Source organism: Rutidosis leptorrhynchoides, chromosome 1, assembly GCF_046630445.1.
Source record: "Rutidosis leptorrhynchoides isolate AG116_Rl617_1_P2 chromosome 1, CSIRO_AGI_Rlap_v1, whole genome shotgun sequence".
In the NCBI taxonomy this organism is placed as follows: Eukaryota; Viridiplantae; Streptophyta; class Magnoliopsida; order Asterales; family Asteraceae; genus Rutidosis; species Rutidosis leptorrhynchoides.
Window position 1 is genome coordinate 17,352,614 of NC_092333.1, and position 72,089 is coordinate 17,424,702.

Consider the following 72,089-nt stretch of genomic DNA (forward strand, 5'->3'; position numbering starts at 1 on the left):
ATGACTCCAAGTAATGTCTCTAATATGAACTAATGCACAGCGGAAGATTTCTTTCATACCTGAGAATAAACATGCTTTAAAGTGTCAACCAAAAGGTTGGTGAGTTCATTAGTTTATCATGAATAATCATTTTCATCATTTTAATAGACCACAAGATTTTCATTTTTCATTTCATAAATATACGTTCCATGCATAGAGACAAAAATATCATTCATATAGATTGAACACCTGGTAACCGACATTAACAAGATGCATATAAGAATATCCCCTATCATTCAGGGAAATCCTTCGGACATGATAAAACAACATCGAAGTACTAAAGCATCTGGTACTTTGGATGGGGTTCGTTAGGCTCAATAGATCTATCTTTAGGATTTGCGTCAATTAGTAGATTGGTTTACTAATTCTTAGGTTACCAAGTAAAAGGGGCATATTCGGCTTCGATCATTCAACCATATAATGTAGTTTCGATTACTCGTGTCTATTTCGTAAAACATTTATAAAAGCGCATGTATTCTCAGTCCCATAAATATATATTGCAAAAGCATTTAAAAAAGGAATAATGAAACTCACAATACTGTATTTTGTAGTAAAAATACATATGACGACATTAAACAATGCAGGGTTGGCCTCGGATTCACGAACCTATATCATTTATATATATATATTAAAACATATAATTGAAATCTCAAAATTTCATTTATTAATATATATTATTTATATAAATTTTGTAGTTATATAAGAGATATACTAGATTCCATTTTAAAAATATATACTTTATTTTATATCTTAAATTATATGTTGTATATATTTATTTGCATATGTATTTAAAGTGATTAATATAGTTATTTTGATATTTATATATATTTAGTATTATATTAAAAATACCTAATTTGTTGTATGTAAGTTTTTATATATGTAATGTTAATATGATTTATATATAGAATATTAATATATATGTAAATAATATGTTTTATGTACAAAATATCTATTTGTTAAAAATGATATTTTTGATATTAATGATTTATTAATGATAATAATAATAACTTTATTATTAATGATAATATTAATAATAATAATACTGATGATAATAATAATTACGAAAATAATAATTTTATTATTAATGATAATGGTATAGTTGGAATAATTATAATAATGATAGTGATAATAATAACAATAATATTAATAATACTTAGTAGTAGTAATAATACTAATAATAATAACAATACTAACACTTAATAACAATAACAATAATAATAATAATTCTCATAATACTTGATAATAATAATAATACTAATAATAATACTAATACCTAATTAATAATATTAATAATAATAATAATAATAATAATAATAATAATAATAATAATAACAATAACAATAATAATAATAATAATAATAATAATAATAATAATAATAATAATAATAATAATAATAATAATAATAATAATAATAATAATAATGATAATAACCATGAAATAGAGTACAACCTTTGAAGAAATTAGCAAAAAAAAATTACACACCAATGCCCGGACTCGAACCCGAGACCTCTCGCTAAATCCGAAAACCCCTTAACCATGGCTCCAGTTCTGTTTTTCCTGATTAATACTAGCCTTTGATTTATTTAACCCTTTTATTTTCATTTCGGCCCAACCGTTAAAATAAAACGAAAAACTGGTACAAGCTAGGATCGAACTCAGGACCTATTGTTTAAAGACCACTCCCCTAACCGCTCAACCATTCCCTTCATTTCTGTTTTATCTACTAACTAAAAATTTATAAAACCCATTTTTATTTTCTTCTTCTTCTAAAACCAAACCCAAAACTATTCATCATTTTCTTCATATCCCATCATCATCTTCTTGGATCGTATACTCTTCATCACCGTTAACACTATCATCATCATTTATCTTATTTGTGTCGCCTTGCTTCATTATTGTCTTCATCATAATCGTTTAAAAGGAAGGAAAAAAAATAAAAAAAAATAAAAAAATGAAGTAGGGCAGTAGTATCTTCGATATCTCATCGGTCTAGAGTAGCAACAACATGCACACCACAACAATATTCTGTAATTCGCGTCAATTGGTGAGCTGCAAAAGCAGAAAGAAAGATAACAGCGATGAGCTGCATAACCAATGAAGGAAAAAAAATGGTGGTGACGGTGGCGTGTGGTGGTTTCGGTTATGGTTTGTTTCACAATCAAGTTAGAGAGAGAGAGATAGATAGAGATATAGGGTGGTGATTTGGGGTGGTATACGGTGAAGGTTCACGGTGGTGAGAGTGGCCGTGAGGTGGTGGGTTGTGACAGGTTTCATAATTGTGGTGTTAGTTGTTTTAGATGGTTTCCAATAGAGAGAGAAGAGGATGAGAGAGAGATGGACGGTGGCGAGGATGGTGGTAACCGGAGGTGATGGTGTGGTGGCCAAAGAAGAAGGATTGGGTGTTGAGATGGTGAAGTGAGGGAAGATGTTAACCAAATGGTGGTGATGGTTGATAATTAAACAGAATCGGAGTAGATAGATGGATAGATATCTCTTTTGTTATCTATGTATATGTAAATATATAGAGATAGATTAGATAGTTGGGATTAAAACAAAAACAGGGAAAAGTCACTATATTAATTTAATTCACGGGAGTACATGATTATTTATCTGCCGACACTCCTTCATGGCCCGGGTATCGTGCACTATTTGAAATCAGAGGCGGATAAAAGTCTTCGGAAAAATCTCAAAATTTTAATTTAATTATCTTTATTTATTTAGGTCATTATGGTATAAAGTTTGGTCATTAACTATTAAATAAAAGTTACATTAATTAATCACTCCCAACCCCCAAGCAAAATATAAAAATTTTAAAATTTGATAAACAACATCTAAATACATTATTAATAAGCCTAAAATTTATAAAACTCATTTTCGAATCACCGTTTATTTTAAAATTATATAAGTTTAAATTTAACTTGCTTAATATTAATCGGAACATCAGACGAGTATTACAATCATTTTAATATTTATTTTTAATATACTTTATATATATATAGATTCAGGTTATATTACATAGTTAAATACATTAAATATATGTTTTCAAATAATTAAATGTAATATTTAATCTTATATATTTACAATTAATATTCATGTACATATATATATATATATACTTAAATATATATGAATCTATTTACAAATAGTTGTTAATGAATCGTTGGAAATAGTCGAAGGTCAATTGAATATATAAACAGTTCAAAAATTTTGAGCCTCAGTTTAACAGACTTTGCTTATCGTATCGAAATCATATAAAGATTAAGTTTAAATTTAGTCGGAAATTCCCGGGTCGTCACAAGTGTCAACCAAAAGGTTGGTGAGTTCATTAGTTTATCATAAATAATCATTTCCAATAGTATAATAGACCACAAGATACTCATATTTAGAAAATAATCTGTGCAGGTCTACTCCTGCTGTAAAATCATTCATATGAAGAACACCGGAACCTTTCAAACAACTCACCAACGGTAGCTAATGCGTGCGTGCAATGCAAAATCATCTCACCGTGGAAGTTAATACAATATAATTTTTACAACGGGAGCTAATGCGTGCGTGCAATGCAAAATCATCTCTCCGAGGGTAGCTAAAACGGGAGCTAATGCGTGCGTGCAATGACAAAATCATCTCTCCGTTACTAACTACAAAGTCGAATACAATACAATACAATACATCGGGAGCTAATGCGTGCGTGCAATGTAAAATCATCTCGCCGATGGTAGCTAAAACGGGAGCTAATGCATGCGTGCAATGACAAAATCATCTCACCGTTACTAACTACTAAATCGAACCATTTCGGGAGCTAATGCGTGCGTGCAATACAAAATCATCTCGCCGATGGTAGCTAAAATGGGAGCTAATGCGTGCGTGCAATGACAAAATCATCTCCCCGTTACTAACCACAAAATCGAACCATTTCGGGAGCTAATGCGTGCGTGCAATGACAAAATCATCTCACTGATGGTCGATAATACAATCCTTATGGAAATTGAACCTCTGAATCCAAATAATTCTATCATAGAATGTAGTTTCTGAATATTTGTGTCTATTTCGTCAAACACTTATAAAAGCAGTTCATGTATCCTCAGTTCAAAATATATCTCAAAAGCATTTGATAAAACAGTTATAAAAAAACAGCGCATGTATTCTCAGTCCCAAAAATGTAAAGAGTAAAAGGGAGCAAATGAAACTCACCTATTGTATTTCGTAGTAATTAAGCATATAATGGCATTGAACAATTGCAAGGTTGGTCTCGGATTCACGAGCCTATATTAGTTATATATATTAAAACATATAATTAACATGTAATAATAATCAAACTAGTTTATATATATTAATTATATAATATTTTACTTTTTATAATGTATTTCTTATTTCAAATGTTATATATATAACTATATATGTTACCTTTATATGAAAATAGTAGATTAGATATACTTATGATATATGTACTAATTATATTTTTATAAAAATATCTTTTATTGTTAAAATAATAATTATAATAATACTAAAATAATTTGTAGTATTAGTAATAATAGTAATAATAATAATAATAATAATAATAATAATAATAATAATAATAATAATAATAATAATAATAATAATAATAATAATAATAATAATAATAATAATAATTTTTGGTATGGAGAACTACCTTCCAAAGCCCTTAAAAAAAATATGCCCCGAGCCGGGCTCGAACCCGCGACCTCTCGCACAAACACACAACACCCTTAACCAATAGTCCATCTGTTTTATTTCTGTTCTAACCTCTTATTAAAACTATATAACTAGTTTATTTGTCTGTTATCTTCTTCTCCTTCATCTAAAATTAATCAGACCATATGATCCTAACATTAACATCCCTCCATCATCATCATTCATCATGTTAACATCATCATCATCATACACATACACAGCACCACCATCAATATCATAACCCTTCGTGATCATCATCTTCCTTATTCGTTGTATCATCATCGTTAATCATAATTATTTTCATGATCATAATCACCATTATTACATCGTTAATACCAAACATCATTATCATTATCGTGCTACTTCTACAGTGAATCATCTAATATCATAAACTCATCATCTTCACCATTATCAAATCGCCATCATCACGTTCATCATTGTCGCCATTTTAACCGGAAGGAAAACAGAAAACGCAGCTGTAGCTGCAGTTTAATGGTGCACGGGGTGTTAGTTCCGGCCCAAGAAAGATTGGAATACAGCCCAAGTTTGTTTAGCCCATTTGATAATGCTAAAAACGAACATATATTTCATAGCATTATTCCTCAAGAAAGACAAGCTTTTAGTTGCAATTGTTCTATTTACAAGTGATATTCGTTTAAATAATAAAAGGTGAAGACAAAAGACAGATTCGACGAATTGAAGACGCAAACGACCAAAAAGCTCAAAAGTACAAAAGACAATCAAAAAGGTTCCAATTATTGATAAGAAACGTCTCGAAATTACAAGAGTACAAGATTCAAAACGCAAAGTACAAAATATAAAATTGTACGCAAGGACGTTCGAAAATCCGGAACCGGGACCAGAGTCAACTCTTAACGCTCGACGCAACGAACTAAAAATTACAAGTTAACTATGTATATAAATATAATATAATATATAATTAATTATATTAATTATATATATATTATATTTATATATAAAAAACCGTCGGCAGAGAACCGCGACTCGCGGAGTTTGAAGGCCAAAATGGCCGCGAGTCGCGGAGACCCAAAATGAAAAAATGCCTATAAAGCCAACCGAATTCTGAACGCAAAATATATCTATAATCTCTCTTCTCTCATATATACGAAAAATATATATATATAATTTATATTTTAATTTTAATTTTAATTATAATTCTAATAATAAGGGTATGTTAGTGAATGTTGTAAGGGTGTAAGTCGAAATTCTGTCCGTGTAACGCTACGCTATTTTTAATCATTGTAAGTTATGTTCAACCTTTTTATATTAATGTCTCGTAGCTAAGTTATTATTATGCTTATTTAAAATGAAGTAATCATGATGTTGGGCTAATTACTAAAATTGGGTAATTGGGCTTTGTACTATAATTGGGGTTTGGACAAAAGAACGACACTTGTGGAAATTAGACTATGGGCTATTAATGGGCTTTATATTTGTTTAACTAAATGAAAGTTTGTTAATGTTAATATAAAGATTTACAATTGGGCGTCCCTATAAATTACCATATACACTCAATCGGACACGATGGGCGGGGTATTTATATGTACGAATAATCGTTCATTTAACCGGACACGGGAATGGATTAATAGCCACTAGAATAATTAAAACAGGGGTGAAATTACATTCAAGGGTAATTGGTGTAATTGTTAACAAAGTAGTAAAACCTTGGTTTACACGCAGTCGATAACCTGGTGTATTCATTAAACAAAGTATTAAAACCTTGTTACAATTCGAATCCCCAATTAGTTGGAATATTTAACTTCGGGTATAAGAATAATTTGATGAGGACACTCGCACTTTATATTTATGACTGATGGACTGTTATGGACAAAAACCAGACGGACATATTAAATAATCCAGGACAAAGGACAATTAACCCATGGGCATAAAACTAAAATCAACACGTCAAACATCATGATTACGGAAGTTTAAATAAGCATAATTCTTTTATTTCATATTTAATTTCCTTTATTTTATATTTAATTGCACTTCTAATTATCGCACTTTTATTTATTGTTATTTAATCGCACTTTTAATTATCGTACTTTTTAATTATCGCAATTTTATTTTATCGCATTTTTATTATTCGCAATTTCATTATCGTTATTTACTTTACGCTTTAATTTAAGTCTTGTATTTATTTTATATTTTACATTAGGTTTTAACTGCGACTAAAATCTTAAAATCGACAAACCGGTCATTAAACGGTAAAAACCCCCCTTTATAATAATAATATTACTTATATATATATTTGTATTTTTATAAAAGTAAACTAATATAGCGTTGAGCTTTGTTTAAAGATTTCCCTGTGGAACGAACCGGACTTACTAAAAACTACACTACTGTACGATTAGGTACACTGCCTATAAGTGTTGTAGCAAGGTTTAAGTATATCCATTCTATAAATAAATTAAAACTTGTGTAATTTGTAACGTATTTCGTAGTAAAATATAGTACTATCACGTACCCCCACACTTCAACATCAAGTATTTTTGGCGCCACTGCCGGGGATTATCTTAAAAGCCGGAAGCGCAACGCTAATATAAAAAAAAAAAAAGGATTTTTAGCTTACTTCTATTAAAAATTCGTTTTTGTAAAAATACATTTTAATTATTCAAAAATATAAAAAGAAAAACAAAAATATAAGTATTTTTAAGATTTTGTTAAATATTTAAGTTTTATAAGTTTCTTTATTTCTATTTTAGTTTATAAAAATATAAGTTTTATTAACTATCTTTTATTTATAGAAAAAAAATTAAAAACAGAAAAAAAAAAAATAAAGAAAACGCGTCGAATTTAAATCTGTCAACTGAATTTCTGAACCCCGCGAGTCGCGGGGTTTGATGTATTAATTACCGCAACTCGCGGAGCCTTTCTGACAGGCGACAAAAAACCCTAATCCTGCATTAATTACGGGTTATTATTAATTATAATTATTATTTAACCCTAATTATTATTATTATTATTATTAGTTTTATTTTTACTTTTACTTTTTATTTAATTTATGTATTTAGTATTAATTAGTTTTATTAAATTGTAAAATTAGTAGTTTTATTAAATAAATAATATAAAAATAATATTTTTATAAAAATTGTACTTTTTACAACTTTTTGTATATTTTTATATTTTGTCCCTTTTTAATCGTTGTAGCGTAATATTTGTATTTTTAGCTCATATTTAATTTTAAACTTAGTTTTTGCTATAGTTATTTTTACTCCTAGATTTTTAGGCTTTGCCGTAGAATTCCTTAAGTGCTTTTTCTTTAGACTAAGATTTAGGTGCTTTAGAATTTTGCGACGCCATTTTAAGTTTTAGTTTCTTTTTAAGTTATTTCCATTTGGAATTTAGTTTTTCCTGTAAGCTTTAATATTTTTAGACGACTTTTACTATGTACCAATTGTCATTCCAATTAGTAATTTCAATTTGCGATTATAATTTTAAGTTAGTTGTAGTAATAAGGTTAGGTTAGTTAAGTATTTTTAAGTTTTTATAAGTTTCTTTTATTTTTCCGTCACCTTTTATTTTTCAACCATTTTTTCTTTTTCGACCTTTTGCGACGAACTCTTTTTCTCTCTTATTTCTCGCCATTCTAGTTTTTAGGACTTAGAATTTTTTCTACTTCTTATCTAAATTTCTTAAAATTACGAAAATTTATTTTAAGTGGTTAAATTAATAGACATCAAAATTTTCTGGTTCGAAGTAATAGTTGGATTTGTACGTGGACCGGGTTATTGGAGCCAAACAGTCCTCAATTATATTGAGACCAAACGAATCCTGCCCCTCTGCTGCATCTTTTGGCTATTCGAAACGTGGGCAAAATCAGAAAAGTCTATTAATTGGATAACTTATTATAATTTTTCTTTCCTTTTTAAAACTAATAGGATATTCAGTGAATGCACCGAGCAAGATGTTCATCACCTTTTGTACGTTCACCACCTGTAACTAGATCAAGACATTTAGCAAATATAACCGCCGTTGATTTTTCTTTAGAATCGTCATCTAGTCAACCTAGTACTTCAGTTCAAATTTCCGATAATCCATTTTTTGAACCCAACCTCACAATTGAGAATCCAGAGAATATTCAGGAACGGTTCATAGATCCTGAACCATTAAACTTTCCTCCGGAACCACCAATCATTCAAACAGAGATTGTTGAGGAACGAACCATTAAATCAGAATCATCTAGTGATACCGATTCAACAAATTCAATTATGGAGAATCTGGAACCTTTAAGTATGGAAGACCGAATGAGAGCTAAACGCACTGGCCAAGGTCACGCAATTACTCATCCAGACATTAATGCGCCAGATTATGAAATCAAAGGACAAATTCTACACATGGTGACTAATCAATGCCAATTTAGTGGTGCGCCGAAGGAAGATCCAAATGAACATCTACGTACCTTTAATAGGATCTGCACACTATTTAAAATACGAGAAGTGGAGGATGAACAGATATATCTCATGTTATTTCCCTGGACTTTAAAGGGAGAAGCCAAAGATTGGTTGGAATCGTTACCTGAAGGGGCGATTGATACATGGGATGTTTTAGTTGACAAATTTCTTAAACAATTCTTTCCTGCATCTAAAGCCGTAAGACTTCAAGCAGAAATTGTTACGTTCACACAGAAACCAAATGAAACTCTATATGAAGCGTGGACAAGATATGGAAAGTTGTTAAAAGGATGTCCGCAACATGGTTTAGACACCTGTCAAATAGTACAAATATTCTACCAAGGATGCGACATCACTACAAGGAAAGACATAGATATAGCAGCTGGTGGTTCTATTATGAAGAAAACCGAAACTGATGCTTACAAAATTATTGATAACACTGCTTCCCACTCACATGAGTGGCACCAAGAAAAAGATATCATTAGATCATCTAAAGCAGCTAGAGCCGATTCTAGCCATGACTTAGATTCCATTTCCGCAAAGATAGATGCTGTGGAACGACGAATGGAAAAGATGACTAAAGATATTCACTCAATACGAATTAGTTGTGAGCAGTGTGGAGGACCACATTTGACAAAAGATTGTCTCAGTATTGAATTAACAATGGAACAAAGAGAGAATATTTCATACATAAACCAAAGGCCTGGAAATAATTATCAGAATAATTATCAACCGCCAAGACCGATTTACAATCAAAACCAGAATTATAACCGAAATATTCCATACAACAACCAACAAGGTCCTAGCAATCAACAAGTATCCAATAATACTTACAATCAGCAAAGACCGAATTTTCAAAACAAACCACCACAACAAACCGATGATAAAAAGCCGAATTTAGAAGATATGATGACAAAGCTAGTTGAAACTCAAACACAGTTTTTCACATCTCAAAAACAAACTAATGAACAAAATGCTCAAGCATTTAGAAATCAACAAGCTTCTATTCAAAATCTGGAACAAGAAGTGAGTAACCTAGCAAGGTTAATAGGTGAAAGAAAACCGGGAAGTCTACCTAGCGATACAAATGCTAACCCCCGGAATGAAACAGCTAAAGCTATTACCACAAGAAGTGGTACAACACTTAAACCACCTGAAATACCTGTAACTTCTGATGAAACCATTCCTACTCCACAAGAACCACAACCTGATCAAGATAAGGAAAAAGAACCGGTAGTTGAAAAGGTTAATGAAGATAACACAGTTAAGGATAAACCTTATGTTAAACCATACCAACCACCACTTCCTTATCCGAGTAAAATGAAGAAAGAGAAACTTGAAGCCGAGCAATCCAAATTCTTGGATATGTTTAAACAGATAAATGTAAATCTTCCTTTCATTGATGTGATTTCAGGAATGCCTAGATATGCTAAATTCTTGAAAGATCTAATCTCAAATAGAAAGAAAATGGAAGAACTCTCGGCTGTTACTATGAATGCTAATTGTTCAGCAGTGCTGTTGAATAAGATACCAGAAAAACTATCTGATCCAGGAAGTTTCACAATTCCATGTTTTCTGGGTAGTCTTAGTTCAATAGAAGCATTGGCAGACTTAGGTGCTAGTATAAATCTAATGCCGTATTCACTATACGCTAAACTAGACCTTGGAGAATTAAAACCAACCAGAATAAGCATACAACTAGCCGATAGATCAATAAAATATCCTAGAGGGATAATGGAGAACATGCTAGTTAAAGTTGGTACTTTAGTATTTCCAGTAGATTTTGTTGTTTTGGACATGGAAGAAGATTCTCAAGTTCCTCTCATATTAGGAAGACCATTCTTAAACACGGCTAAAGCAATGATAGACGTGTTCGGTAAGAAACTGACCCTAAGTATAGAGGATGAGAGTGTTACCTTTTCAGTTGATAGAGCAATGCAACAACCACAATCTGCAGATGATACATGTTATTATATTAAAACTATAGATGCACATGCAGAATTATTAGAAGAATTTCCAGAATTACAAGGAACAGGAGAATGTTCTTTAGGAGAAGGTAATGAACCAATTGATGAAGCTGAAATGTTAGCTACACTTATAGCTAATGGATATGAACCAACAATAGAAGAAATTCAAATGCTAAAAGAAGAAGACAGATATCGATATAAATCATCGACAGAAGAACCTCCGAAATTAGAGTTAAAGCCACTTCCAAACCATTTGGAATACGCTTATTTACATGGTGAATCTGAATTACCTGTAATAATATCGTCTTCTCTTACTGAAAATGAGAAATCACAACTCATTTCTGTGTTGAAAGCTCATAAACCAGCCATTGCATGGAAGATTCATGATATTAAAGGAATAAGTCCTTCGTATTGCACACATAAAATCCTTATGGAAGAAGGTCATAAAACGTATGTGCAACGCCAACGAAGACTAAATCCTAATATGCAAGATGTAGTTAAGAAAGAGATTATTAAACTGCTAGATGCAGGTTTGATATATCCAATCTCTGATAGTCCATGGGTAAGCCCAGTTCAATGCGTGCCTAAGAAAGGTGGCATGACTGTCATTACAAATGAGAAAAATGAGCTTATTCCTACTAGGACTGTAACAGGATGGCGTGTATGTATTGATTATAGAAAATTAAATGACGCCACCAGAAAAGATCACTTTCCCTTACCTTTCATAGATCAAATGTTGGAAAGATTAGCCGGAAATAGTTACTATTGTTTTCTAGATGGATTTTCCGGATATTTTCAAATTCCAATAGCACCCGAGGACCAAGAGAAAACCACATTCACGTGCCCTTATGGTACTTTTGCTTACAAACGCATGCCATTTGGACTTTGTAACGCCCCTGCAACCTTTCAAAGGTGTATGATGGCGATTTTTCACGACATGATAGAAGAATGCATGGAAGTATTCATGGATGACTTTTCAGTCTTCGGTGATACATTTAAATCATGTCTAGTTAATCTGGAACGAATGCTAATTAGATGCGAAAAATCAAATCTAGTACTTAATTGGGAGAAATGCCATTTCATGGTTAAAGAAGGCATCGTTCTTGGACATAAAATTTCAAAAGAAGGAATTGAAGTGGATAGAGCTAAAGTAGATGTAATTGCTAAACTTCCACATCCCACCAATGTTAGAGGAGTTAGGAGTTTTCTAGGGCATGCCGGTTTTTACCGACGTTTCATAAAAGATTTTTCTAAAATTGCCACTCCTATGAATAAACTCCTAGAAAAGGATGCTCCATTCATCTTTTCAGATGAGTGTATCAAATCTTTTAATATTCTTAAAGAGAAACTCACTAATGCACCGATCATGATAACACCAAATTGGAATCTACCATTTGAACTAATGTGCGATGCAAGTGATTTTGCAATGGGAGCCGTTTTAGGACAAAGGATTGAAAAACGATTTCAACCTATATATTATGCTAGTAAGACATTACAAGGAGCACAAACGAACTATACAACTACTGAAAAAGAACTCCTTGCTATTGTCTTTGCTTTTGACAAATTTCGATCATATCTCGTTCTAGCAAAAACGGTGGTCTATACCGACCATTCTGCTCTTAGATACTTATTTTCAAAACAAGATGCTAAACCAAGATTAATCCGTTGGATCTTACTCTTACAAGAGTTTGATATTGAAATCCGAGATAAAAGAGGAGCAGAAAATCTCGCCGCTGATCATCTTTCTCGTCTTGAAAATCCCGAGTTAGAAGTTCTAAATGAATCGGCCATACAAGACAACTTTCCTGATGAATATCTATTGAAGATAGATTATAAAGAAATCTCATGGTTTGCAGACTATGCAAACTACTTAGTTTGTGGATTCCTTGAAAAAGGATTATCGTACCAAAGACGAAAGAAATTCTTCAGTGATATAAAACACTATTTCTGGGAAGATCCACATCTGTTTAAAAGTTGTCCCGATGGAATAATACGCCGATGTGTATTTGGAGATGAAGCTAGTAAAATTTTAAACCATTGTCACACAGGACCAACAGGAGGGCATTATGGGCCTCAACTAACAGCAAGAAAAGTTTATGAAACTGGATTCTATTGGCCTACAATTTACAAAGACGCACACCTTCTTTGCAAATCCTGTGATGCATGTCAAAGGGCCGGAAAAATAAGTCAACGTGATGAAATGCCACAAAATGTCATCCAAGTATGTGAAGTATTTGATATTTGGGGTATTGACTTTATGGGTCCATTTCCAAAATCTAATAATAATCTATATATACTCGTAGCCATTGATTATGTATCTAAATGGGCGGAAGCACAAGCTCTCCCAACTAACGATGCACGAGTTGTAGTCAACTTTTTAAAACGTCTTTTTGCAAGGTTTGGAACACCGAAAGCTTTAATAAGTGATCGGGGTACTCATTTCTGTAATAATCAACTTGAGAAAGTTCTTAAAAGATATGGAGTAACTCATAAAATCTCCACCGCATATCATCCACAAACAAGTGGACAAGTTGAAAATACCAACCGAGCTTTAAAACGTATTCTAGAGAAAACCGTAGGATCAAATCCGAAGGAATGGTCCATTAAATTGGAGGATGCACTCTGGGCTTTTAGAACAGCCTACAAAACTCCAATTGGAACCACACCTTTTAGACTTGTTTATGGAAAAGCATGTCATCTTCCAGTAGAAATTGAACACAAAGCATTTTGGGCTTTGAAGACATGTAATCTTGATTTACATGAAGCCGGACGTCTACGATTAAGTCAACTAAACGAATTAGAAGAATTAAGACATGAAGCATACGAAAATTCGTTAATCTATAAAGAAAGAACGAAGAAATGGCATGATAAAAGAATCAGAAGTTCAAAAGAATTTAAAGAAGGAGACAGAGTTCTTCTTTTCAATTCACGATTCAAGCTATTTCCTGGAAAATTGAAATCAAGATGGTCTGGACCATTCATAGTCAAAAGAGTTTTCCCATACGGAACGATAGAATTGATAAATTCAAATGGGATGGAATTTAAAGTTAATGGTCACAGAGTTAAACATTACATACATGGTCCGATGGAAGTCGACAACGAAGTTAATCACAATTTCGACACCACAGCTAACTAAGTGTGGGGAGAATCAAGTCTTTAAAGGATAATATGTATTTCTGTTAGAGTTAGATTGTCTGTTTTCGTGTAGTTCTCGAAAATGGAACCCGAATGGTCTTTCCCTAGCAGACCCTAAAGAACTAGTCTTCTCCCCCCATTCTGAATTTTTATTTTTTTTAGGTTTTTACAAAATGAAGACTGCCTGTGAACTAAACCATGGTCTAATGCTACACGCTTTGATCACTAAAAGAAATAATGACATACTACCGAGTGAAATAGTATCAGTAATCAGAGAAAGAATGGACGGAGTTAGAAAAGAATCCAGATGCGAAGATAATAAGTTACAATTTGGTAAAGGAAAATCAAAATCCGCAGCGAAAAGAAGAGCACGACACCTAGAACGATGTCACAAATGCGGAAAATGGTCACATGGAGGTAAATGTTCAAATAATCAAACCTATTCAAATACCGAATTTGTTACTTTATGCAGAGACGGACCGTTCATATGTTTAGAAGAAAAGATACTGAATGCTCGAGGTTACGCCTATGTAGCCATGGAAAACCAATTAAACCGACTATCTTATGAATGGGATAGATCATATAACTAAGAAATCTATTTCACAGGTATGTCTGTACAGTTTTTATTTTTATTTTTAACCTTTTGATAATAAACGCTAATTTGTTCGCTAAAAAGTATTAAATTGGTATTAAATAAAATTAGGTTTGGCGACCGAAATTATTGATATCATTCAAAAATTTATTACATCACTGCGAAATTTAACGTTTATTCTTAAGGTATAAATATCTTTAATCAATCAAACCAAAATATTTCAAAAAATTCGTCATGAGTTAAATTAGGTCTTGGAACCGAAAATACTTTACCGAAAAGAGGGGCGCATATTTTTGATAATATTTGATTGATTAAAGTGGGATAAAAAGACAAAAAGATTTTTAATTTTATTTTTACCATATTTTAAAAATTAATATTTAAATCTTAAATTAATATTGTAAACTTTGTAAAAACAATATATTTAAAATTGTAAATATTTGAAAAATTAATATAAGTTTGGTATGAATTTATAATATGAATTTTTAAATTAAGTTTGGTGTGAATTTTTAATTTTTAAAATATGAAATTTTAATTTTATGCATTTCAAATTTTAAGTTTGGTGTGAATTTTTAATTTTTAATTTTTAATTTTGAATTTTATATTTAAGTTGTGTGAATTTAAAAACAAAAATTTACTTTATCTCATTAAGTTAAGAATATGATTTTTAAAATTCGTCGTAAGTTGAAGACTAGGTCTTTGAACCGAAATTGCTTTACCCGAGGGAGGGACGAGAACTTTTATTATCATTATTTTTAATCTTATTGAATTAGAGTATGCCAAAAACATTAAAAAACCCAAAAATCTTAGCTTTTAAAACAATCGCTACAAAAAGACAAATTTTAAAATTTTGTCGAAGGACGGACTAGGACATCGATCCGAAACGACCTCGTCCTAAATAACAAGGGAAACAAAATTTTAAAATTAATTACTTAATTGTTTTAATAAGTTAATGATTATAAAAAATAAAAAAAAATATATATATATCAAACTCCGCGAGTCGCGGAGTTTGGAGGGTAAATCCCCGCGACTCGCGGAAGGACCGGATTACAGAAAAAAAAAATAAGAGCTGCAACAGCTCAGTTTCACACTCCACACCCAAAAATACAGCTCGAAATACTGCGAAAAAACCCGAAAACCACCCCCAAAAATCCCAATTTTTAACCGTTAATCACCAAATTTTTTGCTAAAATCATATTGAGAAGGATGCTATCTAAGAATTACTCAAGAAAAACGGTAAATTTCTACACCTAAACACCATTTAATTTGAAATTTGGTGTTCTTGAGCAAATTTTTCCCCAATTTGATTTTGATGCTTTTTAGTGTAATTAAGCTTAAATTGTTTATGTATTATGCTTGTATAACCTAGATTGATGCTGTTTAACATGATTAGAAGCCTTAAACTTCAAATTTTGAGTAATCTAGGGTTTGTGTTCTTGAGCAATTTGGGGCTTTTTGATATAAACAGGTTATGGCCGATTTTTGTCATGAATTGTTGCTAAATTAAGTAGTGTAACATGTCTAGGTAGTTAAATGATCCAAACTTTGAGCCTAAACATGATTTTGAGAATTAAAGTGGACTTTTTCAAGTCTAAAATTCATGAACTTGATTTTTGAAAGATAATGCCATTTGAGACTTGTTTAATTGCTAGTAATGATTATTTTGACATGTTATTTGAGTTGAATGCTTATGAACTTGGCGAACATTTTCGTATATGCTTATATGAAAAAGTGTAGATTTGATAAAAATGTGAAAATGAGCTTAAGTTTGATATAAATTGATAATGTCATTGTAATTATTTTGATTAATGATTTTGCTAACACTAATGCATATTTGGATGCACAAAAATTGTGTTTGATGTGTTTTGCAGAATGAAAGGGGTGAATCTTCATCCCAAGCCCGCAATGCTCCTGCTGAGAATTTGGAACAACAGGAGGTAGATAACTACTACAAGCAGGATATACCTCATCCAGTCATGACCTTTTCCGATATGCACTTGGAAGAGTTGCACCCGAACCTGAGATTTGACAGACTTTGGATAGATTATCCAAAATATCAACGGGGTTTGCATACTCTTCATTCTAAGGTTGTTGAGGTACCGAGGGTCATAGAATGGGGACCCTTAGAAGCTGTAGAATTGGCCGGGCCAATTAGGGAATTACTTGTACAGAGGTATGGTAATTCTTCTTTTAATGACTGGATATGTTTATTCACCATACGTAGACCTGTATATAAAGTATGGTGTGAAGAATTGTTATGTAGTATAGAGTTGAATGATCGGGTAGCTAGTTTAACCGATCGTTCTTTTATTAGATTTTTGTTAGGCGGTTCGATGCGCCACATGTCTTTACTGGACATGGCTCAGGCTTTACGTATATATACGCCTGAGGAGTTAGCGTCTGCCGATTGTAGAGGATTGATACTAAACGGTAGAAAGATAGATGAGAACTTTGATACACACGGTGTGTGGAGTCAAATGACAAGCCATCACCGTTTCAAAGGGGGAAATTAATCTTATTTGGATATAGATAGAGCCGAATTAAGAGTGATACATAGGTTTTTAGCTAATTCGATTACACAAAGGGGTAAAAACAAGGAAAAAGTAAATGAACAGGATTTGTTTTACCATATGTGTATTCGAGACCCACAAAGCGCTGTAAGTATACCATATTGTGTGGGTTATTATTTATCAGCTATGGTTCGGGGGATGCGACCACATAGCATAATAGGAGGTGGAATTTTTATTACTTTGATTGGTGAATATCTCGGTGTGGATATAAGTCGGGGGGGATTATTAGTAGAAGAACCAGAACCCCGCGATACTATAGGTTTAAATGTATACCATGGTGCGAAAGTTTTGAAGAGGCGAAATAACGCCGCAGTACGATACCATGGTAGACATCCACAGGTGGAGAGAAACCAGCAGCAAGGTAATGTAGGAGGGGGGAATGAGATGCAAGAAATGCATAGGTTTATAGCTTCTCAGGAATACGAAAATGCTAGACAGAGAGCATTTGAAGATTGGCAAGTTCATCAGAACCAGATCATAGCTCATTGCCAACATATAGGTAGAACCTATATTCCTACACCGAAACCCGTCTTCCCTCCTTGGTCTATAGATATGCAGCCACCATATCCTACGTATGACCCTGCCGAAGCATTCTATAGCACTTATGGTTATGCCTGGAACCCCTATTGGTACCAATATCATCCTTAGTTTACTTATTATTATTTTTTTTATTTTGTAATTTGTAATTATTGATACATTTAATATTTTTGTTAATATTGTAATCATTTTTATAATTATCTAACTTTTATTCTTAGATTTTAATAATTTTTGAATGTGGGGTAATATACCAAACTTCAAAAATATGTATATATGTTTGCAGTTTATCTTATGTACACAACAGGGTAAAACAACGCATTTTCAAAGACTGGCATTAAGTTCAGCAAAAGCAACTAATTTTGACGACAAGATGCAAAATATATGTGAAATAACAACAAGACGGAATGAACAAATGATGTGCACCATTTATCATTCAGCAAACAAACGCCAATATATTTGGAAACTTTGGTAAAAATATAATCATTTTCACACTAATCACCCTCAATAATTTAAATTGTTACTGATTTCTTGCAAATGAGGGCATTGCAAGATCTTAAGTGTGGGAAGGGGTTAAATTCTTTCGGATTTTAAAATTTTTTACTTTATACACTTGGTTACCATTAAAAATACTAGTAAAGCAGTAGTTGTATTAGAATCTAGTGCTCTCTGATAAAAAAGAACAGCCCTAGTCTTATATACTGACTACCCAATTCTAGTAAAATTTTTCAATTAAATGAATTCAAATCATGTTTATACATATTTATGAACGATAAAACTAGGTTTTAACACCGAAATTATTGTTATCTCAGAAAGAACATAAATTAAGAAACAAACTAAAATGTCAAAATTCATTTAAAATGGAATAGAGGACGATAAAAAGAAAAATAAAAAGCCAAGTGTGGGAAAATTTACCAAGTTATTTTAAACATATGTCACATATATCTGTAACAAATAACTGAAAATACTTTTGCTTTGGACTAAACTAAACTGTTTTACCCGATGAAAGAAAAGAAGAGATGGATCTACATGATGAATCAATTCCATCATTAAAAGGAAGTAAAGTCTTCCGAAAAAGAAACGCGCTTCTTGATTTAGGTCATGAAGTTGTCGTCCAGACCAGCTGTAGGTTGACGAAAAATCTAGAAAAGTCATCACTAAAATCAGCAGGAAATCCACGGACCTCAGCATTAAACAGGGTCGCCAAGTGGTCAGATTTATCCTAACCATGAGAAGGATTTATCTCGTACAATGGGGGGGGCACCATGCAAATTAGCTGGATAAGACTAATGAATCAGATCCTCAGAAAGGATAATCTCCTTAAAGATTAAAAATCAGCTTTTAAGACTAATATTACTCAATCCTAGAGATTGACCTTAAAGATTGAGAATTACAAACTCATGGAATTCAATGATATCTAAACTCGAGCTTGAACGAGAAAATATTTTGATCAAAATTACAAACCGATTTGTTTTCTGAAAACCCTATTTTCAATGCGTTCATTACCATTGAACGTAAAATCCTAGGAATTCACCTGGAATTCATTAGGTCACCTGAACCAAATCGGGTGTCAACCGTAAGAACGGTGGTTGCATAGTGGTCAAAGACAGGACCTTGTGCCAGACCGAAAAAATTATAAGGGTGAGCTTTACTATTGCTCCTACCAAGGATAGTAATTGCGTCCGACACGTTATATACCATAATTAAAAGCATGTCAGGGGACATTGCCTTAACAGTTGCTTGTTCAACGCTTTCCTTTACAACCGGACGGTAGTTTACCGAAAGGTAATATACGGGACAAGTAAACTAGACGTGTTGCTTTCCAAATACAAGGTTAGCAAGTGGGTGACACAAAACCGCAAGTTTTGAGCTAAAATTTTCAAATCTGAAACCCACCAAACCCACAAAAATATTTTGCAAACACCGGTAAAGGGTTATTCCGGAAAACTTATCTAGGGTAAAAACTAGATTTCAAAAGATCAAATGTTTTCATAAAGATCCAATTTCCTTAATGGATCTAAATTTTTATAGTCATGTGGGACTGTAAACCATATCGTTACTACCATTGTTTATACCACCGTATAGAAATCACTGATGTACAAAGTGTGAAGAATAAAGAAGTGATTCTAGTATTTCAAGACAATATTGCTTGAGGACAAGCAACGCTCAAGTGTGGGAATATTTGATAATGCTAAAAACGAACATATATTTCATAGCATTATTCCTCAAGAAAGACAAGCTTTTAGTTGCAATTGTTCTATTTACAAGTGATATTCGTTTAAATAATAAAAGGTGAAGACAAAAGACAGATTCGACGAATTGAAGACGCAAACGACCAAAAAGCTCAAAAGTACAAAAGACAATCAAAAAGGTTCCAATTATTGATAAGAAACGTCTCGAAATTACAAGAGTACAAGATTCAAAACGCAAAGTACAAAATATAAAATTGTACGCAAGGACGTTCGAAAATCCGGAACCGGGACCAGAGTCAACTCTTAACGCTCGACGCAACGAACTAAAAATTACAAGTTAACTATGTATATAAATATAATATAATATATAATTAATTATATTAATTATATATATATTATATTTATATATAAAAAACCGTCGGCAGAGAACCGCGACTCGCGGAGTTTGAAGGCCAAAATGGCCGCGAGTCGCGGAGACCCAAAATGAAAAAATGCCTATAAAGCCAACCGAATTCTGAACGCAAAATATATCTATAATCTCTCTTCTCTCATATATACGAAAAATATATATATATAATTTATATTTTAATTTTAATTTTAATTATAATTCTAATAATAAGGGTATGTTAGTGAATGTTGTAAGGGTGTAAGTCGAAATTCTGTCCGTGTAACGCTACGCTATTTTTAATCATTGTAAGTTATGTTCAACCTTTTTATATTAATGTCTCGTAGCTAAGTTATTATTATGCTTATTTAAAACGAAGTAATCATGATGTTGGGCTAATTACTAAAATTGGGTAATTGGGCTTTGTACCATAATTGGGGTTTGGACAAAAGAACGACACTTGTGGAAATTAGACTATGGGCTATTAATGGGCTTTATATTTGTTTAACTAAATGAAAGTTTGTTAATGTTAATATAAAGATTTACAATTGGGCGTCCCTATAAATTACCATATACACTCAATCGGACACGATGGGCGGGGTATTTATATGTACGAATAATCGTTCATTTAACCGGACACGGAAATGGATTAATAGCCACTAGAATAATTAAAACAGGGGTGAAATTACATTCAAGGGTAATTGGTGTAATTGTTAACAAAGTAGTAAAACCTTGGTTTACACGCAGTCGATAACCTGGTGTATTCATTAAACAAAGTATTAAAACCTTGTTACAATTCGAATCCCCAATTAGTTGGAATATTTAACTTCGGGTATAAGAATAATTTGATGAGGACACTCGCACTTTATATTTATGACTGATGGACTGTTATGGACAAAAACCAGACGGACATATTAAATAATCCAGGACAAAGGACAATTAACCCATGGGCATAAAACTAAAATCAACACGTCAAACATCATGATTACGGAAGTTTAAATAAGCATAATTCTTTTATTTCATATTTAATTTCCTTTATTTTATATTTAATTGCACTTCTAATTATCGCACTTTTATTTATTGTTATTTAATCGCACTTTTAATTATCGTACTTTTTAATTATCGCAATTTTATTTTATCGCATTTTTGTTATTCGCAATTTCATTATCGTTATTTACTTTACGCTTTAATTTAAGTCTTGTATTTATTTTATATTTTACATTAGGTTTTAACTGCGACTAAAATCTTAAAATCGACAAACCGGTCATTAAACGGTAAAAACCCCCCTTTATAATAATAATATTACTTATATATATATTTGTATTTTTATAAAAGTAAACTAATATAGCGTTGAGCTTTGTTTAAAGATTTCCCTGTGGAACGAACCGGACTTACTAAAAACTACACTACTGTACGATTAGGTACACTGCCTATAAGTGTTGTAGCAAGGTTTAAGTATATCCATTCTATAAATAAATTAAAACTTGTGTAATTTGTAACGTATTTCGTAGTAAAATATAGTACTATCACGTACCCCCACGCTTCAACATCACCATTTCAAATCTTAAATAGTCCACTAGAGGCCCAATCAAGTAGTCCATTAAGAGAAACGCGGAAGCCCTCATTCAAATAACAGGTTGAGCAGAAAAATAGAAATCGTATAATTAAAACCGTTACAGTATGTAGTCGAGTAATAATAGAATATTAATAGATTTTGAAGGTGTTCACTTGATAATCAACTTTAAATGATAAATAGGAATGGCAGCTAGTTTAGCAAACGAAAACAGTGGCCGGTGAGTGTCATCTTTAAGAAGATGATGAACAGTATCATAACAGGTTTTGAAGATGGAAGATGGTTGTTTAAATGGTAGAGGTGGTTTACGACGTCGACAGAGGAGTAACAACAGAAACAAAAGCTGATGATAGATGCTGCACTATGTAAATGTGTTCGATGATTTTGATTGGGTATTCACGACTAAACAAAAAAATAAATAATGGTGTTCGACTTAATGGTGGTTCGTGGTGGATCAAAGATGGTGGCATATGGAGGTGATGAAGTGGTAGTTTTTGGTGACGGTTGGATGTGGGGGTGAATGGACGACATCTGAAGCAAGATAGGAGCATCAACGAGCTGTTTTTAACGACTGTTTTGGTGTGATATATGACGGAGAATAGTAGCGATGTTCATGGTGGTTGGTGTTTGTCGATCGATATTACAAACAAGAAGGTGGTTAAGTGGTGGTGATGGTAATCGGAAATGGTGAGGGTAGCATGATCGAGCTTATATATCTATGTAAATGTTTTTGTATCTCTCACTGGTATATGTATATATATATATATATATATATATATATATATATATATATATATATATATATATATATATATATATATATATATATATATATATATAGATAAGATATTAGAATCCACAAATAGTAATCTCATGTTAAATTATGTACAGTAATCTTAATCAATCAGACACAGTGATTTTCCATTATTTCAACAATTAAATAGTTTAGCCGTCTGATATTTAGATGTATCTACCGACAGTTTTAACGCACTATTATTTTGCACTCCGTTGTTAATTGGTGGCGGATAAAAGTCTTCGGAAAAATCCTAAATTTTTAAAGTAACTATATTTATTTATTTTAGTCATTATGGTATAAAATTCGATCATTAATTTATTAAATAAAAATTACATCGACTGTCCCTCTCAATTCTGGGCAAAATATAAAAAGTGTTAAAACTTAACAAATAGTTCCTAAGTACATTTTTAATAAGCCTAAAATTTATAGAACTCATTTTCGTATCACCGTTTATTTTAAAATTACATAAGTTTGAATTTAACTTACTTAATATCAATTGGAACATCAAATGAGTATTACAATCATTTAGTATTTATTTTTAATATACTTTATTTATATATATAGATATATTTTAAATAATAATTATTATAATATCCTATTTTTATTTTATTTTACATAATTAAATTTTAATAGCAATAACATATAATATTTCAAATTATATTTTCAATTACCATTTATATATATACACACATATCTATTTACAATTAATGGTTCGTGAATCGTCGAAACTGGTCGAAGGTAATTGAATACATGAACATAGTTCCAAAATTTTCGAGACTCGACATTATAGACTTTGCTTATCGTGTCGGAAACATATAAAGATCAAGTTTAAATTTGGTCAAAAATTTCCGGGTCGTCACATCTCAAGCGCGGGAAAGCCAAAGTGAAGCGGAAAGATGTATGCCTCCCGAAGGACGAAGGGGGTTTGGGCATCAGGAACTTGAAGTCCTGGAATATTGCGTTAATGGTGTATCATGTTTGGAGTATTATTACAGGTAAAGAATCCATGTGGTTAGATGGATTCACTCCTATAAGCTTAAAAATAGGAGCTTTTGGAAAATTGATAGTGGTACCTCATCTTCTTATGTCTGGCGTAAATTGCTAGGCATAAGAGGAACTATCAGACCATTCATTATTCACAAAGTGGGTAACGGGATTCATACATCGGCATGGTATGACACATGGTGTGACCTTGGTAACTTCAGTGATGTAATCTCATTTAGAGATATCACTCGTGAGGGCTTTAGTGCATCATCAACTGTTAACAATTTGCTCGGTAACTCGGGTTGGAATTGGCCGCCTAATTGGCTAATAAAACACCCACTAATCGCTACTATTAATGTCCCTGATGTGTCCGTCGATGATAAAGTCTTATGGAAATTATCGGATGAAAATTTAGGTGAGTTTTCAACAAGTAATGTTTGGGAATCATTAAGGCCAAGAGCTCCAAAGGTAAATTGGTTTTATGTAGTCTGGTTCAGTAATCATATTCCAAGGCATGCTTGTGTGGTTTGGTTATTGGTTGGGGAAAACCTCAAGACACAAGATAAACTCAAAGATTGGGAAGTAAGTCATTCACAAATCTCAACAATGTCATGTTCGTTATGTAAGACCCAACAAGATTCACATGCACACTTGTTCTTTGAATGCCCTTTCTCGAGTAAAGTTTGGTTTGACGTAAGCAGACTGAGTGATTTTCCTAGAGGAGTAACTAAGTGGCGTGACATTATTGACCTGTTATGCCCTGTTGCTCATCTTCGTTCAGCTCGTGTGGTGGTTATGAAGCTTATTTTTGCAGCTACTACATACTTCATATGGCAAGAAAGGAACGCTCGCTTGTTTAATAAGTCAGCTCGTAGTACATATCAACTAGCAAAAATCATTCAAGCTACAGTAAGGCTGAAGTTGAGATCTTTGAAGTTGAAGGATACGAACCAAGTTCGAAGGATTAAAGCCCAATGGATGATATAACATGTTAGTCACTATTGTGATCCTGGATTGTTTTCTTTTAGTCTTGTTTTGTGGCAGTCGATGTTTTTTGTGTTTGGGTAGTTGTTATGTTGTGAGCGACATGTGCTCTTATCAAGAAACCATTGTTGTACCTTATATTGATCGGCAATATATTCACCGGGTGAATACCCTTTACAAAAAAAAAAAGAACATACAGTTTAAAAAAATGTAATAAAAGTACTGTACTTTCTGTTTACTTTTCAATTTTACCCTTACCTTTTATTTTTCCTTTAATCTTATCCACATACATTAAGGGTTATAATAAAACTTAAGTTTTTTATTCTTTTCTATTTATGGAAGTGGACTATTGATTTGGAACATTTCAAATGAAATACTCCCCTATTAATATGAGACGGATGGAGTATTTCCCTACAACAGTTAATTTTTTTAAATTAAACAATTAAGACTTTTTATTTCCCTTGAATTTATATCATCCATAGTATAATTAATCCCTAAATATACTAAAACCGTTGGGTTTTTGGTCGTTTACTCAAAACAAAAACGACAACATTTACTAGCCCATTTCACACTTTGATTTTTCACTTTTTCCCCCTCAACTTCACCCAACTTACAAAAATTACATCAAACTTCAGGGGGTTAAAACGTAAATTCTCTCAATTAAAATAAAAAATCCACCTAAACACTTCGATAACCCGTATCTTCCTCCTCGCTCCGAGTTAAATTCCACCGACCACACCGCTAAACTCGAAATATTTTTATGAACAAAACCAAACTAACTACATTCGAAACGGACACTTTTTGAAAAACGCTAAACACAACGACAGCCTGTATCTTGCCGCTCTCCACGAGTTAAATTTTTTCGACAACAGCGTCATACTCGAAATAATTTTATGAACAAAAAGAAAAAAAGACCGTTCGAAACGGACACTTTTTAAAAAGCGCTAAACACAACGACAGCCCGTATCTTCCTCCTCGACGCGAGTTAAATTTTTTCGACACCACCATTAGACTCGAAATAATTCTATCAACAAAACGAAACTAACTACGTTCGAACCGGACAGATTTTAAAAAACACTGAAGACGACTACACATACAACGACGCTTAACACATAGCCTGTTTTCCCTTCTGTAAATACATCAAGCTACGTTAAATATGAATACGCAGGCCGAAAGCCCTCGTCGCATCGCGCGGGCCTGTCCCGAACTAGTTAATGCCTAAGAGAAACAAAAAATTCCTTAAAATTTATATTCTCATCGGCAAAACCATGTAAAACAGTAATTCTTATATTCATATCATAACAAAAAGTTACCGAGTGCTATCATACGTGTATAGAAGATATAGATAGGATGAATTTGTGATGTGTATCCAATCTCGAAATACATTGTTTATCTTACTTTCAGTATCTATTAATCAAAGAGCTTCATCTTTAGATAGTTAATTAAATTATACTCCATAATACCGTTAGAATGTAAAGAATTGAAGTTATATTCTTAAATGTTAACAACATAATTAACTAATTAATTCTTCTTTAACTCAATCGATAAAATTTTAATGTTTGTTTTCAAGTTAGATTAGATTAGATATTTACTTTCATTAACTTAATAACTGATGAAATAAATGTTTTTTTTTTTTCGTAAAATTTTTATTTATGCATAAAGTAGGTATGATACATTGAATAGGTGACAGGTATATACATATATTAAAAAATGAGTGATTATTTTAAATGTAATAATAAATAATATGTGTCTTAATTTCTTAAATACAATTACAAGAGATATTTTTAGAAAATACTTAAAATAAAATATAATAACAATCAATGTATTAACTTAAGTTTTAGCTAACTTTTATTTCATTGCTTTTTAGATTTGAAGTTGAGTTGCTTTCGTTTATAAATTTCACGCCTTTTAAATTAGTCGATTACTAAAGCGGCGTGAAATGCAATGTGTCAGATGACTTGGAGCAATGTGACGAAAGGAAACGAGATTAAATGGAGCGTGAGACAAAAATTGACAAAAGCGTTAGTCACTATTGTGACACGGGACCGATGAGATTTCAGCCAATCAATCAGATGTTTAAAATTAATATATTTTTGTTATTAATTTATTTTTATCGACTCAGTTTTCAGTCAAATTTCATCACATCACTTTACAAATGTTTGACATAAAAATTTGACCTTGAGCGTGTCATCGTTTTTTGTTCACCTTTGCATATTTTTGATTTTTTTTTTTTTTAATCTTTTGATGCAAATTTTTCTATTCGATTTAATTTTCTTGTTTTATAAGAAATTAAAAAGACAAGAAAAAGTATTAGGCGTCATTTTTATTTATTACCATTACCATTACCATTACCAATATAACTAATAGACAAAATTGGTCTTATTTGTTATGAATAGTACTATTTCGTTTTTCACTTTCCACAAACCTAACCCCTTAATTTTCATTAAAATACAAATCGAACCCCTCACTTTATACCTATACTCTAAATTATTATTTATCCCTTCACTAACACCAAAAATACTGAATAGTAACACCCACCATGAAATGCCCCGTTCATATACAATATAAACGATTCACAATAGTTGATTACATCGCGAGGTAATTGACCTCTATATGATACATTTTACAAACATTGTATTCGTTTTTAAAAGACAAACTTTCTTTACATCGAAAGTTGACGGCAAACATACTATTTCATAATACCTCCAACTATAATTGACTAATAATAATCTTGATGAACTCGACGACTCGAATGCAACGTCTTTTGAAATATGTCATGAATGACTCCAAGTAATATCTCTAATATGAGCAAATGCATAGCGAAAGATTTCTTTCATACCTGAGAATAAACATGCTTTCAAGTGTCAACCAAAAGGTTGGTGAGTTCATAAGTTTATCATAAAACAATAAAATTCATCATTTTGATAGACCACAAGATTTAAATCCTGCATGGTACAAATGGGCCCGAATCCTATACCCACCTGTAATGTACATGCGATATCTTTTAAATACAGTATACCTTTCTCGTGTACGAAACCATTTTAACAAATCTTTGTAACCGTACACATATCTCGTGTACAAAATATCATACACATAACCTGTGTATAAAATCATTCTCTCGATATATAACATTCACTTTTCATTTCTTTCATAGCTTGGTTTGGTAACCGACCTTAACATATAATGCGCATAAATAATATCCCCAAAACAGAACCTCTCGTCTGTATAATAATAATAATAATAATCTTCGAAGTACTAAACACCACGCCCACTAGCTCTTCCGTCTAGTGAACATTCTGGGTGGGGGTGTTAAACCCGGTAGCCACCTTTAGGATTCACGTCAATTAGGCGTGCACTAATTCTCAAAATTAGTGATGTTCCCTAATTCTTAGGTTACCAAGCAATAATAATCAGGGGAAAAATATTCACAACAATTAGTGGCAATTATCAAGTCCACATAATTCAATAATATTCCACAGAACTTCTGTCTGCATAATAATTCATTCGAGGAATGTTTTGCTTGTGTCTATCTCGTCAAACATTTATAAAAGCATTTCATGTATTCGCAGTTCAAAATGTATTTCAAAAGCATTTAATAAAGCAATTATAAAAACAGCGCATGTATCCTCAGTCCCAAAAATGTAAAGAGTAAGAGGGAATCAAATGAACTCACAATACTGTATTTTGTAGTAAAAATACATATGACGATATTGAACAAGTGTAGGGTTGGCCTCGGATTCACGAACCTATATCAAGTATATATATTAACACCTCAAATTGTAATCGAACAAATTTATATATTTGATTTATATATTATAAATGTTATCTTAGTAGATTAGGTGTTTTATTAGTAATTTAATTAAATGTATTTATTGTGTATACTTTAAAGAAATAAATATATTAATATAGTTTTGTTAAGTATATTTTTATATGACTAATTTTTATAGTCATATCGATAATAATATTAATAGTAGTATTGATAATAGTAATATAGTTATAATGATAATAATAATAATATTAGTAGTAAAAATAATAATAATGCTAATTTTAATAAAAATAAAAATGATAATTTTTGTAAAAATGATAATAAAAATAATAGTTTTTTTTTAATAATACTCATAATACTTATTTTAATGATAATAACATCTTTAATACTTATAAATATAAATATGACATTAGTAATAATAATTATAATCCTAACAATCATAATAATAATAATCATAATCTTAACAATAATTAATAATACACATAATTCTAATAATAATATAATAATAATAATAATAATAATAATAATAACAATAATAATAAAGGTAATTGTGTATACCCTTAAAGCTTTGCCTAAAAAAAAGAATGCTCCAGACAGGATTCGAACCCAAGACCTCACGCTCCGTGACTAAACGCCTAACCATCAGCTCTACTTCTCATTCCCATTTTTAATTCCAACCCCACATATATGTATGTATATATTCGGGCCATCAGGAAACTAGAAACATAGGCCCAACATGTAATACTCATTTAGCCCTTTAATAAACCCCATTTATAATTAATGAGCCCAACGTTTTTCTGGTGCCCAGGTTTGTAAAAAAAAAGAAAATCAGTCGACAAAACCAATAAAGGTGGGGATCTGAAATTGACAAAAAGAAAAGGGAAACAGCTCGATTCAATCTCCATCAATCATCAACATATTCGATCACCATTTTCTCTATTCATCATTACTGTAACATCACCTATCTATCTCGTTGTAAACATCATCGTGATTTATCTCTATTCTTATTCATCATCATCGCTCATCATACAACATCATCATCATCATACATCTTTATCATCATCCAAATGCCATCATCATCCAACATATATATAGGAGCAGTAACAGCTACAAGACTAAATAGGAAACAAACCCTAATAACCGGTGGTGATCAGTGGTGATTATTGATGATGGAGATTGAAACCAAAGTCATAAACAGAAGTATAAAATAGCGAATAACAGCAAACAGGTTCATTATTTACTGTTACAGGTACGTTAATGGTGTCTTCGATGGTGGTTATGGTGGTGGGTTTGCAGTGGTGTTTGATCACGAATGGAAGTAGCAGTATATCAAAGAGTGGGTTATGATGGGATGGTTCGAAGATGGTAGTGATGGAGGTCCGGTGATAATTTTGTGAGTTCACGAAGAAGATAATAAGAAGGAGGAGGAGAGAGATAGGAGAGAAGGTGAGAGAGAGGGGTGGTTCGTGGTGTTTAACACAAGTGATTTTGGTTTGTGAGTTTTCGATTGAACTAGAAACAGTAAGGAAATCAAGGGTTAGTGTTCAACTATGGAGTGATGGTTTGTCGACTGGGAATAGTAGCTGAAATGTGTGCTTCGCATAAAATATTAACGGGTGTAGCTGCAGTAGTGACACCATGATGAAGGTGATCGTTGTTGTGATTAGTTGATGGTGGATCGTGACTGTGATCATAGATAACAACAGCGGTGTGACTAGCAAGAGCAGCAAAACATAAATGAATCAAGAGTAGAAGTGGAGATGGTGGTGATTTATGTTTTACGATGAGGAGAGGGATAGAGACAGAGAGGTGGTTCTCATGGTTCTAGGGTGGCGGTGATGAAATGGGTAAGTCAAAGGTGTTGATGGGTGTGATGATAGGTTGTAATCGAAACAGAAAACATAAACCGTGGTTCGATGGTGTCATACATGGTGATGGTTCTTGGGTTTGATCACGGTTGGAAGTGAGGGTAGAGATCAAAGAAAGTGATGAGATTGAAAATGGTGAATTCTAACTTGTATGTATCGTGTATGTGTGTGTTCCAAAGTGCATAAACATGTAAATATATATGATATTATTGGTGGAAAAGTTGAAACACAGTATATGGAGCATACAACTCTTAAAACATGTTTACATCTCAATTATATAGATATGTAATAATATATAGATATAGTACTCGTAGTGAAGTCAAAAGGTACTCAATAATATAATTAGAAATCAAACACCCGTGAATTTCATTTGTCAAAAGGTTATAGTTTAATTATGGTATTAATTCGTACACCGTTGATAATTAGTGGCGGACAAAAGATCTCAGAAAAATCTCAAATTTTAAGATTAATTATCTTTAATTATTTTAGTCTTTTTGGTATAAAATTCAGTCATTAATTTAATAAATAAAAATTACATCAACTGTCCCTCTCATTTATGGGTAAAATATAAAAAGTGTTAAAATTAAACAATTAGATCCTAAATATACTTTTAATAAGCCTATAACTTATATAACTCATTTTTGAATCAACGTTTATTCTTAAAATCATATAAGTTTGAATTCAGCCTGTTCAATTACCCATTGAGTGCTACAACCGTTTATTAAATGAATTCGAAATCACACACACACACACACACACACACACACACACACACACACACACACATATATATATATATATATATATATATATATATTTTAATATACTTCGGTTATATAATTTGATATATTTTAAATAATAATTATTATGATATCCTATTTTTATTTTATTTTACATAATCAATTTTAATAATAACAACATATAATACTTCAAATTATATTTCAAATTATTATATATCTATATGCACACATATATATTTACAATTAATTGTTCGTGAATCGTCGGGAATGGTCGAAGGTTAATTGAACATATACAATAGTTCAAAAATTTTGAAATTCAATTTAATAGACTTTGCTTATCATGTCGAAATCATATAAGATTTAAGTTTAAATTTGGTCAGAAATTTCCGGGTTGTCACACACCACGCTTTACCGACTTGTACACTGCGCTCAAACAGTAGGACCCACATAAGCCACTACTGTGCTACATTTTTTTTTATGTTTTTTTTGTCTTCAACGATAAATGAAGCAACTTTCTTAAAATGAACAACACTTCAATGCTACAAAAAATCAAGACTTTCATAACATTATTTTTTGCAAAATAGATCAACTAACGTTAACGCTAAAAGAGGCAACTTTCTCAAAATGAACAACCCTTCGATGTTAGATGTCGGAAAAAATTCTTTTTTACAAAATAGATCAAGACTTTTTTTTCAACTCGCATTCAAAACAGAGCCCCCGGCGCGAAGCGAGGGCTCCACAACTAGTTTTGTACTCCCTCCGTCTCATTCCAATAGTCAACAGACAAAAAACACGCAATTTTAGGAAATCCCACTAACTTCATTTCTCCACCAATGAAATATCTTCTCTCTCCAGATCCACCAATGAAATATCTTCTTTCCTTTCTATTTATGGAAGTGGATTATCAGAATGGGACAGCCCAAAATGAAATACTACTCTATTGGAATGAGAGGAGGTAGTACTATTTACTATTAACAATAAACAATAAACAACACAATTTTTAAACTAGGGGCGAACATTAGATTTAGGACTAATATAATATATAATATAAATATAAAATATAAAATATAAATATAAATATAATATAATATAATATAATTGTGTAAAAGTCTGCCTGCCTATTCACGCTACTTTCTTCTTCATCGCTGAAAATCACACACAGTTAGATCGATCACACACCAAAATTAGGCAAAAATGCATTCAAATCATCTCCTTCTCGAAGAACCAATCAGGATGGCATCCATTCTTGAACCTTCTAAACCCGTTAGTTTTCAATTACCTTCTCCCTATTCCTTTTACTTAATTAATTTCATCACTTTTTTGTTGTATTTAATTATGATTCTGATGGAATTTTGTCGATTTGATCGATTTTATAGAGCTTTTTTCCTGCGATGACCAAAATCGTCGGAACTTTAGGGCCCCGCTCTCGATCTGTTGACGTCATCTCTGGTTGCCTTAATGCTGGCATGTCTGGTATATCAAAATTCCTTTCTTTCTTTTTTATAAATTTTTATTTTTATTTTATTACAATTATCATATTTTCAGGTCTGTTTGTATAGTAGTTATAAAGGGTAAATCACTCAGAAAAGTACCTTTCTTTTCAAGTTTTGTACTAAAGTTATACTTGGATCAATTTAAATATTTAATGTATTTAATAATATATTAATATGAAGATGAAGGTATGTTAAGTTTTGGATGTTAAGAAGGTTTTTTTACTGTGCCATGATGCTTATAATAAAGGTGGAAAAATCTCTTTTTGATGGCAGAAAACATTAAAATGGAATCCTGCAACCGTCAAGAAAGCATTAATTTGATGTCGGGATGGTTAAAAATATAAAAGAAAGTTGAAAAATATTAAAGAAAAATCATTTATAGTTGGTAAAAATTTAGGTACTTTCAAATTGATTTAAAAAAAAAAGTCATGAAGTTTGATAAATTTGTGTATGTTTTGTGTCGTTTACCCGTATAAAGAGTATAAATATATGTTTGTATTAGTAAACTTTTTTTTTTTATAGTTAATATCCATTTTGAGTTGTTGATTTTGCAATGGGGATATGATTACTGTGGAATTTGGCAGTTGCTAGATTTGATTTTTCATGGGGAGATAGTGAGTTTCATCAAGAGACATTGGAGAATTTAAAGAATGCTGTCAAGACCACTAAGAAGCTATGTGCCGTACGTTCCTCTTTTTATTCATTTATTTGCTGTTAATTATTTTAAATATGATTAATTTCACAGAAATCACAAATATTGGTCAAAATGGCGTGAAGTCCAAATTATGATGACATGGATAGATGTTTTGCTTATTAATTACAAGTGCGTTATTCAGGTGATGCTCGACACAGTTGGTGCCGAGATGCAGGTTGTCAATAAAAGTGAGAACGCCATTTCACTTCAACAAGATGATGATGTCATTCTGACTCCCAATGAAGGTCAAGAAGCTACTTCTAAAGTGCTGCCGATTAACTTTGCTGGGCTTGCTAAGGTCAGATACATACAATAGAATTTTGGGTAAAGTATGATACCTGTTTAGACACTTTGAAACTTTACAAAACAGACCCTGTGTTTCGGTACTTGTTACATCACGAATCTACTTCTCAGTTCTCTCTGGTCTTCTTAAGATATAAATACTTTGACACTTCATTTGCGTCCCACCTTTCGTATGAAAATGTTCATGTTTTTGCAGGCTGTCAAAACAGGGGACACCATTTTTGTTGGCCAGTATTTGTTCACAGGAAGTGAAACAACTTCTGTTTGGTTAGAGGTAAGGGCCTAATTGTTTGCATGTACCTGTTGTTAGTTACCGTAAAACTAATTTTTCTAAAAGCAGTATGATTTGTTCATATACTTTCTTTGACTTGAGCAGGTTGACAAAGTTGATGGAGTCGATGTTGTTTGCAAGATAAAAAATTCGGCAACTTTGGCTGGGGCACTGTTCACTTTACACGCTTCTCAAATCCATATCGATCTGCCTACTCTGACCGATAGCGACAAAGAGGTGAGCATATTAATGAGATGTCATTTGGTTTTCATATATATTGCATAATTATATATCATATTACATTCTTTTGTATATCTTTTGAGCACTGTCAGTTAGAATTTTAACCGGTTGGTCCACAATCATGACCTTCAAATTAGAAGTCGAAATATTGCTTTTGGTGACTGCTTTCTCTAATTTCAGAACATTAGTTCATGGGGAGTTAGAAACAAAATTGACTTTCTTTCACTATCATATACCCGACATGCAGAAGACGTTCGTGAAGTAAGTGTGCTGTAATTATTTTGTTGATGCTTATGTACATTTATTTTCTTTACATTATGCTAATATTTTTTATTTGCAATTACAGGCCCGTGAGTTTCTTTCTAAACTAGGCGATCTTAGTCAAACTCAAATATTTGCGAAAATTGAAAACGTTGAGGTGATTTGCTGCTTAGATGGTCCATGATTTAAAATTTTTAGCTCCGTATTTTTATTGTATGTTGAGATTATCTCTATTGATATTCTCATTTTCATTTTCTTGATTAGGGTTTAAATCACTTCGATGAGATCTTGCAAGAGGCAGATGGTATTATCCTTTCTCGTGGAAATCTTGGCATTGATCTTCCACCAGAGAAAGTGAGTTTATTAACTTTTATTAATTATTTATTAAAATTATTTTCCTAAATCCTAAAAATTTGTAATGTCAAGCAAACTGTTAATAGAAGTCAGAGTACATTGATGACATACATATCTTTTTGCAGGTGTTTCTATTCCAGAAAGCTGCTCTTTACAAGTGTAACATGGCTGGTAAACCAGCTGTGGTTACACGTGTTGTAGATAGTATGACTGACAATTTAAGACCAACTCGTGCTGAGGCAACGGATGTTGCTAATGCTGTATTAGATGGTGCGTTGCATGTTTTAATTGTAATGGTTCAATTTTTCAATCATATCCTATATCCTATTTTCCACATTTATGCATATCCAAACAATTCAGGATTGCATACAGTTTAAGTGACTTCTTTATAACATGATCTTAACAAGTGTGGCAAGATGGGTGGGACTCGGTGTTTGGTTGGACCACCAAACCAATGACAATATTTTTTTTATTATATGAGTTTCGACCCCTTTGACCAGTTTTCTTATTAGTATACTCATGTAGCTTATAGTTCTTGATCCATTAGAGATAAATGCAACCTAAATCAACCCACTTGTAAGTTACTACTTACCGGATCTTTGCCACTTCTAACTTAGATCCCTGTTTATTTTCTCATCATTGAAGCCTCATTCAAAACTTTTAGATTAAGTTGGTGCGCATTAGTCTCTTAGAGATGCAAAACTGGCGAGTTGGGTAACAAACCTAAGTGGGCTCGTTTTTAAAGTAATGCAAATTTATCTGGTGCGCTATATCTATACACCGCCAAGCTCACCTGAGCGGGTTAAGTGCGGAACTAGAATCACTTTATTAGAGGGGCGGAAATGTAGTTTTTCAATTCTGGAAGGTCCAAACTTATATTTTATGCTACATTGTATTATTTTAACATTAACAGTCATGCTTAGATTAAAGATTTTTGTGGTGGGGGGTGGGTTGGGGTTAGGACTCATCCCTGCTCTCTATATCTTCGCCTTTGGGTTCTTTTTTAGCCGTTTTTTTCTTTTCTTATTGTTTGTGTTAAAATATGGATCCTTATTATTTTGAATCATAACTTATAAATATGCAGGAAGTGATGCAATTCTTCTTGGTGCTGAGACCCTGCGTGGGTTATACCCTGTCGAAACTATATCTATTGTTGGTAAAATTTGTGCTGAGGTAACATTTCTATTCAATTGGCATTTTATGTCCATCCCGTATTTTATTAGAAATCGTGGGACAAACTTTGTTTATATCTGGTGGTACTACATGTTATCTCACTTGAACCAAACAAACAATCAGAATAATATTTGGTGACAAGTTCATCATTTTCGTGTGGGTAAATGATGGTTTAACCACGCACGGCTTCTTTTTATTGCCGCTGTCATGACATGAGGAGGTGATTTTGATCCATTTAGATTTATTGTTTCAAAATATCTTTTTCTTTTCTCTTTTGTCGATAACATGTACTACAAATTATCCAGTTCACCCCAAACCGGTTTTTTCCAGATGCCCCAACTCACTTGGCCTGACCATCTTGACATTGTTGAGTCATAAGTAAAAATCTGTTGGTGGTGCTTACGTTTTCATATAAGACTAGTATATTGAGGGAACATTTTTGCGGCTGAAAGTACATGAATGTTTGAATACTTGCAGGCGGAGAAGGTTTTTAATCAAGACCTGTACTTCAAGAAGACTGTCAAATACGTTGGAGAACCAATGACTCACTTGGAATCAATTGCTTCATCTGCGGTATTTTTTTATTTTATTTTATTTTTTATTGAGCTAACAGGGTTTGTTGGTTTAGTTAGTGAAGTAACCTGACGTTCTTATTTGATGTATACATTAGGTACGTGCAGCTATTAAGGTGAAGGCATCAGTTATTATTTGTTTCACATCTTCTGGAAGGGCTGCAAGGTAAATGTACATTTGTTTTAATACTAATACTAAAACTAATACTAATACTAATACTAATACTAATACTAATACTAATACTAATACTAATACTCTAGTACTCTAGTACTCTAGTACTCTAGTACTCTAATACTGCAATACTCTAATCCTCTAATACTCTAATACTCTAATACTCATAATCATAATGTGCTAAGTGCTTACAGAAACAACTTTACTGGTAAAAAAAATCTAAAGTATTTTGATGAGGTTATTTACTAATTTTGCATGCAATTGAGTCCCCTTAAGAGAATAATTAGATGGCTTTCTACGGCTCTGACCCAATTCCTCTTTGTTAAATCTTTAGCCTGCTCAGTTGACTCTTTAAATATTCACAAGTGAGCCATTTGTAGTAAATGGATCAAAATTGTCACTTCCACTCTAATTGAAAAATTTGAAAATTGTAAGTAAATGCATCTCTAATATGTTTATCAATTTTCAGATTGATTGCCAAGTATAGGCCAACAATGCCAGTGATATCAGTTGTGATTCCAAGGCTAAAAACGAATCAATTAAAGTGGAGTTTCAGTGGTGCATTCGAGGTACTGTTTATAATATCTTAATGCCTACATCCACACTTTTTAGAGTTTTTCAAGTGTTCATTTTTCTCTATTAGGTTTCTTGATGTCACAGTTTTTATGCGTGACTTAATTAATAAATATATCCAGGCAAGGCAATCACTTATTGTCAGAGGTCTTTTCCCCATGCTTGCTGATCCTCGACATCCCGTAAGTTATTTTACCCTTCCAAACTAAACAGATAAAACGTAAGTGATCAAAAAAACACTTGTTTAACCAAAAACTATGTTACTTTCAGGCGGAATCTACAAGTGCAACGAATGAGTCGGTTCTAAAAGTTGCACTTGATCATGGGAAGACATCAGGAGTGATCAAGTCACATGATCGAGTTGTGGTATGCCAAAAAGTGGGAGATGCTTCTGTTGTTAAAATTATCGAGCTTGAAGATTAGAGTACGTGCTACCCTCTTCCTTCCTTCATGCTATCTTTTTTATTCCTCCGTTTCGTATCCTAATTTTGGAAGTTTGGAAGTAGGCGTTGGATATATCGCCACCAACTCCAAACGAAACTTTTTCTGTTACACACAGTTTTATGATTTGCTTAACACGTGTCTGTAAACCCGGCTTAATGTCAGGATATTAGTGTGACATGAAACTCTGCTGTCATGTAATAATTTAATAAAATTAGTTTTTGGTGTTAAGATTGTATTTTGTGGGTCGAGAAATTCTATGATTACAAAAAGTTTACAAAACAGAATAATATTCAACGAAGTTGCACGTCTCCGAATCAATAAAATTCTCATTTGTACATCTTTTTTTTTCCGGCCAAAATAATGAAAACTCATATAGAAACGAGGTCGTTTTCTAAAGGAAAACGCCCTCATCAACAGAGAATACAAATAAACGATGAAAAACGGGGGAGCGAGCACCTAGAAAGCAACCCACTAAACGAAAATTATCTATATAAACGAGCCTCCCATAACAACCCGATAAACCTTAAAACAATCTAACCAAAACTAATGAGGAAAATAACATGAGACAAACCATTAAACTCATTTGTACATCTTATTATTGGATATAGTTCAGCATTAAATTGTGTCACAAATGCATATGTTTTATTTTTGGTTGAAAATAGTATCCTATTACATGTATTAATCATCTTTTATAACATCGAAAGTTTTATTTCATATTAACTGCTTATATTGACATCATATAATTATTCATAAATTCAATAATTTATGAAGGAAGAAAATTAAGTACTTCTCAATCGCATCAACTTTAATGAATTAAAAGTTGATGAGAATCTTGACGCAATCTGGCTTCTTTAATATCTGAAATCCTTCCTGTATATTCTCCAATTGTATTTCATGTGTTAAAAGCTCTTCAAGATCTATTTCCTGCACATATTATAAACTGAATTAAATAATTAAATATTAAAGATATATCAGTATCCAAAATGCTTATAGCTTAACAGCTTATTTGAGCCACATATGTTATTTAACCCAAAAACCGTTTGCATCTGTAAGCCGATAAAGCTATAGGCGCAATGTGTTCTAAATAAGCTAACATGAACACAAAACACTCCCTCAGTAATTTGAATTTAGATCATCACTGCACCTTATTCATGCATTTGTGGAGTAAGATGGGAAGATCAGATCGAGCTCTTACGCCACCAAACATTGTCCCCTTTAAAGTCCTACCGCTTAATAGTGATAAGCTTTTTATTGACACAAATTCTGCCCCTGCTCCTATTGATACTGCTGTACCTAAACCCTGCAAGTTACATTATCAAATAAATAAAACATAGAAATTAAAGAAAATTGTTTTGTTAAAGGATTGCTTAGAGTGTACAATTTTGGAGGACTCGAGAGCTTCATTCAACAACGATGGGACGCCAGTGCATTCGAAGCAGTAGTCAACGCCTAACCCATTAGTGATCTTTTTAACCAAATCTGAGACTGATTGATTAGGATGATCATTCGGGTTGATGAAATCGGTCATCCCAAACGCCTTTCCTTTAGCGGCCTTGTTTTCATTTACATCCACTCCTATTATTTTTGAAGCCCCTTGCATAAGTGATCCTTTTATTGCCTGAAAATTATTGCATGCATTCAGTTAGATTAATCACTTAACTGCTAGTGAGGTTTGAACCCTGTGAAGATATCAGGACCTCAACCACGACTATTTTGAGATGATTTAGTCAATTATTATTACTCGCTACAAAACTATTCAATATAGTGAAAAATGTAAAAAAGTGTGTTGTAAAGGTTAAGTAGACCATACCCCTAGACCAACCGCACCAAGACCAAAAACGGCTACACTGGAACCGACATGGGCTTGTGCTTCTTTCCAAGGACCACCAAAGCCGGTGGTGAAGCCACATGAGAGGAAACTAGCATGTGGGAGATGCATCTTGGGGTCCATCTTGAGCACGAAATTGATGTCCATGACGGTGTACTCAGACCACGTGGAACAACTAATGTGATGGTAGATGATTTCGCCAGTTTTAGCAATCATCATCCTAGAAGTACCATCAGTCATCAGGCCATTGAGATTTAAAGGGTAAGTATGGCACAAGTTACTCCTTCCTGATTTGCAGTTTACACATTCTCCACATTCTGCCACGTACAGTGGCATCACGATATCACCTACTTTCAACCCTGTGTTCACGTCTTTCCCTATGCTCTCGACCATCCTGCCCGTACGTAGCGTAACACGTTTTATGCCTAATCATACATATATAATTGATTAAATGCTATTTTCTTATTGTATCTAATTAGCATACTTACCCAACACCTTCATGTCCAGGAATACGAGGAAACAAAGGCTGCAAAATGTAAATAAAACTATGGTCAAATGCCTTGTTTAAGTTATATATATAATATATAATCTAGCACAAAGCCACAATACAGAAAAATATCACTCCCTAGATCCCAACATATAATCATCTCCTTTATATTGTAACAGCAAGTCTTAAACTTTTTAAAAAGTTTATGTATACATTATTAAGTCTATCAAAGTATTAAGTAGCCCTAAATCCCTAAATTAGATTAATTAATAGCACGTATAAAACCTACTATATAATAACCTCAGATTTCATGCGGAGTCCTTAAACTTTTTTTAACGGGTGGGGTCTCTGTACTTTAGGCTAGTTTCGCGAGAGATCCATGTGGGTAGTCTGCGGGATACCGTGCTTCACCCTTGTTAAGTTGTATTCATAAACCACATGGACCCCTCGCGAAAAGAATGTAAAGTATGGTGTCCCCACCAAGTCCAAAAAAAGTTTAGGGACCGCGCATGAAATCTGGAGTAAATAATAGGGACCCCTAATGTAATTTTTTCAATTGAAATTAATGTTCATAGATGGACCCTTAGTGAAACATTTGCTTGTGGACACCAATTTTCAAAATTTGACTAGATGTATTATATGGTGTGCTGTTGCATTTTAAACTCTGCTGAGTACTTTGAGTACTTCTTATATGACAATCTATTGATGGATTATGACTGGAGCTTGAAGAAATGTATCGATAAAGTAATGGTTTACTTATCTATCTGGTTGAGAGGAAGCTAAGCAAGGTAACATTACGTGATGAATTACTTAGGCCCCGTTTGGCTCACGGAATTCAATGAGATTTCGACAGAATTGGAATTGAATTTAGACATGCGTCGTGTCTAAATTCAATTCCAATTCTGCCGAAATCTCATTGAATAAGGTAACGAAATAATTCAGTTAGGTCACGTATAACCCGTAAATACTCCCCTTATATATTGGAGGGAAAATAAGAAACGTACAGAGGGAAAGCCATTGCAACATAAGACGTCCGTATGACAAATGCTAGCAAACAACATTTTGATCCTAACTTCCGATCCTTTTGGTGGATCCACCAGTATCTCTTCCACCATAGGCAACCCACCAAGCTCGCGTACCACTGCGGCTGCATCCACTCGAATTTGATATATTAGCTACATATATATTTAATATAAATATAAATTAATTAAAAAGTTTACAAAAAATGCATGTTTAGTTACCTTTACATGTAAGAACAGAAGGTGTGTTTTGTGCCATTTCAAGGATTTTAATGACGTGGGGCTTTCCGAGTAAAATAATGGAGAATTTGAAGTAATGTTATTGGTTCTATATTGGTGTATTTATAGCATGAAATAGAAGAGTTGGTTTGAGGGAATGAGCAAAGTAGAAAATATTGATTTGTGCGGCTTTAGTTGAATACTGTAGTTCAATTCAAAGAGTAATAATTTAGTTAGTTACTATTTATTGACTTAAAAGCCACCGGAATTAGTGGTAATGAAAATGAAAATGTCAAACCAACCCATATAGGGTATCTTTATTATTTAATTATTTTATTTAATTAACTAGCTTTATGAGCCCGTGCGTTGCACGAAAGCTTTAAAAATTAGTATTCGATAACGCTAGTATTCATACTTATCAAATGTAAAGTATATATACAATGGAAAAAATCCATTTATTATCAATAACATTTGTATCGAAAACTTTAGTATTAAATACTAACGCATAGATAATGAGCCCGTCTGTTGAAACTATTTTATGATTATTTGAATATGAATCTTACTTATAAATGTTACTGAAAATATTATAATCATATAAATTTAGATAATTAAGTCATATAATTAAGATAATAAATATAATAGTTATTATTATTGTTATTATTATTATTATGTTAGGTATAAGTATTTAATTTAGATAATTATTGGAGTATTTTATTTACATATATAATATTTATAAAATTAAGATAAGATGATTATGGACTTAATATTTACGTATATAATATTTATATTTATAATATTTGTAAGATGATTATTATTTACGTATATAAAGCATATATTTAGTTAAGGAAGAGTAATTCTGAGTTATTTTAGGGAGTTATAATTATTTAATTCAGTTTAATTAAGAAAAATAACATGTATGATTATTTAATTCAGGTTAATTAAGAAAATGACACGTAAGATTATTTAATTCAGATTAATTGAGAAATTGACAAGTAGGATTATAAGCACGCACTTTATAATAATGTATATATTAATATTTCAAAATAGGTAAATTGACAAACTTAGAATATATTTTTTTAACGGCAAGCTTGATCATCAATGTATCATTTATTTCAACGACATTCATAATTTGCACTCACACACGCGTTCGGGAGAAAACCCGAATCGCATTACAGGAATCCGATCCTTTAACCATCCCGAGGGGGCAGGCGGACCGAGTTTGAATCCTGAATGGATCCGGGAGAAAACCCCCTTAGGGTCAATTTGAATATCCATATCTCAGGCAGATTAATTAATAGGATGGACAGAGCGAGGCTCGAACCCATGACTTAACTCCTAGTCCCAACACACAAGGTGAAGGGGAATACATTAAGGGTTTGGAATTCATTATTAAGCCAACTGGACAACTTGAAATTAATATACTGTAGTATTACAGTATATTAATTAATTTAATTTACACTGCGTATGATCATGTTCCAAAACTTACATTACAAATCTATTTATGGTACTCTATACAATACATTAAATTAAATTATATACTAGTAGTGTATACAGTATACTAAGAATAGTTTGACTCATAATTAGCTTATTTCTCACAATCTAAGGTAACATTGTTAATCATGATTTATTTGCACCACAAGACAATTGGCCTATCAGCATTTAATACCCCTCTAACCATAGGATTATGGGTTCACACGAAAAGAATAGTTATTATTAGCGAGGGTACTATTATAGTCTTATTGTGACACATGAGCACAGGGAATGGGACTCGTCGTTGAGCTCGCTTCGCTTGGTTACGGCTAGCGACAACACTCTTTTGTGAAGGCATAAGAGCCCGTAGCCAGGTTAATGAATGGGACTCATTAACAGCCCAATTTACAACTCAAGAAAGCTAAACTAGAACACGAAAGAAACTGAATTATACTAGATTTACAGTGTGGTATTATTATAAACTAACTATAGAAGCTAGACTCGAAAGCAGAGGGTGGTTGAAAAATAAGATGATGTCGTGAATGTAGGGAAAAAGCTTTTGTCTTCCTGTTGCTATCACCGGAGGTGCAACTTGTACAACGATGAGCTGGGTAGGATAGCGAGGTACAGTGCTGAAACTTCAGCGACAAAGTATCCGTATCTTCCCCACTTAGTCCTTATCCATGAAAACAAACGGAAGAGACAAAAGCAAAACCTACTTTTAGCCGATACCTTTCTTGGATGGGATTGCATCGAACCATTTGGGTTGGAGATCCAATTGAGCCACTCGAGGTTACCTTTCTTCCAACGTGCATTGATCAACTCAAAACTTTTTGCTTGTATAATTTTTGAGGTGCCTAAGTATTTGTTTCCGAAAACCCGATCATTGCGGTTTTGTCAAATGAAATAACATGTGACCAACACGACGACTTTCCAAAAATTCAGTCCTAGTATGGAGTTTAGCTGCGGGTTTGGACACGAGGATAAGCTTGAGAGATTTGAAATAACAAATTGATCCAATTTCCATCATTTAAAAATTTTGTTCCAAATGTCAATGGCATTTTTACATAAAAGAAGTGTATGGTGAATTGTTTTCAAATCTTCGTCGCATACCGGACACCTAGTTGAGTGGAGGTCGATACCTCTTTTGTCGAGTTCGATTCTAACCGGAAGCTTATTACGTATTACCCGTCATATAAAAATTTCAATTTTTTGAGGGACAAAAGGATTGAGTTGAGGTGGGAGCCGATACCGGAAAAGACGAAGCTGTTAACGAATTCAGCAGGTTCATTAGAGAACCTGTGGAAAATAAACCTGTATGGCAATCCTTCCAGGTCCACGATGCTTTTGAGTTGTTCGTGAATCTGTAGTTTTTTAGAGCGTCTATAAGGGCGAGGAGCTCATCTTCGGCACGCCACCTAGGTGGCATTGACCAGTCCCAGTTAAAGCATAAGGAACTTTCGGCCCGAATGATACGGTTTGCAATAGATACATTCTTATCTTGTTCAAGTCTAAATAGCCTCGGGTATGCTTCACGTAACGAGATATTGCCATACCACTTATCGCACCAATAGCTCGAGTCAACACCATTTCCTACATCCTTAACAAACGCATTAGAAATATTAAACCCTAACTTGATTAGGGCTTGATCAATTTTGATAATATTTAACCAAGTTTGACCCGAGAATTTTTTCATTTTATTTTCGGGTAGAGATGAGACACAACCCAAACCGCTACCTTGCCTGTATATGCTTTTAATTACCAGAACCCAAAATGAGCTTTCGTTTGTTAAAAATCTCCACCACCATTTTGATAAAAGAGAAAGATTTTTTAATTTAAAAGAGCATACATTTAACCCACTCAATTCATAAGGCAATAAGATTTGGTTCCAGTTTACCCAAGCCATTTTTCTTTCGTCACTAGAACCGCCCCAAAAGAAATCACGACGCATACCTTCTAAGTCATCGATGATCCCCAAAGGGGCTTTGGAAAGCGAGAAATAGTATTGCAGAAAGCTACTTAAGACCGACTTGCTGAGGGTTAATCTTCCGCCATATGAAATAGTTTTTGCTTTCCAATCGGCTAACCTTTTTTTAAATTTTTCGAAGATAGGTGACCAACTTTGGTGATGCTTTAAGTTGGCACCGATGGGAAGGCCGAGGTAAGTAAATGTGAATGAGCCTTCTTTACACCCGAACCACGTGGCAAATATTATTTAATTCAATAGTAGTGGTGCCAATTTCATACACGCAACTTTTACATAGATTTATTTTAAGCCCGGATAATTCTTCAAAACATTTAAGGATTTTCAAAGTGTTTCTAACTTCCGTCTTATTCCATTTTCCAATAATTATGGTATCATCCGCATATTGCAAGTGGGATGCCAAGACTTTATCATTTCCTACCTCGACACCATTTATGAGTTTTTTATTTGCCGCAACATTTAGAAGGTGATTTTTCATCTTCACCCGCTAAGATGAAAAGGAAAGGGGAAAGGGGATCACCTTGCCTTACACCTCTTTCGGGAAAGAATTGGTCGGTGGGAGAGCCATTAATTAAAACCGACATTGAGGTCGAAGTTAAGCAAGATTGTAAATATTTAACCCATTTGTCCCCGAAACCCATGAATTTCATTATAGACATTAAAAAATCCCAATTTAGACAATCGAAAGCTTTTTCAAAATCGACTTTAGAAATGAAGCTTTTTTGATTTCTCAATTTTAAATCATCGACGGTTTCAAGAGCGATTAACACACCATCCAAAATATATCTATTAGAAATAAAGGCGGTTTTCTCATTACCTATAAGCCTCGGAATGTATTTTTTGATTCTATTAGCGAGTATTTTCGAGAGAATTTTATAATAACTCCCGATAAGGCTTATAGGTCAAAAATTTAAAAAGTTTAGTGGGTCTTTTACCTTTAGTATGAGGGTGATGAAGGAAGCGTTACAACCGTTAGAAATTTCGCCCGATTCCTAAAACAAATTTATGGCTTTTATGAGATCTGTCTTGATGATGTCGCAAAATTTGGTTTAAAATAAAATGTTAAAACTGTCGGGCCCTGGGGCTTTATTTTGACCGCATCCTTTGATTGCATCGAGAATTTTCGTTTCGGAGAACTTTTCTTCTAGAGCATCGGACATGTGCTTTTCTAGCTTCGGCCCATCCCAATTGCTGAGAGTCCAAGATTCGGCTTTCTTTGAAGAGACCCTGAAAAAAGTTAAAAGCTTCAAATTTAATGTTAGAAGGATTAGTAGTCCATACCCCCGAAGCATTGACACCATGAATGATGTTCTTGATGTTTTCGTCCCCTTCTAATGCCCATTTAAATCTCGCTTTTTGTTTGAGCATTTCTACTTGAGTTTTTTCTTTTTGCAAGAGTGACTCACGATCCTTCATCCAAGTATTATATTGATCCTCGTCAAGATTTGAATTCTCAGCTTTTCTTTCCCAATCGTTTACAATATTAGTTAAATCCTCTATTTTAGATTTCAGTTTGCCATGGGATGTGGAGTACCACTTTCTGAGATCCTGTTTGACAATCTTGAGTTTGTCGCGAAAAATACAATCAGGCCTTTTGCTTTAAACAATCGACTCCCACGCAGATTTTTGTAGCACCCGACAAAATCGTCATTGACGGCGCCGTCTACTTAGGTCCCGTTACGTGGTCATAAGTCTTTAAAACAACGTTTGACCAAAAATATGTCGCATTCATTTCAAATGTAAAGATGTTTCAAGTTTACAAAAGTAGTTCAACGGCTGGTTACATTTAAGCTACCCCCCTCAAAATGAGACCCATATGCGGGGTTTAATTATCACTCAACCCCGCTACTAAAGGGTCTCATTTTGAGGGGGTCGCTTATGTACTTTTTTGGGGTTGAGTGATAACTAAACCCCGCATATGGGTCTCATTTTGAGGGGGGTCGCTTATGTACTTTTTTAAAAAAGTACATAAGCGACCCCCCTCAAAATGAGACCCATATGCGGGGTTTAGTTATCACTCAACCCCGCTACTAAAGGGTCTCATTTTGAGGGGGGTCGCTTATGTACTTTTTAGTACATAAGCGACCCCCCTCAAAATGAGACCAATATGCGGGGTTTAGTTATCACTCAACCCCAGCGACCCCCCTCAAAATGAGACCCATATGCGGGGTTTAGTTATTGATGACGTAGGGTTTTATTAATTAGGGCCTACGATTGACTTAGCGCACAAGTTATCTAAACCCTAATTCCCAACTATAAATATGGGGAAAAAACCTACATCAAGGGCACTCCTCCCATCGCATACAGCTCTCTCCATCTCATGCTAAATGCCTCTTTACGGTGACTACACGATCTAGGGTTTTTTCCTACGGATCTCGTAGGGTTTTTCTCCCTCTGGTCGTCGATAGATTCCGACTATCGACCGACGGGTAATTCGTTAGCCACCCTCCCGAGATCATCATCTCAGGTACGGGTTATCACGGTAGCCGGACCGGAGGTTAACAACGTTGACGCCTAAAAAAAACCCATCTCATATTGTTGTTTGTGGATATATTTTCCTTCGGAAAATATATGCATGAACAAATGGTGCTCTCGTTGAGAGACGCAACATGACGTCTCGTACTCTCGTAATCACGCGGGTATTAAAGGTTTGTCTATCTTATTGAGCTTTTAATTCGTTATATGTGGTTCAGGTTTAGGTATCTTTCGCGCAGACATTCGCGCGTTTGCGCAACTGTGCGTGCGATCTCTTCGCGCGTTTTTCGCATAGTTGTCCGCAGTTCTACGCACACTACACATGCGGTTTTGCGCACATCTGTTCGCGGGTTTAAGCGCAGTTGTCTGCGCGTGCTCTTGTGAACTTGTTTTCCACAGCCTAACGAGAAGTTCGATACGATACTTGACAAAAATATCATACCGAACTTGGGGGACTTGATGACGTAGGGTTTTATTAATTAGGGCCTACGATTGACTTAGCGCACAAGTTATCTAAACCCTAATTCCCAACTATAAATATGGGGCAAAAACCTACATCAAGGGCACTCCTCCCATCGCATACAGCTCTCTCCATCTCATGCTAAATGCCTCTTTACGGCGACTACACGATCTAGGATTTTTTCCTACGGATCTCGTAGGGTTTTTCTCCTTCTGGTCGTCGATAGATTCCGACTATCGACCGACGGGTAATTCGTTAGCCACCCTCCCGAGATCATCATCTCAGGTACGGGTTATCACAGTAGCCGGACCGGAGGTTAACAACGTTGACGCCTAAAAAAAACCCATCTCATATTGTTGTTTGTGGATATATTTTCCTTCGGAAAATATATGCATGAACAGTTATCACTCAACCCAGCTACTAAAGGGTCTCATTTTGAGGGGGGTCGCTTATGTACTTTTTTCGCAATGACAGTTGGAGGAAAGAAAAAGGTATATATATATATATATATATATATATATATATATATATATATATATATATATATATATATATATAAAACGTTTAACGTACAAATGAAACCTATGCGACACAGTTTAAAAGTAAGTCAAAAGACGCTCCATGTATGCATGTATACTCGACATCCAAGCAAGTATCAAAAATAGTGAGCGGAAGCATGTATCACATATCGTTCAAGGACCTGAGAAAAACATAGAAATCTGTCAACGAAAACGTTGGTGAAATCATAGGTTTAAGTAAGTAAGTGAGTAAGTAAAATGAACCACAAGATTTATAACGTTGAAATGATAGTAAACCATTCTAAAAATTGTTATCACGAGCACCCAATTATCAAGGCTTAACTTTCCACGAACCCCATACACATAGTGTTAGAACCTACACTGTTTCTCGAAAATATATTTCATCCGAATAACGGTAGCGAACCTTCCGAATGAGGGTTTGTCAAACCCATATGGCCATACAACATAAGTTCTCGCTTACACCCGGCAAGTGTAACTAATGATAATCGAATTGAGGATTTTTGTTCTAACTCGTACGTAGAATGTTTGTTTTCGTACTTGTGTTCACTTTGTAAAATGAAACGTTTATGTTTTCTCATCCCAAATGTAAGTTTTAAAGAATAAAAGTGGGACTATGATCTCATCTTGAGTGCAAGAGTATAAAAGTACTTCACAAGTAAACGTGTGTAAGAACGGATGCTAGTCTTGACCTAAACAAATAGGTTGTATCAATAACGGTAAACACGGTTGGTCAAAGTTGTTCAATTAGTCCTATGGCTCGTTACGACTCGATTACATAGTGATGTTATGCGAGGTGTATATAAAATAGCTTTATATTTTACTAGGAAAAACTATTAAATACGATACAATTTTACACAAGATATTTATTTATTTATAGAATGGATATACTTAAACCTTGCTACAACACTTATAGGCAGTGTACCTAATCGTACAGTAGTGTAGTTTTTAGTAAGTCCGGTTCGTTCCACAGGGAAATCTTTAAACAAAGCTCAACGCTATATTAGTTTACTTTTATAAAAATACAAATATATATATAAGTAATATTATTATTATAAAGGGGGGTTTTTACCGTTTAATGACCGGTTTGTCGATTTTAAAACTTTAGTCGCAGTTAAAACCTAATGTAAAATATTAAATAAATAAAAGACTTAATTTAAAGCGTAAAGTAAATAACGATAAAGAAATTGCGAATAATAAAAGTGCGATAAAATAAAATTGCGATAATTAAAAAGTACGATAATTAAAAGTGCGATTAAATAACAATAAATAAAAGTGCGATAATTAGAAGTGCAATTAAATATAAAATGAAGGAAATTAAATATGAAATAAAAGAATTATGCTTATTTAAACTTCCGTAATCATGATGTTTGACGTGTTGATTTTAGTTTTATGCCCATGGGTTAATTGTCCTTTGTCCTGGATTATTTAATATGTCCGTCTGGTTTTTGTCCATAACAGTCCGTCAGTCATAAATATAAAGTGCGAGTGTCCTCATCAAATTATTATTATACCCGAAGTTAAATATTCCAACTAATTGGGGATTCGAATTGTAACAAGGTTTTAATACTTTGTTTAATGAATACACCAGGTTATCGACTGCGTGTAAACCAAGGTTTTACTACTTTGTTAACAATTACACCAATTACCCTTGAATGTAATTTCACCCCTGTTTTAATTATTCTAGTGGCTATTAATCCATTCCCGTGTCCGGTTAAATGAACGATTATTCGTACATATAAATACCCCGCCCATCGTGTCCGATCGAGTGTATATGGTAATTTATAGGGACGCCCAATTGTAAATCTTTATATTAACATTAACAAACTATCATTTAGTTAAACAAATATAAAGCCCATTAATAGCCCATAGTCTAATTTCCACAAGTGTCGTTCTTTTGTCCAAACCCCAATTATGGTACAAAGCCCAATTACCCAAATTTTAGTAATTAGCCCAACATCATGATTACTTCGTTTTAAATAAGCATAATAATAACTTAGCTACGAGACATTAATATAAAAAGGTTGAACATAACTTACAATGATTAAAAATAGCGTAGCGTTACACGGACAGAATTTCGACTTACACCTTTACAATATTCGCTAACATACCCTTATTATTAGAATTATAATTAAAATTAAAATATAAATTATATATATATTTATATTGTTTACGTATGATAAGAGAAGAAAAAGATTATTTTTTGCGATCAGAATTCGGTTGGCTTTATAGGGATTTTCGAAATTTGGGGCTCCGCGACTCGCGGCATATTTTGCCTTCAAACTCCGCGAGTCGCAGAGTTTGAGATTCCAGCTCACACTTTGGAGTCTTTCTCTGCCGACGGTTTATTTATAAATATAATATATATATAATTAATATAATTAATATAATTAATTATATATTATATTATATTTATATACATAGTTAACTTGTAATTTTTAGTCCGTTGCGTCGAGCGTTGAGAGTTGACTCTGGTCCCGGTTCTGGATTTTCGAACGTCCTTGCGTACAATTTTATATTTTGTACTTTGCGTTTTGAATCTTGTACTCTTGTAATTTTGAGACGTTTCTTATCAATAATTGGAACCTTTTTGATTGTCTTTTGTACTTTTGAGCTTTTTGGTCGTTTTCGTCTTCAATTCGTCGAATCTGTCTTTTGTCTTCACCTTTTATTATTTAAACGAATATCACTTGTAAATAGAATAATTGCAACTAAAAGCTTGTCTTTCTTGAGGAATAATGCTATGAAATATATGTTCGTTTTTAGCATTATCAAATATTCCCACACTTGAGCGTTGCTTGTCCTCAAGCAATATCGTCTTGAAATACTAGAATCACTTCTTTATTTTTCACACTTTGTACATCAGTGATTTCTATATGGCGGTATAAACAATGGTAGTAACGATATGGTTTACAGTCCCACATGACTATAAAAATTTAGATCCATTAAGGAAATTGGATCTTTATGAAAACATTTGATCTTTTAAAAATTAAATCTAGTTTTTACCCTAGATAAGTTTTCCGGGATAACCCTTTACCGGTGTTTGCAAAATATTTTTGTGGGTTTGGTGGGTTTCAGATTTGAAAATTTTAGCTCAAACTTGCGGTTTTGTGTCACCCACTTGCTAACCTTGTATTTGGAAAGCAACACATCCAGTTTACTTGTCCAGTATATTACCTTTCGGTAAACTACCGTCCGGTTGAAAGGAAAGCGTTTAACAAGCAACTGTTAAGGCAATGTCCCCTGACATGCTTTTAATTATGGTCTATAACGTGTCGGACGCAATTACTATCCTTGGTAGGAGCAATAGTAAAGCTCACCCTTAAAATTTTTCGGTATGGCACAAGGTCCTGTCTTTGACCACTATGCAACCACCGTTGTTACAGTTGACACCCGATTTAGTTCAGGTGACCTAATGAATTCCAGGTGAATTCCTAGGATTTTACGTTCAGTGGTAATGAACGTATTGAAAATAGGGTTTTCAGAAAACAAATCGGTTTGTAATTTTGATCAAAATATTTTCTCGTTTAAGCTCGAGTTTAGATATCATCGAATTCCATGAGTTTGTAATTCTCAATCTTTAAGGTCAATCTCTAGGATTGAGTAATATCAGTCTTAAAAGCTGATTTTTAATCTTTAAGGAGATTATCCTTTCTGGGGATCTGATTCATTAGTCTTATCCAGCTAATTTGCACGGTGCCCCCCCCATTGTACGAGATAAATCCTTCTCATGGTTAGGATAAATCTGACCACATGGCGACCCTGTTTAATGCTGAGGTCCGTGGATTTCCTGCTGATTTTAGTGATGACTTTTCTAGATTTTTCGTCAACCTACAGCTGGTCTGGACGACAACTTCATGACCTAAATCAAGAAGCGCGTGTCTTTTTCGGAAGACTTTACTTCCTTTTAATGATGGAATTGATTCATCGTGTAGATCCATCTCTTCTTTTCTTTCATCGGGTAAAACAGTTTAGTTTAGTCCAAAGCAAAAGTATTTTCAGTTATTTGTTACAGATATATGTGACATATGTTTAAGATAACTTGGTAAATTTTCCCACACTTGGCTTTTATTTTCCTTTTTATCGTCCTCTATTCCATTTTAAATGAATTTTAACATTTTAGTTTGTTTCTTAATTTATGTCCTTTCCGAGGTAACAATAATTTCGGTGTTAAAACCTAGTTTTATCGTTCATAAATATGTATAAACATGATTTTAAATTCATTTAATTGAAAATTTTGAAAAATTTTACTAGAATTGGGTAGTCAGTATATAAGACTAGGGATGTTCTTTTTTTTATCAGAGAGCACTAGATTCTAATACAACTACTGCTTTACTAGTATTTTTAATGGTAACCAAGTGTATAAAGTAAAAATTTTTAAAATCCGAAAGAATTTAACCCCTTCCCACACTTAAGATCTTGCAATGCCCTCATTTGCAAGAAATTAGTAACAATTTAAATTATTGAAGGTGATTTGTGTGAAAATGATTAAATTTTTACCAAAGTTTCCAAATATATTGGCGTTTGTTTGCTGAATGATAAATGGTGCACATCATTTGTTCATTCCGTCTTGTTGTTATTTCACATATATTTTGCATCTTGTCGTCAAAATTAGTTGCTTTTGCTGAACTTAATGCCAGTCTTTGAAAATGCGTTGTTTTACCCTGTTGTGTACATAAGATAAACTGCAAACATATATACATATTTTTGAAGTTTGGTATATTACCCCACATTCAAAAATTATTAAAATCTAAGAATAAAAGTTAGACAATTATAAAAATGATTACAATATTAACAAAAGTATTAAATGTATCAATAATTACAAATTACAAAATAAAAAAAAAATAATAAGTAAACTAAGGATGATATTGGTACCAATAGGGGTTCCAGGCATAACCATAAGTGCTATAGAATGCTTCGGCAGGGTCATACGTAGGATATGGTGGCTGCATCTCTATAGACCAAGGAGGGAAGATGGGTTTCGGTGTAGGAATATAGTTTCTACCTATATGTTGGCAATGAGCTATGATTTGGTTCTGATGAACTTGCCAATCTTCAAATGCTCTCTGTCTAGCATTTTCGTATTCCTGAGAAGCTATAAACCTATGCATTTCTTGCATCTCATTCCCCCCTCCTACATTACCTTGCTGTTGGTTTCTCTCCACCTGTGGATGTCTACCATGGTATCGTACTGCGGCGTTATTTCGCCTCTTCAAAACTTTCGCACCATGGTATACATTTAAACCTATAGTATCGCGGGGTTCCGGCTCTTCTACTAATAATCCCCCCCGACTTATATCCACACCGAGATATTCACCAATCAAAGTAATAAAAATACCACCTCCTATTATGCTATGTGGTCGCATCCCCCGAACCATAGCTGATAAATAATAACCCACACAATATGGTATACTTACAGCGCTTTGTGGGTCTCGAATACACATATGGTAAAACAAATCCTGTTCATTTACTTTTTCTTTGTTCTTACCCCTTTGTGTAATCGAATTAGCTAAAAACCTATGTATCACTCTTAATTCGGCTCTATCTATATCCAAATAAGAGTAATTTCCCCCTTTGAAACGGTGATGGCTTGTCATTTGACTCCACACACCGTGTGTATCAAAATTCTCATCTATCTTTCTACCGTTTAGTATCAATCCTCTACAATCGGCAGACGCTAACTCCTCAGGCGTATATATACGTAAAGCCTGAGCCATGTCCAGTAAAGACATGTGGCGCATCGAACCGCCTAACAAAAATCTAATAAAAGAACGATCGGTTAAACTAGCTACCCGATCATTCAACTCTATACTACATAACAATTCTTCACACCATACTTTATATACAGGTCTACGTATGGTGAATAAACATATCCAGTCATTAAAAGAAGAATTACCATACCTCTGTACAAGTAATTCCCTAATTGGCCCGGCCAATTCTACAGCTTCTAAGGGTCCCCATTCTATGACCCTCGGTACCTCAACAACCTTGGAATGAAGAGTATGCAAACCCCTTTGATATTTTGGATAATCTATCCAAAGTCTGTCAAATCTCAGGTTCGGGTGCAACTCTTCCAAGTGCATATCGGAAAAGGTCATGATTGGATGAGGTATATCCTGCTTGTAGTAGTTATCCACCTCCTGTTGTTCCAAATTCTCAGCAGGAGCATTGCGGGCTTGGGATGAAGATTCACCCCTTTCATTCTGCAAAACATATCAAACACAATTTTTGTGCATCCAAATATGCATTAGTGTCAGCAAAATCATCAATCAAAATAATTACAATGACATTATCAATTTATATCAAACTTAAGCTTATTTTCACATTTTTATCAAATCTACACTTTTTCAAATAAGCATATACGAAAATTTTCGCCAAGTTCATAAGCATTCAACTCAAATAACATGTCAAAATAATCATTACTAGCAATTAAACAAGTCTCAAATGGCATTATCTTTCAAAAATCAAGTTCATGAATTTTAGACTTGAAAAAGTCCACTTTAATTCTCAAAATCATGTTTAGGCTCAAAGTTTGGATCATTTAACTACCTAGACATGTTACACTACTTAATTTAGCAACAATTCATGACAAAAATCGGCCATAACCTGTTTATATCAAAAAGCCCCAAATTTGCTCAAGAACACAAACCCTAGATTATTCAAAATTTGAAGTTTAAGGCTTCTATTCATGTTAAACAGCATCAATCTAGGTTATACAAGCATAATACATAAACAATTTAAGCCTAATTACACTAAAAAGTATCAAAATCAATTTGGGAAAAAATAGCTCAAGAACACCAAATTTCAGATTAAATGGTGTTTAGGTGTAGAAATTTACCGTTTTTCTTGAGTAATTCTTAGATAGCATCCTTCTCAACATGATTTTAGCAAAAGATTTGGTGATTAACGGTTAAAAATTGTGATTTTGGGGGTGTTTTTGGGTGGTTTTTCGGAGTATTTCGCAGCAGTTTTTGAGTTTGTGGAGTGTGAAACTGAGCTGTTGCAGCTCTTATTTTTTTTCTGTAATCCGGCCCTCCCGAGAGTCGCGGGGATTAACCCTCCAAACTCCGCGACTCGCGGAGTTTGGTATATATTTTATTTTTTTTATATTTTTTATAATCATTAACTTATTAAAACAATTAAGTAATTAATTTTAAAATTTTGTTTCCCTTGTTATTTAGGACGAGGTCGTTTCGGATCGATGTCCTAGTCCGTCCTTCGACAAAATTTTAAAATTTGTCTTTTTGTAGCGATTGTTTTAAAAGCTAAGATTTTTGGGTTTTTTCAATGTTTTTGGCATACTCTAATTCAATAAGATTAAAAATAATGATAATAAAAGTTCTCGTCCCTCCCTCGGGTAAAGCAATTTCGGTTCAAAGACCTAGTCTTCAACTTACGACGAATTTTAAAAATCATATTCTTAACTTAATGAGATAAAGTAAATTTTTGTTTTTAAATTCACACAACTTAAATATAAAATTCAAAATTAATATTAAAAATTCACACCAAACTTAAAATTTGAAATGCATAAAATTAAAAATTTATATTTTAAAAATTAAAAGTTCACACCAAACTTAATTTAAAAATTCATAAATTCATATCAAATTTATATTAATTTTTCAAATATTTACAATTTTAAATATATTGTTTTTACAAAGTTTACAATATTAATTTAAGATTTATATATTAATTTTAAAAATATGGTAAAAATAAAATTAAAAATCTTTTTGTCTTTTTATCCCACTTTAATCAATCAAATATTATCAAAAATATGCGCCCCTCTTTTCGGCAAAGTAATTTCGGTTCCAAGACCTAATTTAACTCATGACGAATTTTTGAAATATTTTGGGTTGATTGATTAAAGATATTTATACCTTAAGAATAAACGTTAAATTTCGCAGTGATGTAATAAATTTTTGAATGATATCAATAATTTCGGTCGCCAAACCTAATTTTATTTAATACCAATTTAATACTTTTTAGCGAACAAATTATCGTTTATTATCAAAAGGTTAAAAATAAAAATAAAAACAAAAACTGTACAGACATACCTGTGAAATAGATTTCTTAGTTATATGATCTATCCCATTCATAAGATAGTCGGTTTAATTGGTTTTCCATGGCTACATAGGCGTAACCTCGAGCATTCAGTATCTCTTCTTCTAAACATATGAACGGTCCGTCTCTGCATAAAGTAACAAATTCGGTATTTGAATAGGTTTGATTATTGGAACATTTACCTCCATGTGACCATTTTCCGCATTTGTGACATCGTTCTAGGTGTCGTGCTCTTCTTTTCGCTGCGGATTTTGATTTTCCTTTACCAAATTGTAACTTATTATCTTCGCATCTGGATTCTTTTCTAACTCCGTCCATTCTTTCTCTGATTACTGATACTATTTCACTCGGGATATGTCATTATTACGTTTAGTGATCAAAGCGTGTAGCATTAGACCATGGTTTAGCTCACAGGCAGTCTTCATTTTGTAAAAACCTAAAAAAAATAAAAATTCAGAATGGGGGGAGAAGACTAGTTCTTTAGGGTCTGCTAGGGAAAGACCATTCGGGTTCCATTTTCGAGAACTACACGAAAACAGACAATCTAACTCTAACAGAAATACATATTATCCTTTAAAGACTTGATTCTCCCCACACTTAGTTAGCTATGGTGTCGAAATTGTGATTAACTTCGTTGTCGACTTCCATCGGACCATGTATGTAATGTTTAACTCTGTGACCATTAACTTTAAATTCAATCCCATTTGAATTTATTAATTCTATCGTTCCGTATGGGAAAACTCTTTTGACTATGAATGGTCCAGACCATCTTGATTTCAATTTTCCAGGAAATAGCTTGAATCGTGAATTGAAAAGAAGAACTCTGTCTCCTTCTTTAAATTCTTTTGAACTTCTGATTCTTTTATCATGCCATTTCTTCGTTCTTTCTTTATAGATTAACGAATTTTCGTATGCTTCATGTCTTAATTCTTCTAATTCGTTTAGTTGACTTAATCGTAGACGTCCGGCTTCATGTAAATCAAGATTACATGTCTTCAAAGCCCAAAATGCTTTGTGTTCAATTTCTACTGGAAGATGACATGCTTTTCCATAAACAAGTCTAAAAGGTGTGGTTCCAATTGGAGTTTTGTAGGCTGTTCTAAAAGCCCAGAGTGCATCCTCCAATTTAATGGACCATTCCTTCGGATTTGATCCTACGGTTTTCTCTAGAATACGTTTTAAAGCTCGGTTGGTATTTTCAACTTGTCCACTTGTTTGTGGATGATATGCGGTGGAGATTTTATGAGTTACTCCATATCTTTTAAGAACTTTCTCAAGTTGATTATTACAAAAATGAGTACCCCGATCACTTATTAAAGCTTTCGGTGTTCCAAACCTTGCGAAAATACGTTTTAAAAAGTTGACTACAACTCGTGCATCGTTAGTTGGGAGAGCTTGTGCTTCCGCCCATTTAGCTACATAATCAATGGCTACGAGTATATATAGATTATTATGAGATTTTGGAAATGGACCCATAAAGTCAATACCCCAAATGTCAAATACTTCACATACTTGGATGACATTTTGTGGCATTTCATCACGTTGACTTATTTTTCCGGCCCTTTGACATGCATCACAGGATTTGCAAAGAAGGTCTGCGTCTTTGTAAATTGTAGGCCAATAGAATCCAGCTTCATAAACTTTTCTAGCTGTTAGTTGAGGTCCATAATGCCCTCCTGTTGGTCCTGTGTGACAATGGTTTAATATTTTACTAGCTTCATCTCCAAATACACATCGGCGTATTATTCCATCGGGACAACTTTTAAACAGATGTGGATCTTCCCAAAAATAGTGTTTTATATCACTGAAGAATTTCTTTCGTCTTTGGTACGATAATCCTTTTTCAAGGAATCCACAAACTAAGTAGTTTGCATAGTCTGCAAACCATGAGATTTCTTTATAATCTATCTTCAATAGATATTCATCAGGAAAGTTGTCTTGTATGGCCGATTCATTTAGAACTTCTAACTCGGGATTTTCAAGACGAGAAAGATGATCAGCGGCGAGATTTTCTGCTCCTCTTTTATCTCGGATTTCAATATCAAACTCTTGTAAGAGTAAGATCCAACGGATTAATTTTGGTTTAGCATCTTGTTTTGAAAATAAGTATCTAAGAGCAGAATGGTCGGTATAGACCACCGTTTTTGCTAGAACGAGATATGATCGAAATTTGTCAAAAGCAAAGACAATAGCAAGGAGTTCTTTTTCAGTAGTTGTATAGTTCGTTTGTGCTCCTTGTAATGTCTTACTAGCATAATATATAGGTTGAAATCGTTTTTCAATCCTTTGTCCTAAAACGGCTCCCATTGCAAAATCACTTGCATCGCACATTAGTTCAAATGGTAGATTCCAATTTGGTGTTATCATGATCGGTGCATTAGTGAGTTTCTCTTTAAGAATATTAAAAGATTTGATACACTCATCTGAAAAGATGAATGGAGCATCCTTTTCTAGGAGTTTATTCATAGGAGTGGCAATTTTAGAAAAATCTTTTATGAAACGTCGGTAAAAACCGGCATGCCCTAGAAAACTCCTAACTCCTCTAACATTGGTGGGATGTGGAAGTTTAGCAATTACATCTACTTTAGCTCTATCCACTTCAATTCCTTCTTTTGAAATTTTATGTCCAAGAACGATGCCTTCTTTAACCATGAAATGGCATTTCTCCCAATTAAGTACTAGATTTGATTTTTCGCATCTAATTAGCATTCGTTCCAGATTAACTAGACATGATTTAAATGTATCACCGAAGACTGAAAAGTCATCCATGAATACTTCCATGCATTCTTCTATCATGTCGTGAAAAATCGCCATCATGCACCTTTGAAAGGTTGCAGGGGCGTTACAAAGTCCAAATGGCATGCGTTTGTAAGAAAAAGTACCATAAGGGCACGTGAATGTGGTTTTCTCTTGGTCCTCGGGTGTTATTGGAATTTGAAAATATCCGAAAAATCCATCTAGAAAACAATAGTAACTATTTCCGGCTAATCTTTCCAACATTTGATCTATGAAAGGTAAGGGAAAGTGATCTTTTCTGGTGGCGTCATTTAATTTTCTATAATCAATACATACACGCCATCCTGTTACAGTCCTAGTAGGAATAAGCTCATTTTTTTCATTTGTAATGACAGTCATGCCACCCTTCTTAGGCACGCATTGAACTGGGCTTACCCATGGGCTATCAGAAATTGGATATATCAAACCTGCATCTAGCAGTTTAATAATCTCTTTCTTAACTACATCTTGCATATTAGGATTTAGTCTTCGTTGGCGTTGCACATACGTTTTATGACCTTCTTCCATAAGGATTTTATGTGTGCAATACGAAGGACTTATTCCTTTAATATCATGAATCTTCCATGCAATGGCTGGTTTATGAGCTTTCAACACAGAAATGAGTTGTGATTTCTCATTTTCAGTAAGAGAAGACGATATTATTACAGGTAATTCAGATTCACCATGTAAATAAGCGTATTCCAAATGGTTTGGAAGTGGCTTTAACTCTAATTTCGGAGGTTCTTCTATCGATGATTTATATCGATATCTGTCTTCTTCTTTTAGCATTTGAATTTCTTCTGTTGTTGGTTCATATCCATTAGCTATAAGTGTAGCTAACATTTCAGCTTCATCAATTGGTTCATTACCTTCTCCTAAAGAACATTCTCCTGTTCCTTGTAATTCTGGAAATTCTTCTAATAATTCTGCATGTGCATCTATAGTTTGAATATAATAACATGTATCATCTGCAGATTGTGGTTGTTGCATTGCTCTATCAATTGAAAAGGTAACACTCTCATCCTCTATACTTAGGGTCAGTTTCTTACCGAACACGTCTATCATTGCTTTAGCCGTGTTTAAGAATGGTCTTCCTAATATGAGAGGAACTTGAGAATCTTCTTCCATGTCCAAAACAACAAAATCTACTGGAAATACTAAAGTACCAACTTTAACTAGCATGTTCTCCATTATCCCTCTAGGATATTTTATTGATCTATCGGCTAGTTGTATGCTTATTCTGGTTGGTTTTAATTCTCCAAGGTCTAGTTTAGTGTATAGTGAATACAGCATTAGATTTATACTAGCACCTAAGTCTGCCAATGCTTCTATTGAACTAAGACTACCCAGAAAACATGGAATTGTGAAACTTCCTGGATCAGATAATTTTTCTGGTATCTTATTCAACAGCACTGCTGAACAATTAGCATTCATAGTAACAGCCGAGAGTTCTTCCATTTTCTTTCTATTTGAGATTAGATCTTTCAAGAATTTAGCATATCTTGGCATTCCTGAAATCACATCAATGAAAGGAAGATTTACATTTATCTGTTTAAACATATCCAAGAATTTGGATTGCTCGGCTTCAAGTTTCTTTTTCTTCATTTTACTCGGGTAAGGAAGTGGTGGTTGGTATGGTTTAACATAAGGTTTATCCTTAACTGTGTTATTTTCATTAACCTTCTCAACTACCGGGTCTTTTTCCTTATCTTGATCAGGTTGTGGTTCTTGTGGAGTAGGAATGGCTTCATCAGAAGTTACAGGTATTTCAGGTGGTTTAAGTGTTGTACCACTTCTTGTGGTAATGGCTTTAGCTGTTTCATTCCGGGGGTTAGCATTTGTATCACTAGGTAGACTTCCCGATTTTCTTTCACCTATTAACCTTGCTAGGTTACTTACTTCTTGTTCCAGATTTTGAATAGAAGCTTGTTGATTTCTAAATGCTTGAGCATTTTGTTCATTAGTTTGTTTTTGAGATGTGAAAAACTGCGTTTGAGTTTCAACTAGCTTCGTCATCATATCTTCTAAATTTGGTTTTTTATCATCGGTTTGTTGTGGTGGTTTGTTTTGAAAATTTGGTCTTTGCTGATTGTAAGTATTATTGGATACTTGTTGATTGCTAGGACCTTGTTGGTTGTTGTATGGAATATTTAGGTTATAATTCTGGTTTTGATTGTAAATCGGTCTTGGCGGTTGATAATTATTCTGATAATTATTTCTAGGCCTTTGGTTTATGTATGAAATATTCTCTCTTTGTTCCATTGTTAATTCAATACTGAGACAATCTTTTGTCAAATGTGGTCCTCCACACTGCTCACAACTAATTCGTATTGAGTGAATATCCTTAGTCATCTTTTCCATTCGTCTCTCCACAGCATCTATCTTTGCGGAAATGGAATCTAAGTCATGACTAGAATCGGCTCTAGCTGCTTTAGATGATCTAATGATATCTTTTTCTTGGTGCCACTCATGTGAGTGGGAAGCAGTGTTATCAATAATTTTGTAAGCATCAGTTTCGGTTTTCTTCATAATAGAACCACCAGCTGCTATATCTATGTCTTTCCTTGTAGTGATGTCGCATCCTTGGTAGAATATTTGTACTATTTGACAGGTGTCTAAACCATGTTGCGGACATCCTCTTAACAACTTTCCATATCTTGTCCACGCCTCATATAGAGTTTCATTTGGTTTCTGTGTGAACGTAACAATTTCTGCTTGAAGTCTTACGGCTTTAGATGCAGGAAAGAATTGTTTAAGAAATTTGTCAACTAAAACATCCCATGTATTGATCGCCCCTTCAGGTAACGATTCCAACCAATCTTTGGCTTCTCCCTTTAAAGTCCAGGGAAATAACATGAGATATATCTGTTCATCCTCCACTTCTCGGATTTTAAATAGTGTGCAGATCCTATTAAAGGTACGTAGATGTTCATTTGGATCTTCCTTCGGCGCACCACTAAATTGGCATTGATTAGTCACCATGTGTAAAATTTGTCCTTTGATTTCATAATCTGGCGCATTAATGTCTGGATGAGTAATTGCGTGACCTTGGCCAGTGCGTTTAGCTCTCATTCGGTCTTCCATACTTAAAGGTTCCAGATTCTCCATAATTGAATTTGTTGAATCGGTATCACTAGATGATTCTGATTTAATGGTTCGTTCCTCAACAATCTCTGTTTGAATGATTGGTAGTTCCGGAGGAAAATTTAGTGGTTCAGGATCTACGAACCGTTCCTGAATATTCTCCGGATTCTCAATTGTGAGGTCGGGTTCAAAAAATGGATTATCGGAAATTTGAACTGAAGTATTTGGTCGACTGGATGACGATTCTAAAGAAAAATCAACGGCGGTTATATTTGCTAAATGTCTTGATCTAGTTACAGGTGGTGAACGTACAAAAGGTGGTGAACGTCTTGCTCGGTGCATTCACTGAATATCCTATTAGTTTTAAAAAGGAAAGAAAAATTATAATAAGTTATCCAATCAATAGACTTTTCTGATTTTGCCCACGTTTCGAATAGCCAAAAGATGCAGCAGAGGGGCAGGATTCGTTTGGTCTCAATATAATTGAGGACTGTTTGGCTCCAATAACCCGGTCCACGTACAAATCCAACTATTACTACGAACCAGAAAATTTTGATGTCTATTAATTTAACCAAATAAAATAAATTTTCGTAATTTTAAGAAATTTAGATAAGAAGTAGAATAAAAATCTATGTCCTAAAACTAGAATAGCGAGAAATGAGAGAGAAAAAGAGTTCGTCGCAAAAGGTCGAAAAAGAAAAAAAAATGGTTGAAAAATAAAAGGTGACGGAAAAATAAAAGAAACTTATAAAAACTTAAAAATACTTAACTAACCTAATCTTATTACTACAACTAACTTAAAATTATAATCGCAAATTTAAATTACTAATTGGAATGATAATTGGTACATAGTAAAAGGTGTCTAAAAAATATTAAAGCTTATAGGAAAAACTAAATACCAAATGGAAATAACTTAAAAAGAAACTAAAACTTAAAAAGGCGTCGCAAAATTCTAAAGCACCTAAATCTTAGTCTAAGGAATAAGCACTTAAGGAATTCTACGGCAAAGCCTAAAAATCTAGGAGTAAAAATAACTATAGCAAAAACTAAGTTTAAAATTAAATATGAGCTAAAAATACAAATATTACGCTACAATGATTAAAAAGGGACAAAATATAAAAATATACAAAAAGTTGTAAAAATTACAATTTTTATAAAAATGTTATTTTTATATTATTTATTTAATAAAACTACTAATTTTACAATTTAATAAAACTAATTAATACTAAATACATAAATTAAATAAAAAGTAAAAGTAAAAATAAAACTAATAATAATAATAATAATAATTAGGGTTAAATAATAATAATAATTAATTAACACCCGTAATTAATGCTGGTTTAGGGTTTTTTTTGTCGCCTGTCAGAAAGTCTCCGCGAGTCGCGGCAATTAAAGCATCAAACCCCGCGAGTCGCGGGGTTCAGAATTTCAGATCTGGAGGAGTTTGAAATTTTTACGCGTTTTTTCTTTATTTATTATTTTTTTTTATTTTCTGTTTTTAATTTTTTCTATAAATAAAAGATAGTTAATAAAACTTATATTTTTATAAATTAAAATAAGAATAAAGAAACTTATAAAACTTAAATATTTAAAAAAAAATACTTATATTTTTGTTTTTCTTTTTATATTTTTGAATAATTAACACGTATTTTTACAAAAACGAATTTTTAATAGAAGTAAGCTAAAAATCTTTTTTTTTTATATTAGCGTTGCGCTTCCGGCGTTTAAGAGTGTCCCCAGCAGCGGCGCCAAAAAATACTTGATGTTATGCGAGGTGTATATAAAATAGCTTTATATTTTACTAGGAAAAACTATTAAATACGATACAATTTTACACAAGATATTTATTTATTTATAGAATGGATATACTTAAACCTTGCTACAACACTTATAGGCAGTGTACCTAATCGTACAGTAGTGTAGTTTTTAGTAAGTCCGGTTCGTTCCACAGGGAAATCTTTAAACAAAGCTCAACGCTATATTAGTTTACTTTTATAAAAATACAAATATATATATAAGTAATATTATTATTATAAAGGGGGGTTTTTACCGTTTAATGACCGGTTTGTCGATTTTAAAACTTTAGTCGCAGTTAAAACCTAATGTAAAATATTAAATAAATAAAAGACTTAATTTAAAGCGTAAAGTAAATAACGATAAAGAAATTGCGAATAATAAAAGTGCGATAAAATAAAATTGCGATAATTAAAAAGTACGATAATTAAAAGTGCGATTAAATAACAATAAATAAAAGTGCGATAATTAGAAGTGCAATTAAATATAAAATGAAGGAAATTAAATATGAAATAAAAGAATTATGCTTATTTAAACTTCCGTAATCATGATGTTTGACGTGTTGATTTTAGTTTTATGCCCATGGGTTAATTGTCCTTTGTCCTGGATTATTTAATATGTCCGTCTGGTTTTTGTCCATAACAGTCCGTCAGTCATAAATATAAAGTGCGAGTGTCCTTATCAAATTATTATTATACCCGAAGTTAAATATTCCAACTAATTGGGGATTCGAATTGTAACAAGGTTTTAATACTTTGTTTAATGAATACACCAGGTTATCGACTGCGTGTAAACCAAGGTTTTACTACTTTGTTAACAATTACACCAATTACCCTTGAATGTAATTTCACCCCTGTTTTAATTATTCTAGTGGCTATTAATCCATTCCCGTGTCCGGTTAAATGAACGATTATTCGTACATATAAATACCCCGCCCATCGTGTCCGATCGAGTGTATATGGTAATTTATAGGGACGCCCAATTGTAAATCTTTATATTAACATTAACAAACTATCATTTAGTTAAACAAATATAAAGCCCATTAATAGCCCATAGTCTAATTTCCACAAGTGTCGTTCTTTTGTCCAAACCCCAATTATGGTACAAAGTCCAATTACCCAAATTTTAGTAATTAGCAAAACATCATGATTACTTCTTTTTAAATAAGCATAATAATAACTTAGCTACGAGACATTAATATAAAAAGGTTGAACATAACTTACAATGATTAAAAATAGCGTAGCGTTACACGGACAGAATTTCGACTTACACCTTTACAATATTCGCTAACATACCCTTATTATTAGAATTATAATTAAAATTAAAATATAAATTATATATATATTTATATTGTTTACGTATGATAAGAGAAGAAAAAGATTATTTTTTGCGATCAGAATTCGGTTGGCTTTATAGGGATTTTCGAAATTTGGGGCTCCGCGACTCGCGGCATATTTTGCCTTCAAACTCCGCGAGTCGCGGAGTTTGAGATTCCAGCTCACACTTTGGAGTCTTTCTCTGCCGACGGTTTATTTATAAATATAATATATATATAATTAATATAATTAATTATATATTATATTATATTTATATACATAGTTAACTTGTAATTTTTAGTCCGTTGCGTCGAGCGTTGAGAGTTGACTCTGGTCCCGGTTCCGGATTTTCGAACGTCCTTGCGTACAATTTTATATTTTGTACTTTGCATTTTGAATCTTGTACTCTTGTAATTTTGAGACGTTTCTTATCAATAATTGGAACCTTTTTGATTGTCTTTTGTACTTTTGAGCTTTTTGGTCGTTTTCGTCTTCAATTCGTCGAATCTGTCTTTTGTCTTCACCTTTTATTATTTAAACGAATATCACTTGTAAATAGAACAATTGCAACTAAAAGCTTGTCTTTCTTGAGGAATAATGCTATGAAATATATGTTCGTTTTTAGCATTATCACATAGCATGTGAATCAAATTGTCAAGTTTCATACAAGATACAAGAATAAAAGCATGTTAGAACGATTGCCTAAACATTTGGTTAAGTTTGACTAAAAGTCAAACTTGGCCAAAGTCAAAGTCAACAAAAAAGTCAACACATTCGGGTCGGGTCTCGAACAATTTTTCTAAGTTTCATAATCATATATGAGCATGTTAGAACAAGTTACATGTCAATCGGAGGTGCGTAGCATAGTTGGAATTAAACGAAAAACGACCACTTTGGGCAGTCTGCCTCAGATGCGCCGCATCTGTAAGTGATGCGCCACATCAGGCTGCAGATGCGCCACATCCAGGAGTGATGCGCCACATCCATATCTGACTTCAGTGGGAAAAGCTGAATATTGACAAGTCTCGAACCAAACTTCAATTTATCATAATTAACGAACCGTAAACACTTAAAACGCATACCATACATCGTTGGAAAGGTAATTTAACGAGGAACACAACTAAACACATTTCATCAATAAAAATCATCATTTACAACAACAAAAACCTAGTCGAATGATCGTTAAAAGTTCATCTTTAAAGTTTCAAGTTCTAAAAATGCATTTCATGATTAGGGAAACCAATTTACACATACGATAGGCCGTTTCGAAGATAATTAAACATACAATACAATTAAACACTTACTAACATCATTTTATGGCATTCAATGCATCAAAAGTTTATTTTACTTCTATCAAACCCTAACTCAAAATCATAAATTTAACAATTTTGTTTATGAAATTTTTCCATGTCAACCTACATACCAAATTGAAGCTAGTGATGCTAGTAACACATTTAATACATGCACTTTTAACATCTAACAACATTTAATCATCCAAAACTCAAGATTAAGCACACCCATTTCAAGTTCATGCTAGTTTACTCAAAACAACAAAATCGAACAAACCAAACACATATTCATGTTAGATTTGAGCCATAGACACTAATTAACACTTTTATAAGTCAAGAACATCAAGAACATCAAGAACATGAAATCTAGAGTTTTTAAAAAGTTACCCAAAAGAGATGAAGTTAGTATCAAAACGTAGAGGATGAAGAGAGGATCACGAATATGTAGTCGGAATTGTTGTGAGCTTCCTATATTCGAATTAGATGATGAATCCTTGTTTGTGTGAGTTGAGAGAAAAAGGGAATTAAGAAAAGAGAAAGAGATGGTGAATGAATGAGTGGAGGTGGTGAGGTGGTTGACTAGTCAACCATTAGTCACCTCTTTGGTCAAGTGGCAAAACTAGTCCCTCGAATTCGGATGCGGGTGCGTGAATTAACCAAATGAATTATTTTGAAATACACGAGAGTAAACGAGAGATGTTATAATTCAATAACGAAAATATTAAGAACGTTGGCTAATGGAGGATACGAATCTAGATACGAACGATATTATCAAAATAAAAAGACGGGCGTTAAAATAATATAACGCAAAAATGCGGGATGTTACATTACCCTCACCTTAAAAGAAATTTCGTCCCGAAATTTAGTTGGAAGTAATAGTCGATGTCCCTTCCTCGAGACCTTGCGTTGTCAATTCTACGAATAAGTGAAGATACGTCCTTGGGCATTCCCACAAACTTTGACAGTCGGGATTTTACGTTGTCTTAAGGTTTGGTTTTACGATCCATAATTTTAACCGGTTCTCCTATGAAGTAGAGTTTGTCATCAATAGTAAGCTCATCTAAAAGAATAACAAGTTCCTGTTCCGCAGGACACTTCTCTATGTTTGATATCTAGGAGGTAGGATAAACGAAAAACTTAATTGGGTCGGAAGGTCTAAACGGTATGTAGCGGGTCCAATACGCCCCAAGGTTTCAAAAGGATCAATATCGTGGATTTAACTTCCTTCGTTTTCTAAAAACGGTTTACACCCTTCCAAGGTTCGACTTTTAACATTTCGTGGTTACCCACTTGAGATTCGAGAGGCTTACGTCTAACATCGTCATAGCTCTTTTGGCGACTACGGGTCGTTTTGAGCCCTTCTCGGACTTGAACGATCTTAACGGTTATTTCTTGAATGAGTTCGGATCCGGTGATTTGCTTGTCACCTACTTCGGCCCAACGAATAGGAGAATGACATTTGCGGCCATATAAGGCTTCGAATAGGTGCGACGTTAATACTCGAATGATAACTATCATTGTAAAAAGGAAGCGGCTAAAGGAAACAATGCAAGTTCGTAATATGTCTTCCAGGGTTTGAGTCATACGTTGGCTTGGTCTGTCGGTTTGTGGATGATACGCGGTACTCCCGTTTAAACGTGTTTCCACGGTTTCTTGTAAGGCACCCCAATATCTAGAAGTGAAATGAGCATCTCGGTCACAATAAGCGGTAAGGGTACACCGTGTTGGGATAGAATTCTTTAAGATATGTTTGAACAAGTTAGTTAGGGCTCGAAAACGTTTGTTGGGACAAGTTTCTTATCGGATACTGAAAACGTTCGTCAGGGCTATTCACCCTCATGGCGAATACTAGTAATATGTGAAGAGTCTCTCTCTCCATTGAGAATTTAGATAAAAAGGTTTCCTTATACGGAAGTACGAGCAAAAAAGAGGAACGAAATGAGAATTTTAGGATAGGATGAGTTTTCCATCTTGATGTAGCCACATCGAGCATCTTGTGGCCAAATGTTGAGACTTGGTGGGAACGGGATAGTACACGTAGTTGTATAGCTCGGAGTTGAGTAGTTGGCCGTATATCAGAAGTATAAGGACGATGAGTCAAAGAAGAAAGAGGTATCCTTGGGTTGTATGTTATCTTGGGTTCCAGTAATATCAGAAGGTAACAATGAAATAACAGAGTTATGTAACGTGGTACGTGGTGATGAGAAGATTGATGGGGTCCATAATTAAGTATTCCAATTCTTCATGCAAAATAACTAATTTCTGTTTCCTTGATTTTGAGTCGAGAGGGGATGCCTTTCAGGCGTTCACGTAGAAATATTTCCATATTTTAGTTCCATTTGCGCTACACAAACTTTGGCTAGTAAGTTTGGTGTGAATAATCACGTTCAAGGTTCGGACACGGAGAGGTTTAGCTTTACCTTAGTGAGTTAACGAGGTTAAGGGACGAGCAATACGGGAAAAGTCGAAAATGAATCTTCGGTAATAACCGGCGAGATCTGAGATTTTATGCATACAAGTCGGAATCGTGAGGGTTTCTCGATTACGTGTGGCTTTGATCTTTGCGAGATCTACTTTAATACCTTGCCCACTAACAACATGGTTTGGAAATAGGACTTCGTTTAACCAAAATTCACACGTAGAGAATTTGGCATAGGGTTGCTCTTTTCTCAAGAGTTCGGGCGTAGGACGGAGATGTTGTTCGTTTTCTTTTTCGCTTTCTGAATAGGTCAAGACATCGTCTATGAATACGATAACGGATTTGTCTAGATAAGTTTGTATACGCGATTCATAAGATCTACGAATACGGACGGAAACTCAGTTAAACTGAATTACACAAAAAGAAATTCATAACTATCGTAGCTAGTTTCGAAAGCGGTTTTGGAGACATCTTCTCCCTTAACCCTCAATTGACGATAACCGGAATGGAGGTCGATTTCGGAATACACACGGGATCCTTGGAATAGATCAAGATGTCTGATAATGCTAAAAACGAACATATATTTCATAGCATTATTCCTCAAGAAAGACAAGCTTTTGTTGCAATTGTTCTATTTACAAATGATATTCGTTTAAATAATAAAAGGTGAAGACAAAAGATAGATTCGACGAATTGAAGACGCAAACGACCAAAAAGCTCAAAAGTACAAAATACAATCAATGAGATTCCAATTATTGATAAGAAACGTCTCAAAATTACAAGAGTACAAGATTCAAAACACAAAGTACAAGATATTAAATTATTCGCAAGGACGTTTGTAAAAATCCGGAACCGGGACCAGAGTCAACTCTCAACGCTCGACGCAACGGACTAAAAATTACAAGTTAACTATGCACATAAATATAATATTTAAATAATTACTAAAATTATTTATATATTATATTTATTTATATAATCGTCGGCAAACAAAGAGCCAAAGTTGAGTGAGCTGTAAAATGGAACTCCGTGACTTGCGGAGTTCGAAGACCAAATGGGCCGCGACTCGCGGAGCCCCCAATTTTGAAACAGCCTATAAAAGGAACGCAGTTCGACGAGTAAAAATATCCATAAAATCTCTCTTTCTCTATATGTAAACGTAGTATATATTTATATTTATATTTTAATTTTAATTTTAATTTTAATTCTAATAATAAGGGTATGTTAGCGAATGTTGTAAGGGTGTAAGTCGAAATTCTGTCCGTGTAACGCTACGCTATTTTTAATCATTGTAAGTTATGTTCAACCTTTTTAATTTAATGTCTCGTAGCTAAGTTATTATTATGCTTATTTAAAACGAAGTAATCATGATGTTGGGCTAATTACTAAAATTGGGTAATTGGGCTTTGTACCATAATTGGGGTTTGGACAAGAGAACGACACTTGTGAAAATTAGACTATGGGCTATTAATGGGCTTTATATTTGTTTAACTAAATGATAGTTTGTTAATTTTAATATAAAGATTTACAATTGGACGTCCCTATAAATAACCATATACACTCGATCGGACACGATGAGCGGGGTATTTATATGTACGAATAATCGTTCATTTAACCTGACACGGGAATGGATTAATAGCCACTAGAATTATTAAAACAGGGGTGAAATTATGTACAAGGACACTTGGCATAATTGTTAACAAAGTATTAAAACCTTGGGTTACACTCAGTCGACATCCTGGTGTAATTATTAAACAAAGTATTAAAATCTTGTTACAGTTTAAGTCCCCAATTAGTTGGAATATTTGACTTCGGGTATAAGGATAATTTGACGAGGACACTCGCACTTTATATTTATGACTGATGGACTGTTATGGACAAAACCCAGACGGACATATTAAATAATCCTGGACAAAGGACAATTAACCCATGGGCATAAAACTAAAATCAACACGTCAAACATCATGGTTACGAAAGTTTAAATAAGCATAATATATTTTATTTCATATTTAATTTCCTTTATTTTATATTTAATTGCACTTCTAATTATCGCACTTTTATTTATTGTTATTGTATTTAATTGCACTTTTAATTATTTTACTTTTTAATTATCGTAAGTTTATTTTATCGCACTTTTATTTATTCGCAATTTCATTATCGTTATTTACTTTACGCTTTAAATTAAGTCTTTTATTTATTTAATATTTTACATTTAGTTTTAACTGCGACTAAAGTTTTAAAATCGACAAACCGGTCATTAAACGGTAAAAACCCCCCTTTATAATAATAATATTACTTATATATATATATATATATATATATATATATATATATATATATATATTTGTATTTTGATAAATTTAAACTAATATAGCGTTAAGCTTTAATTAAAGATTCCCTGTGGAACGAACCGGACTTACTAAAAACTACAATACTGTACGATTAGGTACACTGCCTATAGTGTTGTAGCAAGGTTTAAGTATATCCATTCTATAAATAAATAAATATCTTGTGTAAAATTGTATCATATTTAATAGTATTTCGTTGCAAAAATAAAGCTATTTTATATACACCTCGCATGACATCAAGTATTTTTGGCGCCGCTGCCGGGGAACTTAAACGCCGAAAGCGCAACGCTAAATATTTAAAAAAAAAAAATTTAGTTTACTTTTATAAAAAGACGCTTTTGTAAAAATACGTTTTAAATATTCGAAAACATAGAAAAGAAAAACAAAAATATAAATATTTTTAAGAGTTTATTAAATATTTAAGTTTTATAAAGTTTCTTTATTTTTATTTTATAAAAATATAAGTTTTATTTAAATATTTTGTGTTTATTTAGAACATAAAATTAAAAAACCGAAAAAATAATAATAAATAAATATATAAATCTAGTTTTAAGATTTTTATTATAAAGTATTTCTATTTTTATTTTAGTTTTTAAAACATAAGTTTTTATTTAGTTTTTATAAATATTTTATTTAAATATTTAAACAGAAAATATATATAAAAAAAAAGTAAAACGTCGAATTTAAATCAGCCTGTCAACTGAAATTCCAAACCCCGCGACTGCGGCGTTTGTAGCCACGAGGCACCGCG

The 72,089-nt window shown here is 33.2% G+C and overlaps 3 protein-coding genes across 3 annotated transcripts; 2 read left to right on the forward strand and 1 right to left on the reverse strand.

Moving 5' to 3' along the window:
- The first annotated feature begins 22,513 nt into the window (after positions 1 to 22,513).
- LOC139843300 (uncharacterized) lies at positions 22,514 to 24,859 on the forward strand. The gene is made up of 3 exons (XM_071833402.1): positions 22,514 to 22,579; positions 23,884 to 23,899; positions 23,994 to 24,859. The coding sequence occupies exons 1-3, from the start codon at positions 22,514 to 22,516 to the stop codon at positions 24,857 to 24,859; spliced, it is 948 nt and encodes a 315-aa protein (XP_071689503.1).
- A 7,475-nt stretch (positions 24,860 to 32,334) lies between these two features.
- Positions 32,335 to 38,008, forward strand: LOC139857141 (pyruvate kinase 1, cytosolic). Its single transcript, XM_071845873.1, has 16 exons — positions 32,335 to 32,493; positions 32,607 to 32,703; positions 33,308 to 33,405; positions 33,560 to 33,715; positions 33,917 to 33,994; positions 34,097 to 34,228; positions 34,412 to 34,492; positions 34,578 to 34,649; positions 34,757 to 34,846; positions 34,972 to 35,116; positions 35,931 to 36,019; positions 36,497 to 36,592; positions 36,690 to 36,757; positions 37,233 to 37,332; positions 37,459 to 37,518; positions 37,607 to 38,008. The coding sequence occupies exons 1-16, from the start codon at positions 32,425 to 32,427 to the stop codon at positions 37,757 to 37,759; spliced, it is 1,584 nt and encodes a 527-aa protein (XP_071701974.1). The 5' UTR covers positions 32,335 to 32,424; the 3' UTR covers positions 37,760 to 38,008.
- Positions 38,009 to 38,388: 380 nt separating this feature from the next.
- On the reverse strand, positions 38,389 to 41,409 carry LOC139857152 (alcohol dehydrogenase 2-like). The gene is made up of 7 exons (XM_071845881.1): positions 41,337 to 41,409; positions 41,100 to 41,242; positions 40,097 to 40,134; positions 39,591 to 40,002; positions 39,159 to 39,398; positions 38,925 to 39,080; positions 38,389 to 38,704 (listed from the first exon to the last, which is right to left on the reverse strand). Exons 1-7 carry the CDS (start codon positions 41,371 to 41,373, stop codon positions 38,594 to 38,596), a joined length of 1,137 nt encoding a protein of 378 aa, XP_071701982.1. The 5' UTR covers positions 41,374 to 41,409; the 3' UTR covers positions 38,389 to 38,593.
- Positions 41,410 to 72,089: the final 30,680 nt, after the last annotated feature.

Excerpts from the sequence above, each read along its gene's own strand:
- LOC139857141 (XM_071845873.1), top strand. The coding sequence starts at position 32,425 with ATGCATTCAAATCATCTCCTTCTCGAAGAACCAATCAGGATGGCATCC. Across the intron at positions 32,704-33,307 it reads CCTTAATGCTGGCATGTCTG|TTGCTAGATTTGATTTTTCA; the intron begins GTATATCAAAAT and ends GGAATTTGGCAG. Across the intron at positions 37,519-37,606 it reads TTGCTGATCCTCGACATCCC|GCGGAATCTACAAGTGCAAC; the intron begins GTAAGTTATTTT and ends TGTTACTTTCAG.
- LOC139843300 (XM_071833402.1), top strand. The coding sequence starts at position 22,514 with ATGGTGTTCGACTTAATGGTGGTTCGTGGTGGATCAAAGATGGTGGCA.
- LOC139857152 (XM_071845881.1), bottom strand. The coding sequence starts at position 41,373 with ATGGCACAAAACACACCTTCTGTTCTTACATGTAAAG. Across the intron at positions 39,399-39,590 it reads TTGGTGCGGTTGGTCTAGGG|GCAATAAAAGGATCACTTAT; the intron begins GTATGGTCTACT and ends AATAATTTTCAG. Across the intron at positions 39,081-39,158 it reads CTCTCGAGTCCTCCAAAATT|GGTTTAGGTACAGCAGTATC; the intron begins GTACACTCTAAG and ends TGTAACTTGCAG.